The sequence below is a fragment of the Manacus vitellinus genome, unplaced genomic scaffold (assembly GCF_001715985.3).
Source record: "Manacus vitellinus isolate BGI_N305 unplaced genomic scaffold, ASM171598v3 scaffold_65_pilon, whole genome shotgun sequence".
Classification (NCBI taxonomy): Eukaryota; Metazoa; Chordata; class Aves; order Passeriformes; family Pipridae; genus Manacus; species Manacus vitellinus.
The window spans coordinates 1,541,582-1,612,109 of record NW_021940724.1 but is presented as its reverse complement, the minus strand read 5'-3'; the positions used below and the strand labels follow the sequence as shown (position 1 = coordinate 1,612,109).

At 48.2% G+C, this 70,528-nt stretch overlaps 2 protein-coding genes across 3 annotated transcripts in view; one reads left to right on the top strand and one right to left on the bottom strand.

The window, feature by feature from the left end:
* MKLN1 (muskelin 1) overlaps positions 1 to 11,159 on the top strand; it is a 91,093-nt gene extending 79,934 nt beyond the window's left edge. For both annotated transcript variants that reach the window (XM_018083593.1, XM_018083594.1), the window contains 3 exons: positions 606 to 708; positions 8,851 to 8,905; positions 10,824 to 11,159. In XM_018083593.1, the coding sequence (XP_017939082.1) occupies positions 606 to 708; positions 8,851 to 8,905; positions 10,824 to 10,945 (280 nt within the window). In that variant the 3' untranslated portion in view covers positions 10,946 to 11,159. The remainder of the gene's footprint in view (positions 1 to 605; positions 709 to 8,850; positions 8,906 to 10,823) is intronic.
* Positions 11,160 to 20,725: 9,566 nt separating this feature from the next.
* Positions 20,726 to 67,867, bottom strand: PODXL (podocalyxin like). Its single transcript, XM_029963949.1, has 9 exons — positions 67,813 to 67,867; positions 37,615 to 38,481; positions 35,329 to 35,492; positions 34,104 to 34,187; positions 28,393 to 28,549; positions 27,474 to 27,532; positions 27,198 to 27,368; positions 25,617 to 25,673; positions 20,726 to 24,299 (listed from the first exon to the last, which is right to left on the bottom strand). The coding sequence occupies exons 1-9, from the start codon at positions 67,865 to 67,867 to the stop codon at positions 24,108 to 24,110; spliced, it is 1,806 nt and encodes a 601-aa protein (XP_029819809.1). The 3' UTR covers positions 20,726 to 24,107.
* Positions 67,868 to 70,528: the final 2,661 nt, after the last annotated feature.

Genomic DNA, 70,528 nt, shown 5'->3' with positions numbered 1-70,528 from the left:
GCACTGGCTGGATAGGCAATAGAAGGGAAAAGATCATTTTAAACCTCATCCTTTTTAGGCTTATGCACCCAATCAATGCTGCAGGGTCACTGAGGATGTTGAACCCAGAATCATTTTCTCAGGGCTCTATTAACTTCTTCAGGGAATTCACAGAAGTTACAGTTTCTGTTTGTTGAAAGACAATGGGGAAATAATGGTGGTGGTGAACAGGATTTTTAGGTACCTGTGCTCTTTCCAGAGGTGGGATATAAATATCCCTGGGACTGAAGTGCTCAGGGCTTGCCTGTGTCTGAACTGTGCTACTCACACCTTACAAACCAAACAAAGTTAAAATGTTTTATATATATACATCAAGAACTTGCTGTACGTATGCTTTTGAATATTTCCAGTAAGTGTGATGCTTTGCTCTTGTAACTCCCTTACACCCCCCAAAAAAAATCCTCCTCCACGTTTCAGTCTGTATTCCCGCAAATTACGGGCTGAGCTGCCACTAACGTGGTTTTCTTTGGAAATGCTGGTTTTGATAGGTGGGTTTTGCTCTTTGTAGAACTGGTAGTACTTAACCCTGAAGGAAGTGGCTGTGCTCAAGTTTTCTGTCTCTTCAGGTTTGAAGAAAAAGCTCAGACTGACCCTCTTAGTGCACTGAAGTACCTGCAGAATGACCTGTATGTGACTGTGGATCACTCGGACCCCGAGGAGACAAAAGAGGTAAGGGCTCAACAAATCCTTGTCTTAAAGAAGCTTAAATTGTTCTCAGTAAGAATTTTGAACCTCTTAAACCTTGTTTTTATTCAGTTTTCAAAAGCTCTACAGTGTCCAATGCTTTATCACATATTTCTCCCCACTGAAGTTCACTTTGCTGTAGAAACAGTCATTTACCTGCAGGTCCAGATAAAACAGCTTTTGTACTCCTAAGGGTGAAGAGTAGGCCTTTGTTTTAATTCCAGCATACTGGTGTGTATTTTGGGAGCTTTAATTGAATTGTAAACTCTCTGAAATGTCACAAGTCTATAGTTGGTTGTGTGGTAGAAAATGAGTAGAAACTTATTCATGCTGCCTTTTGGCTTGTCAATATTCAGCAGCTCCTGGGAGGGGGAAAGAGGTTTTTCCTGAGGTGATCAGTGTTTCTGGAAGTAATTTGTATATATACATTGCTTGCTACCCTTAAAATCTTATTTCCTCTGCCTTTTGAATATTATCCAGTAGGCATGTTTTTTTATTTATTCCAGGAATTTGTTCCCATTTCCTGTTTTGATTCCAGCACCGCAGTACGTGTCACTTTACAAAACGGATTAAAGAAATAGTGAGAAGTGACACATAAAGTGGTTGATTTGATTTCATCACTAATTTCCATATGGAAAGATGTGCATTCAGCTCCCGTGGGGGAGATGGGGAAAACTCCATGGTTCTTACTGTCTTCTTGCCTTAGTGACTTTGGAAGTCATTCAGCAGCTCCTTTTATAAAATCGTGATAGGAGAATGGGCATTTCTACTTCATGCTGAGTCCCTGGATTGAATCCCTTAATCTGGTGGTTTTAAGCTGCTACTTTAGATAAAAAAAAGATTGTACAGACACTGAAAGCTTTTGGGGGAGAATATTCTGCTTGTGTGTGCACAGTATAGAATTGTAGGGTTAGAGTTATGAAAAAAATGTGTATTCTTACTGGGATCTTGGAACTGGTCACATTTGTCATAAATTATGGTCAACCTTTCTAAACATCTGATCCAATATGTCTGTGTGTTCTGTTACATGGTTTCTCATTTAAATTGTTCCATGTCAAGTTGTTTGACATCCTTTCTAGTCATTTCTAGCATAGGAAAGACAACGGATGATTGTACTGTTCTTAGGATAGAAAAAGGAGATACTTATATTTTTATTTTTCCCCAGTTATTCACTGTCTTGTACCAGTGTAGTAGCACTTTCATGGAATCCTTTGGGTTGGAAAAGCCCTCTAAGATCAAGTCCAGCCATTAACCCGGCACCATTAGCCAAGGCCACCACTAAACCATGTCCTCAAGTACCACATTTACACGTCCTTTAAATCCCTCCAGGGATGGAGGCTCCACCACTGCCCTGGGCAGCTGCACCAATGCTTCACAACCCTTTTGGTGACCTTTATCCTCATATCCAGTCTTAACTTGAGGCCATTTCCTCTTGTCCTGGTGCTTATTACTTGAGAGAAGAGACCAACCCCCACCTGGCTCCACCCTCCTTTCAGGGAGTTGTAGGAAGCCAGAGGGTCCCTCCTGAACCTCCTTTTCTCCAGGCTGAGCCCCCCCAGCTCCTTCAGCTGCTCCTCATCAGACTTGTGTTCCAAACTCTTTCCTAACTCTGTTCCCTTCTCTGGACATGCTCCAACCCTCAATTGTCTTTCTTATTGTGAGGGGCCCAGAACTGGACACAGGATTCGAGGTTTCTTCTTCCTGTTTGAACCTGTACTAACCCACAGTGTACAAACTCCCATTCTGATGCTCTTTTCTCTCCTTCTGCTCCCTCCCACTCCTGTAAGACCCTGTCCTGTGTTCTCTGATCTCTCCCTTTTTCTCCATGTCACTCCTGTGTGCTGGTGGCCTGTCTCTCTTTGGCCAGTTGCTCCTGAAGAGATCTTGCATCTCATGGCTTGGCTGGCCCTTTTTATTCCCTGAAAGAAAAACCTCTGTGGTGTGATCAGCAAGCTCCTCTCCTCATTCCTGCTGCCTCTTGTCACCCACAGACTGAAGGAGCTGCCGTAGACGCTGCACATTGGGCCCAGGAAAGCCTTTTAATATTCTACATTTCATTTTCCCAGTTCAGTGCATAGTGTTCAACTTGTCCAGCTTGTAAGAATGAGGAATTTACCTGCCTGCATGGGCTCCTCGGAGATTTTGGGGGAATCTAACACCTTTATCTTACAAGGTAGAAAGAGAATAAAAATGTTTGAAAAAGATTTACCCGTTTTCAGAGAGCACACTGGTGTTCTGGACGTCAGTGATCCAGCATGTGAGCTTAGATAGCTCAGTCCAGCTGAGTGAATATATTGTGGATTCTTTTCTCTGCAGGCCTGATGTCTGATCCAGACAAAATCCAATAGCTTCTGTCTGTCGTGCTGGTCCGTCGGATCAACACAAACCATTCAGCAGAATTAAAGCTTCCATTCCAGCGACCTCCAAAAATCATTTAACTGATTTTGGGACACGTTTTTTTTTTTTGTTTGGGTTTTGTTCTTTTTTTTTTTTTTTTTTTTTTTATTAATTGTGCTGGTCGTAAAGGTTTTACTTGCAAAGCTTTTTTACCCTGGAACAGATCTGGCAGGGCTGTGGCCCTGAGCCAGCTGCTGGGCTGGTACTGACTGGATGTGTTTCCAGTTGACGTCAATTTACCTTCCGGTTATCACATCGAGTTGGCTTTTTGCTCTGGCATTGCATCTTCAAACAGCTCTCTTGTGCTTTCCAAAGGACTGACGCAGGCTTTTTGGATTCCATATCGAATTTCAAGCACCAGTTTGATTGTGTCTCTCAGCCCAGACACCTCCATGCTCTGCCTTTATTTGTAGTTGAGGTTGTCTTTTAATATTGAAGGTGATTGACGTGCTCCGTGCTGGCTGCAGCCATGGAAGGCTGTAAAGATTCTTACTGTGGCAAATAGGGAAGCAATTCCTGCCTGTTTTCCCTCTTCCTTGGGCATCTGTTAAATCTGGGAAGGACCAAGGTGAACAGTGCAATAGTTCTCCTGGAGACCAGACCTTCATGTTTTCTGGACTGAGGTGTGGATGGTGTTATATACCATTACAAACAGAATTTCCCCTTGCGGTGAGGTTTGCTTGCTTTGTAATAGAAGTAATTCCTTCTAACTTAGTTAGACAAGTCTGTTCAGCTGTTTGGAGTTTGATGCCAAGGAAAACAAACAGACTGTTCTTGAAACTTACTTTGGCGTTAGTAACCAATTTTGTTTAAAGTAGCATGAATGATTGATGGTAGAAACATACCCCCAGATTTTCATTCCATTGCTGTGAATTTTAGGGATGCTAATAGGATTATATTTTTATTTCACTTTTTTTATTATTCTAAAGTGAAGTAGATGCCTGCAAGTAACAAGTATTGCAAGGGTGCCTGTTTTAGTAGCCACAGGCTGTGTGCCAGCAACTCTGCCCATAAATGCAGATCCAGTTCTCTTTTAACTGTGATTCTGCTTGGAATCACCTAAAATCCCTTTAGTCAGTTCAGGGTTTCCTGATCAGTAGATCTTTTTCACTGACTGTGGATTAATACCCCTGACACTGTGTGTAAAGGAGGGTAGATCCCCAGAGCATGTGGAATTTTGTCCGTGATTTAAGAGATTAAAGTTCTAGAAAAGTGTCATTTGTTGGTGTAAAAATTTCTGGTGGCATGGGTGTTCTCCTCTTTCTCACACAGATTTTGATGATAGTTACAGCTGAAGGCTTTTAAAGAGAAAAGGATTGTCAAAATAAAAATCAAGTTGAATTCCAAGTTGTGTACTTCAGGAAAAATGGGTGCTATTAAAGCACAGAAACATCAGTAGGTCATGTACCAAGCTAAAATGTTCCTTGAACACTTCAGGAATCATACCCAGAACTTTACTGCTCTTAAATGGGCTACAGTAGAAATCAAGATGATAGAAAAAAAATGTCCAGTGCTTTCCAAGTAAAGGAGATCAAGATGGTTTTGTACGTGGAGATTCAGCGACTTGACGAAGCTCAATCCCGGGACTGTTGTAAAACAGATACCAAGCACGAGGAAAACTTGCAGAATGTTTTTCTTGGAGCATGGTAGGAGAAAGAGCAAGGACCTGGAGGCCAATTTGAGGCCTGACTTGCTTGTAGACCCAGGCTGGAGGCCCCTATTCAAGGCTGCTTCATACTTTCCATTCTTAAAACCTTGTCTTTAATAAATTTGACAGATAAAGCCAGCGGGGCCCGAAAGTATTGTTTGAGTCTGCATTAGACTGATATTTCTGGGAAAATTCAAGCCCAAATGGGAAAAATAGTTCTAAGAAGGAGCTAAGAAAAGCCTGTTTCTCTTCTTCATGTCCTGCTGTGATTCTTTGTAAAGCCTCAGAGCCTGAGTGCTGCAGGAGCAGAGGCTTTGGAGCCAAGGAGCCTTTAGAAAAACAGTGTTCAGCCTTCCCAATTTCAGCAACGGCTCCGTCCTCAAAGAGTTTGAGCCTCTCTTTGCTTCTTTGAGCCTGTGCTGAGAGTCACCAGCCCCAGAGAACTGGGCAAAGCTGAGGAACTGGTTTGCACTGTGATCTGAGTGCTCACATTATGGAGGAGGAGGAGGAATTATGTCTGATTCAAACAACCTACCAGGTATCCCAAACAGGAGTTACTCATTCCCCCTTAACCATTTCATTTCTCCAGAGGCAGAGGTGTGCAGCAAATATACAAAAATAGATATAACTAATACAGCCTTATTTTAGTTCCTTGTTTTTCTCCGAGGAACCCCTGCTCAGTTCAGAAGGTGGGTTGGATCTCAGAGAGAAGTTAATTGTATAACAAAGGAAACTTGTCTTTTGAGTGCAGGCTTTATTTGGAATGGATGAAGCCAGTAAGCCAGAGGGGTTGTCAGAAGAAAATGGGTGGTGTGTGATTAAAGCAGTTGGATGCTTCTGCTGGATAATTGAATTCTGGTCTTGCCTCTGTAACAGAGTTGCCATGTGATGTTAAGCAAATTGTTTTTCCTAGATGGTCATTAATTGTTTCATTCTGGTGCCTGATGGGAGAGATCTCAGGTGTGACTTGCTTGAGGGCTTTGCTTTTTCTGTGAATTCAGAAGTTGTTGCATAACATTATTTTGAAAAATCTGTTTCTGTTAGTTTCAAAGAGGGAACCCAAAATTAATCAGAATTTAAAGTGCTGTCTGTTACAATAACAATTAAGAAAACCGAAGGAGTGGTCTTGAGTAAGCAGTAACTATCCTATGCATTGGGAAAAAAGGTATCCTTTGGGAGAATATCATAGGGTTAAGCTGGGATTGTAATGCAAATACAGAGTGAACCAACTTAGGCTCAGCACTGTCTGTAACTGATGTTCTTAAACCATGTGCTTGACTTTTCTGTCAGAAAGTGCTTTTTAAATGCGAGCTGATACATAAACTTAACTTCAAACCAAACAAACAAACAACCTCAAGGTTAACTGAAGTGCAGTGTCATCAGTGCAGAAGGAAACAAGATACTTCTTTCCAGCTTTAAGGGGAAGAAACTTGTAGCCATGAAAATCCATCCTTCCTGGTGCAGATGAGGCTGGAATACTTGGCATAAGGTCTTTTCAGTGGATTTTTAGTCTCAGTTCAGTGAATTACAAGTTGGATCCTGGTTATATGGTCTCTTAGTTGGGCACCTGAGCCCCAGCCTGGAGTGTGGCTTTCTGCTCCCAGTGGGAAGGCTGCTGGCATTGCTATGGGAGGAAAGGAAACCTCTGGAATTATGTGGCATCTGCTTTGGCAGCATGCCCCTGAGGCAATTGTGTGGGAGGGAAGGGTGGCCAGGACATGGCATTTGCTCTCAGAAGCAGCATGGATTTAGCCACGGGTTTTATTGGAACTTTTAGAGCTATTTCTGCTGGGCAGCTGTTTGAGGATGTTGCTGATTGGAAGCCAAGCAACTCTGGGAAATTAAGCTTGCAGGAAAATACATGTGGAGCATTGCAGTCACTCGTGATTTGGGATAACCAGGCCTCACACTCAAGAGGGAGCTTAATCACCCTCTCCCCCCTCTTCTGGAGTTTGTCAATCCTGTATCTTTCTAACCTCTTCTTACACCTTCCCAGGACACCCTCTCCAAAAGATGTAAACTTACTCCAGCACACCACAGTCCTTATTTTAGACTGGTTTTGCCCTTGATGCCACATCGAAATTGATCTTGCTGAAGTGTTTTTGTAGCTTCTTACACGTAGGTGTAGATTTACTTCTTGTAGCAGCTTTCTGCATTTGTGACTTTTGGCAGATTCCTCCTTGGTCATTGTTCTGTCATCTTCTGCAACCCTGACTCCTTTGAACTTTCTTCCTAGAACTTGGTTTTGAGACCATTAAATCTTTTTTTAGCACTTTCCTCCTATGTTTCTAATTGATATAGGGCATCCCAAAGTGGGTGCCTTGTTGTAGAGGAGACTTACAAGCCTTGATAACAACAGGAATACTTGATTTATTTGAAGATCCTGCTCCTTCTCTGTGCACTTTCTATGCATTTGCCAGTTTTACAATAGGATGATAATTGATCTCTTATAACTCCTAGGTGCATTTTCACAGAGCCTCTGCACCTGTTTTGTATCACTGATTTTTCCTGTTGGTGTTGATTTGCATTTGGCCCTAATGAAACACACCTTGATCCATCATTTTAAACTGGATTTAGTGGAAAAACAGTAGGAAGGCTGTCTGCTCCATGTCTGTCTGAGCATGGTCTAAGGTCTGTGGGCTCAGTGATCCTGCCCTGTCCTGCCAAGCAGGCTATGACTGAAAACCCAGAATAGTACTGCCCCAGGGCACACATGAATCACTCCTGATTCACAGCTCCATTTTCATGTCAAACCACTGATGGCCACCCACAGAAAAGTTATTTGACCTGTTTGCCTTTCCCTGTTGGTTTAATTTGGGTGATGCCTTGATAATTTGGCTTTAAATATCATATAAAAGCATCAGAATGGACAATGTCCATTGCCAAGTCTCATCCATACGACCTGCTGCCTATAAAAGAAATCAGGTTGATGTGATACAACTTGTTGTTGCCAAACTGACATTGGCTGCTACTCATCACCTTCTCCACTCCTTCATGCTTTCAAATTGTCTGTGTTCTTATTTTTTCTTGAAATGAAACCGATGGATATGTAATCCCTGGCTGTTCTTTCCACTCCTTTCCTGAACGTATTTATCCTGGTTCTTCCCCCCTCTTCTCTCCTTTGGGCTGTGTGCTGAAAAGACACACAGGACACACAAGATTCCAAGCCTTTAAGAAATCAGCTCATTCCTTACAGGAACATGACAAAGCACTAAGCTTTGCTGCTCTGGGGGTGACTGAAAACAGCAGCTGGGGCAGAGGAAGACACTGGTCACCGTCCGTCAGTGAGATATTAAGGGAGAATAAACCCACGAATGTGTCACTTCAAACGTTTGTACTCATGATTCTGATGTTCCCCAAGAAGTTTTATTTTTGATTTAAGAGATACTGCTTTAAGTTTATGATATCAGCTTCTGTGGCAGTTCAGAAAGGTTGATACCATTAGAAACGTGGAATGTTTTGGGTTGGAAGGGAGCTTAAAGACCATTCAGTTTTAACCCCCTGCCAGGGGCAGGGATGCCACCCACTAGATCAGATTGCTCAGGGCCCTATCCAGCCTGGCCTTGAACACTTTCTGGGAAGGAACATCCAGAACTTCTCTGGGCAGAGCTTTCTCTGTGTTCAAGAAGTTCATGCTGCACCAGTTCCAACTGTATCCAGCAGTTCCCCTGGTTTTTGTGCTATCTAATCCCTGCCTGCTGAGCCTGTACCATGTTAATCCCTGGGAATGTTACTGCGTGGAAGGGACTCTTCCTTCTGCTCTGTGATACCTGCCAAAAAGGCAAAAAACTATATGTAAAAAAATGAGATTTTTAGAGCTCTCAGTCAAGTACCTTTCATTGCATCAACACTGCTCTAATTCTAGGAAAAACCATCCGACTTGTGCCAAGCTGACAAATTGTATTGCTCATGTGAAAGTGCCTGCTGCTGTTATTCATGTGTATGGCACAGCAGTTCCGAGCACTGTGCAGAGAAAACACAGCAACTTTCAAGCCACTTGGACTTCTATGAATCTTTTGGGTTTTTTTCCTGTGTGGTTAATAACACTTTTTTCTTTCTTTCTTCTTTCGCCTCTTCTGCAGTTTCAGCTTCTTGCCTCAGCATTATTTAAGTCTGGCTCGGATTTCACGACTCTTGGTGAGTATTGTGTGTCACAGGAATTATATGATGTTCCATCTGATAATTGCTGTTAGTTTCTACTGGATTTTATATCAAATATTGTAGTTCCTATGAACATTGTAGGCCCTTTTTCATTTTGAATATGCAAAGTGCCACTGCCCAGCCATTTGAGAGGTTATTTATAATGACCAGTGTCCAATGCCTCGAGCCCATATTTAAAACATCTGTCAACATCAGTGGTTTTAAACCAGTGCCTCCCGGGATCATTTTGTGTGTCTTATTACATCTGATCCTTCGCTGTTACCCAAGTAAACAGAAGCTTTGGTCAGAATAAAGCACCTCCAGTCATGTCACTTTGGAATCTCACAGCATGGCTGCAGCTCTGTTTGCTGTGATAACTGCAATTCCTGGAGTAGTTTGGTTCGCCCTGTTCTTTGCAGAACGAGTTCTTTGGGCAGAATGTCAAGAGCGAAGAAAACAGTGGCGTGAAGGGCTGGAAACAGGAGGGCTGAGCCAAAACCATGATTTGTTTCGCTCCTCTGTCCAGTTAACTCTTTTACAGAGCTCAGAGATTAATCCTGGGAGAGCTATAGGAAGGCTGTAGGCACAACTTACATCCTTGTGGTGCTGGGTTGTCCTCATGTTACCGAGCTCTCGCTAAGAGTTTGGATGATTTCAGTTTTTCATGGAGGCAGAATTCCCAACATAAGAAATTGAAGGAAGGAAAAAACCCACGGCACTGTCTGCCCGGCTGGATGAGGAAGCTCTGCTGAGCTGGCGTGGTTTGGAAGACATCTAGTTGATCCCGTGAAATTAATTTTGTTTTTAAAGAAAGAAAACAGATGTTTCAAAAAAGTTGGATTTTTCGTAGAGTCACAGAATGGTTTGGGCTGGAACGGACTTTCAAGTTCATCTCATTCCAGCCTTCTGCCATGGGCAGGGACACCTTCTACTAGACCAGGTTGCTCCAAGCCCTGTCCAGTCTGGCCTTGAACACTCCCAGGGATGGGGCATCCACAGTTTCTCTGGGCAACCTGTGCCAGGGCCTCACCACCCTCAAAACCTTTCCCTGGTTTTAAGTGTTGTAGAAGATGAATTAGTTGTTGCATCAGTTCAGTACTTTTATCCAGAGTTTGGCTTTACAGATAGGATGCACATGTCAAGGAGTGCTTCTAAAATAAAACAAAAAACCCCAGCCCTCCTTGATTTGATTAACTTGGTTGACTTTGATTAACTGAAGAGTGAGTTCACTGAATTAAAAAGCATTCCTTGGAGATACCAGTGATAGAAGTAACACACAGCAGAGGAAATCATTGTGTGCCTACCCTATTGTTCTTGCTGTTGATGGTTTAAGTGTGATGATTTGGATAAACAATGCAGACCAAACCCTCCCCTCTTGGGAGGCAGCACTTCAGAAACCCAGTTTGCAAAGCTCCCTTGTGCCAAGATGCAGCCAAGGTCCCCTGTGCAACTCCAGTGAGTAAATACCTGACTTGGAACTCCTACCCGTCAGCAGGACTTGTCTCAAGGAAAACTCCAAGCAATCCAAGGAGCAGTTCTGGTTATGGCAGTGAAGATAACGAGGAAGGCCTGAGGACAGAAGAAATGAGGCACCAAATAAAAATAGCTACACAGATTTTGTTTTCTGGGACATCAGAGCAGCCCCCTGAGAACTCCGTTTCTTCAGGGCTGTCAATGAGCTTGACAGGCATTTGCTTATTACTTTTTATGGCATTTTGATGGCAGTGCTGGCTTGGGGTGACGTGAACTCTGTGTGTATGTGCACACAGCAGTGGGGTGGAGGGCTGGCAGCCTTGTTAGTAGAGACAGAAGTAGCAGACTGTTAACATCGATCCCAGGTGGACAGCTGGCCTGTTCCACTGAGCATTTAGAATAGGGAGAACTGACTCAATTTCCCTGTTTCTTCCTTCCCCAGGATTTTCAGATGTTGACCACACGTATGCCCAGAGAACTCAGCTGTTTGACACACTAGTCAACTTCTTTCCAGACAACATGACCCCTCCTAAAGGCAACCTGGTGGACCTCATCACGCTGTAATGGAGCAATCACTGGACACGTGGAAGAGGAAAAAAAAGCATCCATTTTCAGTATTTTAATTTTTTTACTGCATTGATTGACTGCTGGGATGAAGTTAATATAGTAACCCCTAGGTGTTTGAAAGGGGTTTTATACTTGTATGGTGAATCCCTGGAGCTTTTCCCTTGGAGTAGGTTAATAAAATGTAACTGACGTACTTCTGACTAAATATATATATTTTTTCTGACTTTGGATTTTGAGTTAGCAAATGTAAGATGAAAAGGTGGGGGGAAAAGAAAAAAAAAATAAAACCCAGTCATGTAGTGATCTTTTTGCCTGTGGGGGAAAATTGAGATTTGTGAGTTATCTGGGATTAAAGATGATGGGTTTTATTTTGGGTTTCCTGAGGAAGAGGGGGGAGAAGTTTTTCTTTCCTCATCTGTATCTCATGATATATTGCTTTATGCTACAACTCCATCCTCAGCAGCTGAATAACTTGCTGGCAGGACACTGGCACACATTGAGGTAAAAGTAATTTATGTCTTGAGTCTTGTAATCTTGTGTCGTGGGGCTGCGAGCGCGTGTTACAAAGCGTCTGTCTCCTCGCCCCAGAATCAAGCTGACAGTCGTGTCTAACTGCATCTGAGACTCGATCTAAGCTGAATATCTACATCCCTCTCTTCTGTTCTCTGGAGCCTTCCACTTAAACCTGGCAGGCAAGTGGGAACCTCAGAGAAACCGTTGGAAAGCGGGAGCGCGGCCGTCAGCCGTACGGGCCCCTTTTCAGGGATCGCTCTCTCTGCTGCTGTGCTCTTCTGCTGGGAAACCACAGGGGTCCTCGGCGAGCCCGGCAGAACTGGGTCTTCCACCACATCCCCCCCCCCCCAAACCTCTGCAACCTGACCCTGGGTTGGGTGTAGGATTTCTGAAACAGATTGTCTTCATTTCCATGTGCTTCTGTGTGCGTCTGTCTGTGTGTCCGTGTGCAGAGCGTTGCTCCCAGCAGCTTGTCCCTTCCTGTGCAGTGCAGCTCACTCATCAGTGCATTTTAGACCTAGATCTGAATGTGAGGAGGCCTTCTTAGCATAAATCTCTTTGAAAGCCAGCTGATGCATATGTATAGAAAATATATTCTTCCTCCTCGCCGAAAGCCTTCTTTATACACGCTGTAAGGGCTTGGTGCTGCACTGTGAAGTGGAATGAAGGACACGCATACCCAGCACTAGAAACTGTGCATTTGGTGTCAGTGAGTGTTCAGTACACACTGGCAGATGTAAATATTTATATGAGACTGCAAAGCTTTATGTCCAGCAGTGTTCATGCCAACTGGGTATCGTTGCTGCACCCGCTGAGGCCCGGTGGCCCCTGTTGAACTTGATGGAAAATCCTTTGTGTTGCAAAGATGGACTCTTGAAATAAAGAGTTGGTCAAGTGTCTTTTTCAGAGCTCGAGTGTCTGCTTGCTTTGATTGCATTGTATTGCCTCTTTATCATGTTCTTTGTGTGACTTTTGTAGTCCTGCTACGTTAGAAATAAATTTAAAAAAAACCTCATAACTAATGTTTAATCACTTAGAAAGGAACAATATGTCAGAGGCCGGGCTTTGCTTGTCTTCAGGGAGGACTGTACAAAGCAGTGTTTTTAACCTGTCACTTGAGACCGTTCAGACATTGTCCACTTCAGTGGATGGCAAATCACATGTCTGGGGAAGACTCCACTCAGTGAAGGAAATGAAATCTGATGAAATCATTTCTTTGGAACGTGGCAGGTTTTTTTCCCAGTGATGTGGAAAGTTTTACGTTACCACTGGGCTTTATGATGTGCTACCTGTGCTGAGGCTTTGTTAACTAATTAGAGTTTATACAGTACAAGTGTAGATATCAGAGGAATATTCCAGCTGAGGTGTTGCTTCCATTGAGGTTGAACTGATCACTTTTAATGCAACCAACCAAACTGCTGCAGCCCTCTAGTACGTAAAATTTGAGTGCTGTTGTGCTCCCTTATCACTTGATCTCATTGCCTGTGTGTCCTCCAGCTCCAGTCAGGTATTAAATGCTTTTTGTCACAGTTCTCTAATCAGCCAGGCTCTTCATAAATTTTTATGTGTGTCCACCTTGGATGACCACATGTCAAACCAAAAGATAGACGTAGCTGGAGCGCACAGGAGAAGTTTAGGATTGCCAAAAGCTGTGAATGGCGTTGGTGGTGAGCAGTGCATGGTGTCAGGTCTGATCTGTGTCACAGAAATTCGATCCAAACTCGTTGTCCTCTGCGTGGGGGGTGCCTGTGAAGCCCGGCAGCCTCGGCTCTGTGTTTTGTAGCACCGTGTGAATCGATGGTTTGTCGGAGTTGCTTCTGCAGGACTGACAGTCCCAGTTAACGAGGGCCCTTCAGGATGATCAAATATTGACCTGCCTTTATCCCAGGCGGATCGATGTGGGCTCACACCAGTGCAGTTCATGGATGGCAGCTGGTGATTAACCAGCAGAAAATATTTGCTCAGCCTCTGAGTATTTGTTGAGCAGCAGAGGCACCGTGTGGCCAGAGAGGTTAAGCCAAAGGAAAGGCTTCTTGTGGCTTTGCCAAGGGTCTTTCCTTCTCCTTAAAGCTAGGAATCAAAATTAAATGATTTTTTTGCATTGGTGTGTGCTGCACTGCCTGATTTTAAAACCTAATCAAAAATTCTTGAGCAGTGAAGTACAAGTTTCCTTTCAAAATCAGCCATGGATTTAATTGCATGCAGATCTTTAAAGGTACTGGTGATATTCCAGGAAAGCATTAGATGTGCTCACTACAGAAATCCCGAAGTACAAACAGAAAAGAAACCCAGTGGATCTGAAAACAGCCACCTGAAAGTGTTTCACAGCCCAGTGCATGCCAGGTTTATAAATACACAGGCTGTGCGTGAGAAGCCTTCAAACCTCACCATCACCGCTTGCAGGCTGTGTCTGAGGCTGCTTTTTAGCTTAGGCAAGACAAACATACTCTATTTGCCTCTACCTTAGGTTATAAGGTGACTTTGTGTATGAAGTTGACACCACATAATCTTTGCACTACAGTAGTTTTATCTGTAAATTCCATGTTAGCTTGTAAATAAGGTATTGCAGAGGAAGGTGTCGTTCCTTGTCAGAGAGGGACTCATTCACGAGGACTGGGGTCTTTAAAGCCAAAGTTGCAAGGTTCTGGTAGGTCTTTTAAAGCTGGAGGAAGTCAGGGTGGGATAAACTTGATACAGACACCCAGACTTCAGTCCTGTTTTAGCTTTTTTAATATCCTTTGAGATCCATGAGTTTGGTTCTTCACTGACATTCAGTAGATCATCTCTTTGGAAAACAGGAAATTATTCTTTATATTGTTCCTATTCAGTGACACATTTTCTTAGAGAAATAAAGCCCTACAGAACTGATTTTTTTGGTCACTTGGATTAGGTAGAATTAAGTGAGTTTGTTAGTTTTTGTTTTATACAATCCCTCCAAGTACTCACAAGGTAGAAGTTCTTAAGAGTTCTCCCAAAATGACCTCTCCAAGCAAGTGCTGCTCTTACAGCACAACCCAGAATGTTTTCATGTGGCAGAAGGACAGAGCATAAAAGTTAGGAGACCATACCCACCTTCTTGCCATGTTTTTTTGAGGATCCCATTGATTAATATTGATCCCAGGGAGGCCTGAAGGGTGATGCAGAGTGTTCACTGAAATTAATTGTAGTTTTTATCTTCTGTCTCTTTTAAAGATATTTGTGATGTGTTTGTTCTTATCATCTCTTCCTTTTGCTGAGTATAATGAGGAAGGAGAACTTTGTCTTGGAAAAGTTCCATTTGCCCTTTCCCTAGATGGCATCTTGTATGTGTAGTTAAGGTAGTCAGATCCAGTTGTGTGAATAAACATCTGGAATTTGGTTTTTGTTTGCCCAGGATGGCTCTGTGTGAACACAGGAATGTTCTACCTAGCTCAGGGGTCAGGATGAAGCTTCCTACTAGAACATCAGGTTAGCAGAATCTCACTCTAAATTTGGAAAATCAGTCTGGGAACACCCAATTGGAAAATCTTTTTTTAAGGTAGAGCCTTGTGCAGTGGCAACTAGAGTGAAAGTAGGGAATTTTCCTAAAGAGCACAGAAAAGCTTCCCTTTGTGAATTGGAGTGACAGGGTTAAGTGAAATTGCTGAAACATTTTTAGTCATTGATTGTAACAACTTAGCCTGGAAATTCGTGATTTAATGACTAAAATTTAATGATTGAGGAGTCAGTAAGCAAATTAATTGGACCCCCCTATTTGCAGGAAGGTGGCAGAGGTGTGGGGCTGGTGACCAGGGAATGCCACAACCTCATCCCTGTGTTCCTTTAACTGGCAACCACGAGCATCGAGGTCTCCATTAACCGTGTCTTCTTCCAGAAGAGACTCCTTCCAAAGCCGAGTAACGAGTCTGGAAGAGTGTTTTCCATAGGGCTTTGTGGAACAGCTGCTTTCTGAATCATTTTCCTGATGTGTGCAAATTTTTCGAAGGGAGTTTTTTTTTTTGTGTGACGGAGTCGTACGTTGATCTGGCCCTGCCGTGCCAACCTGCACTGGGGAGTGAGGGATTTCAGAGCAGTGCCCTGAGCAGCACTTGGAAACTTGTTTTGCTGCTCTTACTGTGAAAAAGATGAGCATCAGTGCTGCTTGTTTCAAATGCAGGAGAGTAACACAAATATTACTAGTTTTCTTGCTGCCTCCTGTGTTTCAGAATTGAGAAAGAAATACTTTTGTAGAGCTCATCAAGTGAAGCTTGTAGTTTGAATTACTTCTGTGCAGCCTCCACCTCTGTGCAGGCAGTAATTCTGTGGGTGGAACGCTGTGCCACTTCTGGGGAAAATGGCAGAAAATCATTAGATACGATTCCATTCGGTCCCTTTGTTTTTACAAGTGGAAAAATGTCTTGTGAAACCTTGAGTCTCCGTGTATGCTTTGAATTTTAGCTTATTAGTTGGCTCGGAGTTAAGGAATGTTTGGCTATTGTCAAGTGAAGTCCTGACAGTAAAAGCAGTTCATGTTATGTCTCTGGAAGTGCTTGTGTTGTTTTATAGCTGTATTTATTACAGAAACAGAGGTGGACCCAGTTAAAAATTAAAATTATTGGTGTTTTGATTTAGGGAGATGATTATAGAAACTCTGAGCTTGGCCTATTTTAATAAGTACATGTGATAATTTGGAAATGGGTCTTATTTTGTGAAAGGAGAGTTTAAGAACAACTATATGACTTGTTCTTGGTCTAGATTGTAGTAGTATATAAACTGTAAATAGTGTTGAAATGTAAATGTGCTGTCAGAAGCTTGTTAGTGTATCTAAAACTCCTGTGGGAATGGGAGACCTGATCATATCCTGTCATGGAAAATGTTATACTGGAAATGATTTGAGTTGTGGTAATGGCTTATAGGCAAAATCCCTTTTTTACTGAAAGCCTCTATTATAATGAAAAGTTGGAGTGGAAAAAGTAGGTTTACTGTACTGGAACCATGATAACAGTCCATGGCTCAGCACTTGGATCAATTGACTCCAGATGCTTTTGTCTGTAGGCAGTGGATCCAAGTGTGGTTTTGGAGTGGAAGCCAGTTAATGACCTGCTTATTGCTGTTGGAGAGTCCCCCAGGAAAACCTCGCAGGGAATGCCAGCAGGTATCCTTTTGGCATTCCTGGCAGAGGTCAGAGGACTGGCTGGAGTTTGGGATTATCCACGTGTGCTTTGGTTATATATGTGAACCTGTTTGCGTGGGTTGGATGTAATTCCAGCTGTATGGCTGAGGTGTGGAGATCTGCAAGGCAGCATCTTCCCCAGACACATATCCTGAAGGTAACACATTGCTGCTGTCTCCTTTGCTTTCATGGACTGAATTTGATAGGGATGAACTCCAGGCACTTGCTGTGACCCAAATTCAGTGCTCTGCTTCCAAGCTGCTCTCTGGAGCTGCTGTCAGTGGATCACCTGGGTACTCTGAAATCTTAATTTATACTTGGTGCAGACAGAACTACATGTTGTCCTGGCTTCCAGCTGTTTGCTTAAAGTCAGCACAGCTTTTACTGGTGACCTGGAGACTGTGAGTGCTGTCAGAAATCAGTCTACTGTTCAGCTCCAGCATGGCATCACAGTTCATTCCTGAAAACAGGAATGTGAGTGAATGGCTCAAAACTGGCTCTATCTGCTTGGATTTTTTGGTTTACTATTAATTTGAAAGGAAAATCTTATCAGGAGCAGATATGATTGTGAAAGCATGGTTCCTTGGCTATTTCCCCATTTACTCTGACTTTTCTTTCCCTGTGTGGCTTTTCACTGCTGTTAAAATGCCTTCAGACTTCCCTGAGTTTAATGGATACCAGCTGAAGAATTAGAGGTTAGAGCTGCATGGTGGTTATTGAGGCAGCAGTTTCTCCATGTCACACCATCCTCCAGTTGCTTCCTTTGCAAAACTCCTTCCTGCTGCCTCTGAGACAGTCAGGGAGGATCCTTGTGATCTACATTGTTCTTTCCAGGGATGTTTTTCGTCCTGGGTAAGGACAGGGAAGCGTGGGAGCTGATTTCCCGCTGCAGCATGATTTACTTGTGCCCCTCCATGACCCCACATTCAGTGCTGTCATAAGCCTTCCCTCCTGTCTCAGGGTTTGTTTTTCTTGGCCCCAAGAGGGTGGTAGTTGTTCAACAGAAGAAAAAGGGTGATGAGACCAACCCTCAGCTTGTCCAAGGTTCCTGGACCTGCTTTCATCGCCCCAAATCTTTCACTGGTGGAGGCAAGCAGCTGGTATTGGGGTGGGGGTTTGGTTTATTTCTGCAGTGTAGCAGGGCAGGGGGAATGGGAAGGGAAAGATGCTTAGGGATAATACAGCAGTGGCTCATGTGAGTAGGTGTGTAAGATGTGATCTGTCTTTGTGGAAGGACTTTGAAGACTCTTTAACAAGTAGTTCTGCTGTTTACACCTGATTTTTTCATGTGAGCCGGATTCCCTGGCTCTTTTTCCAATGGAAGTGATGCAATACCAGGATCTTGGAGTCCTGGAACTTCACCTCAAGCTTGGCCCCCCTCTACCCCAAGGACACCAGAGAGACTCATACAGATTTTACTCTCTCTCCAGTCCCTCCACAGTGATGGCAAGAAAGCCAGATGGGCTTAACCCTGCTCCAACAGCCCAGAGGTGGTACAGCACCATCAGCTCTGGCTGCCTTAAGAGATTGTTAAAACCTAAAAGTGTTCTGAGCTTTCTAGTGAAAGCTGCCAGTGAGATTAAGGGAGATCAGGTGCTTTTTAATTAATGTGGTGGGGGGGGGAGGCCAGACCACAACAGTGACTCTGGTGGTAGCAGTCATCTCCACATCCCAAATGCCAGTGGATAGGTTTTTCTCCCCAGTGATGAGAAAATACACTTTAAATATCCTGACTTAGTAACCAAGGGATTCAATCAATTACTCAGTGTTTCACTAAATACAGAAGTGCTGCAGCATGTGAACAGGGTCTGTTCCTTAAAGAAACCACTTAGAGGCTGAAAAGTTTTTTGGGTTGGTGATAATTTTTTTTTTTTTGAGGTTTTGACAAAAAATTCATCTCTTAGGGGGAAAATGGAAAACTATTGTGTTGCTCACTTGGTTTCCTCTCTTGTCTGCTGTGGTCCCCGGGAATGCAAACTTGCAGTGGTGAGGGAATATTGCCTTCATCTCTCCCTCATCATTCCTTATCCCTCCTCCCCTCCCTCCCGTTGATGTTCAGATGTGTGAAACACTTTTCACTTCAGAAGCTGCTGTGCTGGATCTTGGAAAAGAAAACAAGCCCCTTGTTATTAGTAGCTGTTACTATTTACCAGAGCTGTATTTTCTGCTCTCTTCCAGCACACCCTCCTCCACAGCAGGAAATGAGGGGACGGTGGAGAGGCCATAAGCCAGAGAAACGAGCTTAATTATACAAACAAGTGTGTTTATGGGAGTCTTGGGTCTTGGAGGCCTCAAACTGCACAGACCACTTTGCTGAGGGGGCAGAGAATCAAAGTCTGTGGGCTCATTCCCTGTTAATTAGAGATGACATTCCCATCCTTGTGGGGCTGGTGGTGGTGTGCATCTGGTGTATTCAGATGCTGAGATGCACCGTGTCTCATTTTGGAGTACTGAGCTTTGTTAAACCTTCTCCCTTTGGAACTGTTGCCATGATCCCTCTTGGGTGAGTTGATAGCATAGATAGGATCTGGAAAGCTTGGGATCAAGCACCAGTGAGCTGGCTGGGCACCATCACCTGGCTGGGGTGGGTCTTTTGGCTGTTTGTTGAGCTGTTGCTTCTACTCTGGTGGTAGCACTGTACTGTGTGGTGGTTTGTTTGTCTGGACCTTCAGTGTTCATTAGCTCGTCCTCTAATCCTGTGTGTGGTCCTCGAAAGCTGGTTATCCCTACACAGTTCTGGAAGCGTGAGTGTCCACCCCCTGTCCACAGTTTGGCCCTTTTTGTTCTGTTTTGGTAGCCAGCTTGAAGCATTTGCCTCTCTACAGCAATCCTGCAACCTCTGGTGTCCGTCTGAATTCCCATTGGTGTCTGTCCTGCAGTTGTTGTCTCAGACACCTGAGCACAGGAGAGCTGAGCTGAGGGGTGTGGACAGCCCTGGGCTGGGAAGGAGCATCCGTGGGGTGATGAACACTGTGAACTGCTCATGTGTTTCAATAGGCAAGTTAAATATTGACTAGTCCTGTGTTGAGCCCGTGGTGGTTACAGGAATCATTCCTGGACTCTGGTGATTCCCCATCCCGCCCTTTTCTTTACGGATGATCTTTGTTCAGCTCGGAGTGTTAATTTTCTTCCTTGGCATAAATCATCTTTGATGATTTCTGGGTTGGTGTGTGAGCCCCATGCTGTACATAAATGAATGAGTGACACGAGGAATATCTACCAATGTAGTTATGTTGTATGTAATGTACATAAGGAGAGAATGTATTTTGTTCATTTTTTTCTTAATAAAAATGTATATGCCAGCAAGGGTGTTTATTTAAGGTCTGTTTGTTCACATATCGCTTCTGAGAATGGAAAAATGTCTGTGAAGGTGTTGTAGTGGTGGAGAAATTGTGAAACCAGTGGTGCATTATGTCTGGCCTTGTTCCCTGACATCACTGGTGAGCAGAGTCAGTATCCCATAAATCCAGTGTGTTCCTAACATTTACAACAACTTTTATTGAGGAGGAACACAGAGTTAGAATATAGGCTGCTGCAAACCACTGATTTTTAATATTTGACTTAAACCAAAGTCCTTTTTGTTTTTTTTTCTTCTTTACATGAGCTGAGACTTAACCTGGAACAAAATGTTTTATTTTGGGCACTTGAAGGCAAATAGGGATGAACTGCCCACGCTGCTGCTGCCCTCGAGTGATGCCATTCCCAGCTTACAGATGTGAGGTTTGATTCCCTCCTCCACAGCCTGACCTGAGAGTGAGGAGAGGCTGCAGACCAGGAGTGAGTTGGGATGAAATGCAGAAATAAGGATGAGCTCCCTCTCCCTTCCCTCCGTGAGCCTGAAGGCACCCACAGCTCAAACAAGTGCTCTGGCCGTGGTGGGGCTGCCCTCACCCGCATCAACCCAGCATCCCACCCCTCTGAGTCATCTGTTTTATAAATTAAGTTTTGCACCACTATCACACTTCCTCCTGCATGGGAAAAATACCAGTTTTTCCATGGCTGACTACCATGAAGGTCTGGGTTGGTTTTGCTCCTGCTGGTTCAGTGTCTTCCCATGTAACATCTGCAGAGCAGAAGGTTGTGGCTCTGGAGCACAAGCCCTGCCCACCCCCTTCTCACTCAGCCAAGAAACATTTTACATAAGAATGTTTATTGACAGAAATACATGATGCTTTCAAAATATATTTGTAGGAAAATGCAAGAATAATCTCTACAATCCAGTTCCTCAGTAAATTCCAGTGTAAATCAGACTCCTGTCCCCGTGAGAGATGCTGCTACACAGTACATAAGAGCTCTAGGATATGTGCAAGGTTCAACAGGTAGCCACCTTGGGAATTAGATTTTCCTTCTCCAGTCCCTTATGAATTATGACTTCTGCGTGTCTTCTGTAGGCAACAGTCACAGTTTCAACCTCATCAGTTGGGTCATGGCACTGAGAGCGGGAGATAAAATGGTCCTAAAGTATTTACACGTTCCTTGTGAATCTGAAAATAGAAAAGTCTCTTGCAAGGACCTCTGAGCTGCTTGTAAAACTCTCTCCCAAAGGTAAGAGCAATAATCTCTTTGTACAATGTGTCGGATGTTAAAGCTGTTCTGGGGGAGAGAAGAGGAGCGTGGGGAAGGGAGGAGGGGCAGGGAGGGAGGAAATGCCTTTATTTATTATTTTTGGTCTAACAATTATGGCTACAGCTACAAAGGGAAGGGTTAAGGCCAAAGATGCTCATTGCTGCATTTCCTACCTGATTTTTTTTTTTTTTGTTTTCCAAAAAGAATGTTCTCAACATAAAAAAAAAAAAAAAAAAGTACTGTTTTCTTTTCCTGTGGAAATAGTTCTTTAAATAGGGGAAGGAAAATCTACTATAAAATATTAGTGGTTTAAAAATATGGTGTCTGGAAAAATAAATAAATGTACAATTCCTATTCAAATATAAATCACTATAAGCACTTGCTGAGCAGTTCAGTGGTCTCTGCTCGGAAAGATTTAAGGTTGTTTGATCTCAAGCCTTTGTAGGGTTCTCCTGGAAAGTCTTTGGACCTGATTCATTAAAGCACTTCGGCATCTCTTTGCTGGGAAGGGGGAATCTTTAGGCACATGCCAAAGCCCGACTGCCTGGAGATGCCCTGCCAGGGGTGTCCCCATGGAACACCAGCCCCTGCGACCACAGCGGTGCTGCTGCCCCGTGTTTTTGCTGTGTTTGTTGCCTGGGAGGGACAGAAAGGTGAGGTCACCGACCTGCTGCTCGTCTCTCAGGGCAACTGGGAAGCCAAGACACTCATGGAAGCTGTTGTGGATACCCAGACGGGTTCTCTGAGCCTTGTGGCCACGTTACTGAGCTGAGCTTTATGCTGCCAGAGCAGGGACAAAGCTGTGGCGCAGGGTTACCTGGGCGAGAGGTGTTTTCCTGCTTCCTGTCAAATTCTGATGCCCTACCAGGCTGGCCTTTAGCTTTTCCTTTCTTTTCTTTTTTTTTTTTTTTTTTTTTTTTTTTTTTGGTATTTATTTTAGCTTTTATTTCCCCTCCCCTCCAAAATGACTTCCCCATAGTGCAGTGCACGGGTAAGTGAGGTGTGCAGGATACATCGCTAATGAATAGCAGGAATATTTACATACAAAAATAGAAAGGTTTTGAACACTTCAGACTCTGCCCTTCAGTGCAGGGGAGAAGGGGGAAGAGCCTCTTGTATCTTCTGCCTGTCCTGGGGCTGAGAGAACCACCCCGACCCTCTGCTTCCTGAGTACTCCCAAGGACCAACTCGACCTGATTTCTCCAAGCTTTCCATTGCTTGGCTGTGCTTTTCCCCTCATTCAGGGCAGCCATGGGAGTGGATCCCAGTTGTGTTGACTTGGTGGCAGAGCCCAAAGGAAATCTCCCTGTTGTGCACATGATGAGTGCACAGTTGATGGCAAATGGGAGAGGGAGAGCAGTGCTTGGACACTGCTCTTCTCTGCAGCTCCTCTGGTTTGCAGGGGGCTTGGGACAACCACCATCCTCCTGGTGGGAGGTGTGCTCACCCAGGTGACCTTCTGGTCCTCTCCTCTCTTTCCTGTGTGCTGGAGGATGGGTCCCTGACTCTGCCAGTGCTGAGCTGCTTCACTGGCACCAGTGCAAAGGTGTGAAACTCTCCCCATCCTTTTAGAGCCACTCAGGAGCTTCTGGGAAACAGAAAACCAGAAACAGCCTCAGTCCAGCCATGGGTTTCTTTTCCCCTCTGTAGACTTCAGCAGAGGGAGACCTGGATGACAAACCAAGGGCTGCAGGATGAAGCTCAGTCCCAGCCTTGCTGCTGTGCTGGAAGTTGCTTTGCAGGTCTCTGTTAGTTTACTGGCTTGTGAGGAAGAGCTTCAGAGCTTGGGCTGAGCTTACAATCCTCAAGAGGAGGAAACACCAAGGGCTGTACAGGTGGAAAACCCTGAATGCCACCAGGCTGCCTGGCTCGTGTTTCTTCTGCTCCTTTACCTCTTCTGCTGCTCAGGCAGGAAAACATGAGCACAAAAATCACAAACCACGGTGGGGCACATCACCCATAGGCTCGTGCAGGATGGATGAAGGCCGTGAGGTGCTGCTGCATAATTCCTGGAAGGTAACTGATCATTGTGTAGGGAAATGCAGCACCAGAGATGGCCTCCTGCACCACAAAACCCCCAACATTATGCCTGGCATCGCTCTTGATCTCCACACCCTTCCCAAGAAGGATGAACTCAAGGAATTACTCCTTTTCCTCTCCTTCCCTATCTCATCCCATCAATACAAGAAGCTGCTGCACCTCTCTTGGTTTCCACGTGGGTGTAGGATCTGTTCCACAGCCCTGGGTGACAGGGCTGAGCATCACTTGGCACTGCTGCATCCCTCCCATCCTGCTGGATCCGGATGCATCCACCTGCCCACGGCACAGCGAGGGGCTCTTGTGCGTTTTAGCCGGCGATTTCTGGGAAAAGGATGGAAACTGGATTCAAAAAGAACAGGCTTTTCCAGCTTTTTCCACTCCATACCTGGGTGCTGGGGAGGGCGGAGTGATGACTAAACAGAGGGGTTTTTTGAGCTGTAGTTGCCAGCTGCTGGTTTGCTGTTGGATTTGCTCCCTCTCCCATCCTACTTGCTTTGTTTCTCTTCAGTTTTGAGTCACTTGGTAGCTGGAGGATGCAGTTGGCATGGTTGGATGTGGGATGGGAGGAGACACCAGCAGCTCTTCAGGAGCAAAGCCCCCCTGTTTGCCCATGGCTGTTCAGTTCTGGTGTGGTAGGTGGGTGGGGGGTGGAGGATGCTTGTCTTGATGTGGCCACCAAAGTGTCTTGACTTGATGTGCCCCAGAGGTGTCTTATGCCCCTTCCTCTTCCGTCCTGCAACCCACGTGGTGGCACAAGGGGCCATGATTAGTTCATTAAGGAATTTTCTGGGTTTTTTTAGGGGGGGGAGAATTTTGCCTTATTTTGGAGCTGTGTGTGCGTGTGTAGAAGGATTAAGGGGATTTTTGGGGGGAGTGGTGGTCGTTTTTTGCTTGATCGTGTTCTGCACCCTATAAATGCGTGTCCTCCTCTTCCTCCAGGTCCTCCTTCATGAGGGTGTCGAGAGGAACGATCCAGCTGTCCCCCAGCTCACCGTTGAGGTTCACCTTCTTCTCCTGCATTTCGGAGGAGGTCTCCATCACCTCCAGCGTGGGGTTGTCATGGTAGCCATTCTCCATGGTCTGCAGCTCCTCGGTCAGGCGCTGCTACGAGAAAAGAAAACCCATAAACCCCGCTGGAAAACACCTTGGCCACACTGTGAGTGTCACCTTGAGGCTGTCACCCCCCAGGCAGCTGTGGCAGCTGCCCCTGTAGATTTATATAACTACATATAGGGACTTTCACAGTGAGGTTGAGGCTGGGGGGCAGCGAGGGGATAGCATGGAGCTGGCAAGAGAGAGACTCTGCTAATGATGGGAGGGAGGAAAGAGCAGCCAGAGACATGTGGAAAACCTCCAGGAGCAGCTGCCAGCTTCAGCTTGGTCCACTCAGGACCTTGGAAAGAGGTTGAGTGTTGCTGCCTTGCCCCAACCCTGCATCCCAACTCCTGCCTGCCTAACTCAACTCCGCTCTTCCCCTCCCCTTTCTCCCACCCTGTCCCTTTTTAGCTGTTTTATTATTATTCTCCTCCTTGACCCAGGGGCAGCTCCTACCTTGCAGAAGCTGCTGGCTCTTGCCCCTCCCTAAGCATCATCCCTCCTTATCCTGGAGCTCAGTGGAAACCAAGGAGGGAATGATGGAATCAAGTACTTGATCACCCTGGTCCTTTGATGTGCTTCAGGCTCCAACTCAGCCCTTCATCCCCTGGCAGACCCCCAGCCTATCCTAATTTTGCATCTACTTGGGCTCCTTCATCCTTGTCCTTCCCTAGAGGGATTCAGTGGGGAACTGCAGTCCTTGGTCAGCCCTTTTTGGGACAGCAGGGCTCTTAGTGGGTCCTTCATCCCCATCCTTCCCTGGAAGGATTCAGTGGGGAACTGCAATCCTTGGTGAGCCCTTTCTGGGGAATGTAAAGCTCTCAGTGGGCACCCCTGTTAAAATCTGCCTCGATTTACAGCTTGATCTATTACAGTGCTCCTAGTAAATGTCAGGAGACAGGCGTGGGAGGGAATCCATGGAGAAGGAAAGGGATGATGAAGGAAAACTGCAGGGCTTGGTGCTGGCAGAGGGGCTGCAGAGGCGCTGCTGGGGGTCCCCTGGGTCGCTCACGGCAGGGGAGATGTGGGCAGGGACAGTGGGGTGGAAAGCAGAGAACACACCTGGGCTCTCCCAGGGGCTGCTTCCCTGTGGGATTGCTGGTCCAACCCCCAGAATGACGGATGGATGCTCGGGCAGCGCTTTCTCCCGCCGTGGCAAGGCACCCCCTGGCCATGCAGCAAGGGGAAGGGGGATTTTAAGCTGGGCTTTAGTAGGCTTTTAGTCCTGTTAAAAGCTACTGGACCCTACCAAGCGCCGGAGGTGAGAGCTGGGGGTGTTATGGATGCAGCTCCCGCCCCTCCGACCCCTGTGTTGGAACTCACATTAAAGATCAGGGCCACATGTCCATCATCAAACCCGGGGAGATCAGGGTGGATGTGCTGGGTATTTCCAAGGGAAAACAACGGAGGGGGGAAGGGAGGGAGGGGAGGGAAGGGTTGGAGAAAAAAAAAAAGTAAAATAAAAAAAAAAACTTTCAAATCATTTTTGGAAACGAAGCAGGAGGAAAACAAAATAAACCACCCAAAAACAAAGCCAGGAAGGAGAAATGTGTTTGATTTTCAGAACTTGCATCCCTTGCTTTGGTGGTGCTGCTTTACCCGGTGCCTGGTGGGAATTTACCTCAGGAACATCCAGCTGGGACTGGTACCTGTTCCTCTGCACCAGGATATTTGAGGGACACGCATTCCCATCGCTAAAAATACCCTCTTTCTACCTGTTTTTTGAGCAATATGAGGCAAGAGTTGTTATACTGCTCCCTGTCTGTGCTGGGATATTTTTCATCCCAGTCAGGGAGATTTCATCCAAGGGATGATGAAAACCCAAGGGGACCACACTGCAGGTCAAGCATCTGTTGAGGTCCTGCATCCTCCCCCATTTTTTTCCCAAAAAATCAAGCCTTGTAAATACAGGTAATTCTGATGCTGGTGTTGGTTTGCTCTTTCCTGCCTCCTATGCTCACCTCCTTTACACTGCAAGTATCTAAAGCAAAGGTTGCCTTATCCCTGTGGGGCAAAGACTGGGATCCCTGGGGAAGGATGAACTGGTTTTGGGGGAAATGACTTGAAGTAGGATGCAGGGGTTTGCTTCTTCATTGAGAGGGTGGTTTACCCTGATTACATAATTTGATTTTATCCTTTTTTTTTTTTCCCCTCCCTTTCTGTTTCTCTCTGTTCTGGAGCTGAATCCTCAGCAAGAGCAACTGGGAGCAATGAAAACCCTGGTGCCGGTGCCACAGGGTGTGGGAATGGCCAGTCCTTGCAGGTGGATGCTGCACTAAAATCACCCAAAATTGCTTCCTGAGATAAAAATTACATTATTTTCGTTTTCCATGTCCTGTTCTTCCTTAAATCCTGCTGCTGCTGCTCTGAGGTTTGGCCCTGGCCCAGCTCTTACAAAGGCTGAGCTGTGCAGGGTCGATGCCCTCCTGTGGATGTTCTCCTTCCTCCCTCCCCCCCTGCACACAGCCTCGGGCTCCCTGGCATCCCTGGGAAGGCATCGAGGTGATTCTGGGCACCCACTACTCATAAAAGTATTTCAAGAATTTTTTTTTGGGGGGTATAGGTGGTTTTGGAGGGGGGTTTTGGGTTGAGAAAGCCTTTCTTGTCAAAATTATGACCCAAGGGTGCTGGTGACCCAGCTGTGCTGTGCCCTGGGTGGCAGCAGGGATGAGTGCCCGGCCTCTCCTATTCCTGCTTTTCATCCTGGCTGCTTTCCTCCCCCAAAGAAGCAGCTCTTGCCCCTCAGGAGCACCCACAGCACTTGGGCAACCCTTGAGCGAGGGTGGTGCCCACTGGGCGAGCCAGGATGTCTCCACCAGCGGAGACGGCGACCCTGGTGATCCTCCATCTCCTGAGGGGGATGAAAAGGTCTCGGGATACCCGTCCCACCCCCTGCCACCTCACCTGGTCCTTCTTCTGGGAGAAGCGCTGGTGGCAGCAGCCGTAGATGGCGGCGATGAGCAGCAGGGAGCCGGCCAGGGTGACGATGGTGATGATCAGGGGGGTGCTGAACTCGTCGATTATCGCCTCCCTCTCCGTTTTGTCGTTGGTGACGTTGGCGATGCCGATGCCCAGCTGCCACACAAGGGACAGGTCAGGCCCCGGAGCCACCCACCCACTGATGCACCTCAGGGCACACCTGCCCTGGGGAAGCTGTGCTGTGAGCAGGGACCCACTTACCTGCTCTAACTTGTCCTTCCTCTCCAGCTCCTCGAGGATGTTTTCAGGGTGCAAAGGGACTGGGGGAAGAAAGAGGCTGCAGTGAGCACAAGGCGGCGGGGGGGCAAGGTCGTGCCACCATCCTCTGCTCTGTGGGGTGATCCTCTTTCTGGAGATGTGTGGGCATGAAGCCAACCCTTTTAGGTGCTTCACAGCCAGACAAGGAGCCAGGATCTCTTGGAAGGGGGACAACCCTCAGTCCCCACCATCCCCCAGCCCCAGGGGGTTGGGGGCATCTCCAGTGGGTGATTTATGAGAGAGGCCAACGAGGAGCTGTTACCAGCTCCTTCAGGCCATGCCAGAGCAGTGCAGGATTAGTCCCCAGTGCCTGGCTGCCTTGCCTTAGGTCAGATGCTGGAGGCTGGACTCCCCACCTAATGCATGGTTAGGTTACCCTGATGATGAGGAAGGGGGGGAAGGAGCTCAGGCCTTCCTCGCCTTCGTGTTACAGCAGCAGGATGTCTCCTTCTGCCTGGCACCCTAGTCCTAAAGCAACATTTGGGCATCCCAGGGCTGAGATGGATTTCCCCAAAGGGCTGTGACATGGGCAAGAAACTCCCCTCTGTGGTCCCTTAGGGAAGGATTTGAACTGGGCACTGGATTTTAACCACTTGGGAGGAATTTTTCATCCTGGAGGCTGGTTTCCCACCTTTAGGCATCGTGGATGGGAGAGGGATCTGGTGCCTTCCTTGGAGAGAAAAGCTCATTTCTGGAGTCTTCTGAGCCAATGGGATGGGGCAGCCCAAGGAACAGAGCCCCTTGGCCAAGCCCCACCAGACCTGAGGGTTCTGCCAAACCTCCACCTGCATCCCCGTGCCAGGGTCCCCAGTGCCAGTCCCATCCTGTCCCACTCCGGGCAGGAGGGCAGGGTCATACTCACGGTGCAGGACCACCTGCACGTCCCAGCGCTGGGACTGTGGCTCGTGGGACAGCAGTGTCACCGTGCAGCTCTCCCTGCTGGCGTCGAACGTGTGCCGGCCCGTCGAGCACAAGCTCTCGAAGAAGGAGATGTTGGCGCTCGCCGTCCTCCACTCAGCCTGTGGGGACAACGAGGGTCAGCACTGTCCCCCCACCCAGGGACTGCCCAGGAACACCTCACCCCTTCAACAGCAATGGGAGATGTCCCATCTTCTAAGAATGACCCCTCCAAGGGAAGACTGGACGTGGCACTCGGTGCCACGGTCTAGTCGACACGGCGGTGTTCGGTCACAGGTTGGACTCGGTTACCTCAGAGGTCTTTTCCAACCAAATTCCCTCAGTGATTCTGTGATCTTCCCTCATCCCTTTGCACTGCCCGGCTGCTGCCGGCCCTCCCAGGGAACAGGAAAAGTTTAAAAGTAGTTTCTTTACAAGAAGCCGAGCTCTTGGCCGCAGTTCCTCACCGGGGCCCTGCACCAGCCTTATCTGTGAGCTGCAGCCTTCGGCATTACAGGAATAGCAGGTCCCTGAGGGAAGCAGGGCGGGGGGGCTGGGGAGGCTGAGGGGCCACAGTGGCAGCAGGGCAGGGCTGTGCAGCCCCACTGTTCCCCCACAGGCACCTTCAGCCTTTCTGCCGCCTGCATTTCTACCAACACGGGTCCCTGTCCTTAGAGCTTCCTGACTTCTCCATGGGGAAGAGCAAGAGACTGTTTTGCTTTTGGATAGAATTATAAAATGGATCACTGAATGGTTTGGGTTGGAAGGGACTTTAAAAAAATCATTTAGTTCCACGCCCTTGCCACGGGCAGGGACATTTTTTGCTAGACCAAGTGTCTCCAAGTCCCATCCAAACAGGCATTGGACACTTCCAGGGATGGAGCATCCACAGCTTCTCTGGGCAAGCAGGAGTGTCCCTAGGGGGAGTAGCCTGGTCAGCACTGGAGGAGTGGTAAAGGGGTAGGTGGAGCCCATGGTCCCTCTGAGATATTCCTGAGGCTTTCTGTATCTGCTCAGCACTATGTAGCAACTGGGAGCTCACTAGAGACCATCACCCTCCTTCATGCACAGATCCCAAAGCGTGGATGTGGCACTAAAGGACATGGTTTAGTGGTGGGTTTGACAGTGTTGGGTTAGTGGTTGGACTCAGTGATCTTGGAGGGCTTTTCCAGCCTTAATGATTCTATGATTCCATGCACAGACCTGGCCTCCACAGGTCCTATATGGAACATGCTGCATATACAGCTCCTTTGTGCACAGGTGCTCGTGCACAGGGGCTTGCCTGCAGAGTCCTGTGTGTAAAACTCCTCAATCCATGCTGAAACGAGGTGGCTGGATGGGAAAGGCTCTGCTCCTGCCAGCTCCATTCCCCCAAAACCTTCCCCTCCCTCTCCAACACCGCCGGCGGCCGGCAGCATCCCCCCCCCCAAACCCTCCCCCCCCCTCCCCAACCCCGCCGGCGGCCGGCAGCATCCCGCCTGCTGCACCACAAGGATGGGAGCTGCCCGGCCGAGGAAGGCACCTAATCTCACCCCATCTTATCTAAATATTTGGGAAGCAGTCAGTGGAGACAGGATGCACTTGCCGGGGCGGAAGGCCGGCCCCGGGTACAGTGCGAGGGTGAGCTCAGCACTCGCTGTCCCCGGGAACCTCGCCTGTCCTTTCGCTTCGCACCGGGAGAAACCTCCCTCGGGCCTCTCGGGAGCTGTGCCATCCCGGGTGCGTTCCTGGGAAAAGAGCTGCACGGGAAACCTGCCCCCGGGGCAGCAAGACGAGGTGGCATTCCCTAGAAAGCTGGTTCCCAACAGGACAGGGAGGAGGGGGCTGTGGCTTGGTCGTGGCGGTGGTTTTATCACGTCTGGACGCTGGGTGTTGCTCCTACGCCTGGAATGTCCTGAGGTTTATCAATCCCTGGCTGTGCGGCGCTTTCTGCTCGGCTGAGGCAGGGAAAGCCTCTGCTGCCTCCCTGCATCCTCCTTCCCCCGCAGCTCTGCATTCCCCCAGCCCTTAATAACCCACTTCTCTCACTACCACTCTGTGGGGGGAAAAAAAAAGCTTTTAAAGTGTTTTTTTCTTGGGTGGGAAAGGAAATTGGATGCGAGGCTAAAACGCAACTGAGCACCAAAACCACTTCACTGCCGGCTGGTGAGCAGCGCCCAAACCCCCTCCGAGGCTGAACTGGAGGGACTGACCCTTTCCAGGCTTGAAGAGGGGCAGGGTAAGGCCGCTGAGCCGGCAGGGATGCCCTGGCAGCTCTCCCCTCCCCACTCGCATTCCTTGGCCGGAGTTGAGAGGCGCTGCCGAGCAGCTCGGATCCGGTTCCCACACTGGCGGGGACCTAAAACCAACATCCCCGAATGAGGTAACAGCACTTGAGTCAACAAACCAGCCCCGCCAGCTGGACAGGGCGAGGGGGACCACGACCCTCCTCGGTCAGGGGGTCCCTCCACCTGCTCCGGGCAATGTCCTGCTGTGCCCAGACTGGTGGGTGTCACACAGAAATTCCCCCAGTAAAGGTCAGGTGTTCCTGCTGTTGCTTTTGCAATCCCCACTGCAGCAAGTTGTCCCAAGCATCCACCGGCTCAGCTCCCTGGGCACATCCACAACCCGGTGGATGTGTCCCCCGGTGGGGGACACGATGGAGGAGGACCAGTGACTCCCTGGGAAGTGGCCACAGGGTCATGTGGCACAACCATAGCTCGGGCTGCACCAGCCACCTCTGACATCATCACCTCTTGCTTCACCTGACTCATTTTGGGGCTGGGATGAGGAGCAGAACACCCATCTGTACATCCACCCATCCGTACATCCATCTCTTCCAAGGAGGGAGTTACTCAAGCAGCCAAGAAAAACCCAACTGAAAATACCTGACAGCCAGTCCTTGGGAAAAGGCATCCTGTGGAATGTGAAGCATCAAGCTAATAAGCCTTATTAAAAAAAACCAAAACATTAAGATCCTGCTCTAATCAAAGGAAGGAGAAGGAGAGGGTGGGGGATACATGGACCAAACTGTTCAGGGCTGGTTCAAAGCATCACCTGAAGAGGAAGGATGCAGGGAACCAACCAGCCCATAAAATATATTTGATCCACAAAGTGGTACCAACTGTACATTTGGCTTTTGTTTATTATTTATAGTTTGAGTTCCTTTTTATTTTTAAATTTACTGGAGAAACTGAGGTGTGATGGGGCGAAACGTCCACAATTCCTGGGTTCAGTCCCAACTGTTTGTTGGGGTCTTTGCATCAATGTTGCTGCCCCACGAGCCCAGCCACGGAGTGAGTGGCTGCACAGTGCCTTCTCCCTTGCCATGTGTGATCTGGACATGTCCCCCACCACTGGTCCCCCACGTTGCCCTCGATGCTCCCCTGGCTTCTTGCTGGATCTGAATTTTCAGCACAACGCCGCCCCAACTCTGGCTCAGGGTTGGAGCCGTTTCTGGAGCCACTTCTCCTTATAGCACACACTTTCCTGTTTTCCCACGGGCTGTGAAACGCAAAGGATTTTTTCACTTTGCTGTCAGGATTTGGCTGGGGACATGTTTACCAGGGCCTACAAAGCAGGGAAGCTGCATAGTGCCATTTCTCTGTTATCTGCTCCGCTGAGGAGGCACAAAACCCGTCGCAATTTTCAGGAATCCGACGAGTGGAAGGTTGATAGGAGTTGTTTTGGCAGCCCAGGAGGGTGGTGCTGTGGGAGGATGCACCCTTGGAGCCTTTCTGTGGCTGTTTTGAGGCATAATTGGCATTTTGTACTAACAGTGATTCGGCTCATTATTAAGCCCAGAGGAATCAAAGGGAAACGGGACGACGGACTCGCTGCTCACCAGCTCCAACACTCCATTGCCCCATGGAGTGGGCACAGAGGAGTGATGGATGAGGCCAAGCTGGGATGTTTGCCCACTCCCTAACTCACCAGTGCTTCCAAAAAACCCTCCAGCAAAGCCATGGGAAGGACAGCGGCTCCATAACTGTACCCACAAGGAAGAGGGAAGCATTAAACACTGGCATGGTCATAACTGATCTCAGGCTCCAAAACTGGGTTTTGTCAATCTCTTTAAATATTTTTTTTCTATATATTCAGTATAAAATTTGGCAAGAAGCTTTCCCAGCATGAAACCTGCAGCCACGTCCAGACACTGCAGGGGGAAAGGGGTGGTCCCAGGAGAAACTGGGGCATCGTGGTAATAAGGTCCCCCCTTGGAATCATCCTCAGCGTTGACAGCAACACTGAGAACACCATCACTTCTCTGGGTGTGTGGGCAAGGAGCACTTTCAACCAGCAGCAGCCCAAGTAGAAAGGTGATGACCATGAGATGGCAGCAGAAGCAGGTGCTTCCCCTCCTCCAGGAGCACCGTGGGTGCTGTCAGGAGGTCCAAGCCCTCTCCAGGGCTGCCAGGCAGGGCCACCACCAAGGCACAGGGAATTTCCAGAGCTGCTGTGGTCAGCAGGAATGACTGTGCTCGTCTCAGCCTGTGTCTCAAGGGGTTTTATGAACAGTGTGGCTTCACTTGGTGAAGAGAGTCATAGGACAAGGGGGAATTGTTTTAAATTAAAAGAGGAGAGATTTAGATTAGATGTTAGTAAGAAATTCTTGGCTGTGAGGTTGGTGAGGCCCTGGCACAGGTTGCCCAGAGAAGTTGTGGCTGCCCCATCCCTGGAAGAGTCCAAGCCCAAGTTGGACAGGGCTTGGAGCAACCCAAGCTAGTGGAAGGTGTCCCTGCCCATGGCACAGCCTGTGACCACATCCCTGAAATGCCAGTTTCCTGATGCTTAGACTGTCAGAAATCAGGGCATTATAATGCCAAAACCCACCCCTGAGCCCCACCCAACAGCTCAGGTGTGTCCTGTCAGGACCTCACCAGCCAAGTGGCGTCTCTTCCTCTTTATCATCAGCCTAAAACTTCATCCTATTTAGAAGTTATCAGTATTTTGCATCTTCCCTAGTACAGGAGACTCATAGTTTTCACAAGAACCACTTTGAAGGTGGATATCCCTCAGGAACACCAGCAGACCCACCAAAAGGGGTCTTGGTGTGCAGACTTGTGTTGGGCTTGCCTGTCCCCAGCGTTGGCACTACATTTTGCTACTCCCTGGTCTTGTACAGGGTCCAAAACAAATGAAATGGAGTTTTTTGCTCTCACTTTAGGGTTCTGTGAGAGCTGATACAGCATCAAGGAGCACAGTGAGTCCCAAACTCCAGGTTCCAGTGCTTCCCAGTTGCTCTGCAGTCGGATGCTGCCCTAACCCAGTGTGAGGTTGCAAGGTCTCACCAACTACACAACAACTCTGGAGCAACACCACAGTCCTTTCTTACCTTTTGGAACAAAATTTCTGCCCCTCAATTAAGGCAAAAAGTTCTCCTGTCAGGATTTGCGTAGGGAAAGATTTACCCTTTAAAATTTCCCATTTAACTTTTTTGTAAGACCTCTGAGGGCTCAGCTGCTCCTTCAGCTTGAGGAAAAAAACCACATGGGCCTCTTCTCCTCCTGCCACATCCCCCACTGGCTGACACTGCTGAACGTGGGTTTGCATTCACCATTTTACATTGGTCACATCTTATTTTGATGAAATTACTCTCATTTCTGAGCATTTTCTCACGTGCTCAGAGCAGCAGCTGATCTCCCCTCACAACTCAGCTGCTAATCCTCCATGGAAGTCCAAAAAGGTGGTACTTACACAGGTTTTGGCTTCTTTCAGATACATGGTGAGCCAGTTGTTTTGCACCTCTACAGGTGCACCTTTAGCATCTTTGCAGATGACCTGGAAAGACAGAAGAAAAGCAACTCTCAATGGCTGGGAAAGGTTGGAAGGACAGTTGGTCCCTGATTTAATTGCCCCAAGCCAGGAGATGTCCCAGCAAAAGCTCTGCTCCATTTTATGGACACGAGACAGGCCCAGGAGCCCTTCACTCAGCCCTTTATATGTGGAAAGGGTTTTCACAGATGACTGACACAACTGTCTGTGGAATGTTTGCTAATGCCCTTCCCAGACCAGGCCTAGGATTTGCAGTATGGGGTAAAGCAGGAATTGCATGGGGAGTAGGAAGATCCATGCCAGCAGACTGTGATGCAGCCCAGCCCCACAAAAGATGATCATCCAGAAACAGGATCCCCTTCCCAGCACTTTGGTTATCCTGAATTGTGTTTTGAGACCCCCCAAATTTCTCAAATCACTTTCTGCTGGTATCATCCACGTGCTGTTTATGCTGAGTTGTGATCTTTGCCCTCTCATCAAGTCCAAGTTCACACCAAGGCAGCTTCTGCTCTCCATAATGCCTCCCTCCTTCCCAAATTTCACTTCTTCCCTGTTCAGCATCCAGACCATAATCTCAGAACCATTGAATCATTTAGGTTGGAAAAGCCTTCTAAGATCATCCAGTCCAACCATTCCCCCAGCACTGCCAAGGCCACCACTAAACCATGTCCCCAAGTGCCACATCCACACGGCTTTTAAATCCCTCCGGGGATGGGGACTCCACCACAGCCCTGGGCAGGGTGTTCCAAAGCCTGACCACCCTTTCAGAGAGAATTTTTTTACCCAATATCCAATCTAAACCTCCCCTTACACAACTTGAGGCCATTTCCTCTCAACCTGTCACTTATTACCTGGAGGGAGTGACCAGCCCCCACATCACTAAAACCTCCTGCCAGGGAGTTGTAGAGAGCAAGAAGGTGCCCCCTGAGCCTTCTTTTCTCCAGGCTGAGCCCCCCCAGCTCCCTCAGCTGCTCCTCATCAGACTTGTGCCCCAGACCCTTCCCCAGCTCCTTTCTCTTCTCTGGACATGCTCCCCTTCACCTCCATCCTCTGTGTCTCTTCACTGGAAAGCTACAGGAGAAAGGGATGGGACTAAATGACCTTTAAAGGTACTCCAGAGTGCCCACCTTCCCACAGGTGTCATTACCTCATTTTGGAAAGAAGTGTTCAGGTGCTGGTGGCCAGGACTGCTGGGCACTGTGTGGTCCCCTGGGGCTGGGGGGGATGGCTGGGCACTGTCAGGGCCCCGGGAGGCACTGGTGGGTTTGGCTGATGTAGGTCCAACATCGTGGCTTCTCTGGTCTGAGTCCTCTACATGCACCAAAAAAAAAAAACAAGCAGGGAGACACTGTTACTGTACAGAGGATACAGCTGACACAGCTCTGGTAGGGATCAGCTGAAAATAAGCTTTCAGCTCTAGCCCTGCCTTGAGGATCATTGTGTCAAAGCTTGGAGAGGCTTTGGGTTGCTCCTTTTAATTTATTTATTTATTTATTTTAGATTAACTTTGATATAGAAAAAATATCATTCCTGACTTTACTTTCTGCTGCTGAAACCCATCAGAGTGTTCTGGAGAGCTGAACCCAAAGTCTGTGATGGCTGTGTGTGGGTAGCTGGGTAATCACCTAAAAAAGAAGCATGGGATGACATTCGTTTCACTTGATCTGGGGTGTCTTCCATGAAGGTTTCCTCAACAGAGGCAGACCTGGCTACCCAAAATCTCCCAACCACCTCCACTGGGAGGGGATGAAGTGCCACAGCCTCTGTTGGCTGCACCTCCATGGAAGAAGTCCAGGGAGACATTTAGAAGTAGTGCCTGGTGCTAAGTGAGACAGCCTGGGGTGTCCTGCCTGCCTGTTACTCCAGGAGGGCACAAGCCCCATGTCTACCACCCTCATGCAGGTGTCTCAGATCTGAGGGACCTCAGATGATTTTGTAAAGGTCTGGAGCATCTTAGAATTATCTGTGCAATGGGAGCAGTGCAAGGAGCATAGCAGCCTCCTGCCTCCCCTGTTCCCTTTGAAGACATGGATCTTCATCCCTGGGTTCCTAATTGAGCCTTAGATGATGACAAAGAGAAATAAAATGGTACAGGATGTTCACAGCCTGTTTGCTTTTGGGACTCCTGCCTCTTCCACAGAAAAGATGAGGGATATTTCTCTCCCAGACACATTCTGAAGGCTCCAGGAGAGAATTAATTCCAAAGCCATCTGTTTCTCTTACATTCCCTCACCTAGTTATTAAATATAAAGGGTTTTTTAGACCTCTTCAGGCTTAATGCTTGAGGTCAAATTTGAATTAACATATTTTCATATATCATCCTTTAATGAAGAGCAGTCCTGTGGAGCAGGAGGGGAATGAAACATCCTTCATGATGATACTCATTTCACCTCCTTATGGCTGCTAAAATGCTCAAAACATGACTTAGGTGAATCCAGTGAAGATGGTCTTGCATTAAGACCTTGGCCCATTCAGTGATGCCAACAGCAGAAGGGGATGGAGATGGTTTTACAGTGGCTTCTTTATTCCAGGTAACTGGAAATTGGTTCAAGAATTACATTCTCCAGGGGAAAATGATGAAGGGCTTCAGTGTCATCACAGCTTTTATTCAGAGACAAATGGGAGCTGAACCCACAATCCCAGCCAAGTGTGGAAGGCTCCATGGAGCTCTCACACTCCCACAGGGTGACTCCTTCCCTGGGAATGCTACCAGAGAAAATGCCAAGGGGGACACTAAACTGTGCCTCAGCAGGGCATTTGTAACTAACATGACTCTGTAAAGCTCCAGAGATCTAAACAAAATATATTAATGGTGTTCAGCAAGATCCTGAACACCACATGGACACTCCTAATGCTGCTTAGACAGAAGTCAGCAGCCAAACCCCTCCCGCAGCAGTGAGGAATGTCCTCCCCAAGTGCTTAGACTCTTTTAGAGGTTGCAGACTCAGAGTTTAGCCACAAAATCTCCTTAGTCATCTAAAGCTCATTTGCTGTGCATGCCCAGACAGCCTTCACTAAGCTGTCAGCTGTACTAGGGGTCTCCTACACTCAACATTCCGGGTGCTGTCAGACTGTTTCACCAGCTCTGCAGTGTCGGTCCCCACCCCTGAACCCATCGCTGCTGGCCCCCGTCTGCTGTCACTGGAGATCGAGTCACTGCAGTTGATGGTGCCCTGGGCACTGCTTAGTCCATCCAAAAGCCACTGTCAGTGCTTTGCCAGTTGATTCTTGCCTTGAGTTTCACTGACTGCATTGACTCGACCTCCGCCGACGGCAACAGGGACCTAAATGCAAGGATGTCACAGAGACAACCAGGCTGGGAAGTCCTAAAACGAGACGAGGTGATGACACCCCGTAATGACAGGATAGACAAAGGGAAAGACCACAAAAGGGCCTCCCAGCACAAGAAATCAAGGTTCTCATCTTCTGGTACCTGCTCCAGGAGTCAGTGTGGTGGCTGCCTCTGGGCTCTTGTGGATGCTGCCAGGTGGTGAAGTCGGAGATGTTTTACTGGTGGGGAGGGGCAGAGATCCACTTAAAGGGGTAACAGAAGGGTTGGTGCTTCCAGGTCTGGTGGAAGAGGCAAGGTCCTGGGCTGGAGAACTGGAAGAAGAATGAGGCTGCTTGGTGACATGTGTAGAAAAAGGGGCATGGTCCTTGGGGCCAAGGGCAGAGCTGCTGCTCAGGACTCCGGTGCTCTCAGTGGTACTGGCCAAATGATCCGGAGGCTGGCCTCCCTGAGCATCTGACCTGGAGGTGGCAGCAGCCCCTACACCTCCTTGGGTGGCTGGAGGGCTGCTCACATGAGTGAGGACAGGGTTTGCAGTAGTGGTGGTCCCCAAGCTTCCCGAACTGACTGTAGGACTGGTCTGCTGCTCGGCAGCAGCAGGGGCTGCAGCAGGGCTGGCTGTGGATGCTCCAGAGCTGGCTGCAGAGCCGGCCTGCTGGGAGCTGGGGGGTGATGTGGTGGGGGCAGGTGTTGGGTTTCCCTGTTTGGTGGTGGTGGTGGCCCCTTGCACTGTGGTAGGCGATGATGCAGGGGTGGATGGGGTGGTTCTCAGAGTGGTTGCAGTGGTGGTGCCTTGAGCAGCGGTGGGTGATGTGGCAGAGGGTGCAGGGGTTGCTGGCTTGGCTGTTGTGGTGGTCGTTTGAACTGTGGTAGGTGACTTAGGTTCGGGTGGTGTGTCTCCTGCACTGCTTGTAGGGGTGGTCACTTGTGCCTTGCTGGTGCCTGTGGTCGTGGTGATGGTGTCACTTCCATCTGGACCTGCAGGAGCTGGATCATCCTCACAGCTGGCACCTGAGGAAAGGTAAAAATGCCAAGATAAACCGTGAACTAAGGAAGCTGCCCTTGGTTCCCACCCAGAACGGGTATTTGTAGAAATAAATGCTGCCCACAAACCCTGAGTCATTCACTCGGGGCTTGCCTCGTGCTCTCTGAACTCATATCAAATTCCACATTCTGGTGTCACTGTGAGGAGGAGACCCGAGGAACCTCCATGACAAACGTACTCAAACTCACAGGACTTCAAAGTGTGAGCAGGAGGACAAGACCTGCTGGTTCCCAGAAGGCAGGTCCCTCTCACATGGCAGGTCCACCACCTTCTATGCAATGCCCTGCAAGTGATTCCCAAAATGAAGCAGATCCAGCCCTTACAAGGGGCCAGCAAGGGATGTGCCGAGTGTGTTTGTCCAACCCTGTTATGAGGGTCTCTCACATCCCTGAAGTGGTGAAGATAAATTAGGTGACACTTAGAATCATAGAATCATTAAGGTTGGAAAAAGACCTCCAAGATCATCGAGTCCAAACAACCACCTCCCATTATCCTACATAAGGAGATCTGTGGTTGGTTTCTGAAAAATACTTTAAGTTCTTAGATGATGAAGCTGTTTCTTAGAGGGATTCAGCTGAAGGACAGCTTTCCTGACAAGAGAGAACCCTCTGACAGCAGAGAGCTCTGCAACATCCCACAGCTCTAAAAGGTGGTACTTTCACTACTAGACCAATATAAAACCTTGGGTCTGTTTTTCTGCTTGTAATCACTGCAGGAGCTCCATCAACTGCTGCAGAGGTAATTTCTCCACGTGGTAACCACCAGCTCTGGGCTCTTGCTCAAATTCACCCCAGGAAAGGTTTGACCAATATTTCACCTCTCAGGAACCGCAGGCTGCACTGAGCCACTTTATCCATGGATCCTGTCTGGAGTCAAGGCAACAACCTGATTTTGAGGGGGAGGGGGTCTTCCATTTGGTGACTGTACAGAAGAATGCTATTTTTTTCCTTCATGAAGCATCTGTACATTATTTCCAGCCCTCCCAAACAGGAGACACACTTCCAAGATCTGATTTGCAGCCTAATGCTGCTCTCCAGAGATGTGCTTCGTTCCTCTGTGCCGGCACAACAGCAAAGGATTTGCTCTCACAGAACCTGCCCATTAGCACTGGTTGTGTGCTAATGTCAAGGGCCTGATGAAAGCTCAAGTTTCTGATGGGAAAAACTTAACCCCACCATGTCAGGGCCTGGTGTGGTGGAGTTATGTTTGAGAAGGACTCGAGGAGTGGGATTTGGGGTGGGGAGGCTGCAACAGATTTGAGGTCCGGTGGAATGGAGAGGAGAGGGTCGGAGAGGAGAGGGTCAGAGAGGGTTGGAGAGGGTTGGAGAGGGTTGGAGAGGGTCAGAGAGGAGAGGAGATTTCAGTTGGAAGGGACCTGTAATGATCTGCTAATACAACTGCCTGACCATTTCAGGAGAATCATAGAATGGTTTGGGTTGAGAGTGACCTTAAGGATTATACAGTTTCAATCTCCTGTTGTGGCAAGGACACCTTCCACTATCTCAGGTTGCTCCAAGATCCATCCAACCTGGCCTTGAACACTTACAGGGATGGGACAGCCACAGCTTCTCTGGGCAACCTGTACCAGGGCCTCACCACCCTCACAGGGAAGAATTTCTTTCTAATACCTCGTCTAATCCTGTCCTCTGTCATTTTAAAGCCATCCCCCCTTGTCCTGTCACTCCATAAAAGTGCAGACCTCCTCCTGAAATACTGTTCCTACTCTTGTTTCCCCATCAGCCTCTGGGAGCAGCCATTCCCATCCCTGGAAACACCATCAAGATGTGAATTTAACTGAAACTAGCAGCATGAATTATTTTAGGAAACACTTGGCTTGTGAGAGAACATTTCCATTATATCTGCAGGAAAAGAGCTTTTGTGGAGATAAGTCATATTTCCTATAGGCTGACCGCTGTCTGCAGGAGAAGGAAAGGTAAGGAAGCAAAACACCGTCACAGGGATCTGACAGATAAACCCCAAGTGCCAAAGACAGGAGGGAGTTTTGATCTACCCACCTCCTCAGTTTTATTATCAACCTGTGTGCCTTGAATCTGAATCCTCAGTGATGGCTGCACCATCACTAGAGAGAGACCAGGCACCCAGTGAGCCACAAAATGGGTCTGTCCCATAAATAGGGTGTAAAACTTCGTTGACAACAAAAGAGGTAAAGCAAAAATATCCCCTAAACGTAGGAACAATACATAAAAGAGATGTAAATAAAGAAAGGGTTGGAAGCAAAGGGGAAATCACCCACTGCTCTCGCTTCCTCTTCGTGCCACAGCCCCATCCCAGAGAGGCAGAAAGCACAGGCACCAAAGAGAAGTCAGAAAGACAATTCCATTCAACCCTGTCCACAAGAGAAGGGGCCGTGCTTTGGCTCTGGGCCAGGCCCAGTGGCCAGCTGGGACCTTGTGGTCCAAGAAAATAGGATCCCTGCCCCAGCACTTCCCCGCCTCGACCTGGGGAGCTGCAGATAGTTTTTTACCACTTTAAACTGGAAAGGGAGGCAAAAGCCCAAATCAAGGGATGCAGAAATCTGGCTTGCCCTGGCTGGTGTGCTAGCTGGGCTTCTTTTGAGGTGCACAGGGTGACACTGCCCAAAAAAATAACTGGGAGAAGAACCAAGACTCAAGTTGATGCCCACAAATCTTACTGGTGTTTTATCTTTCTGCATCCACTCCTGGTTTTCCTCTTTGCTAAGGTCAAGAGATGTTAAAAGACCAATTTATTCTTCTTTGTTAAACCAGGACCAGTGATTTAAGTGGGATTTAAGCAACTCGAGGAGTTAGCACACTCCTACTTGGAAGTGGGGAGCAGCCATGGAGGGGGATGGATGGATGGAGGGATTGAGGGATGGATGGATGGACTCAATGGGTGCCAACCACATGGGCAAGTAGGACACTACACATCCTATACATCCTACTACATGGCCATGGCTAAACTCGGGCAATATTTGGTGTCACAGAGGTAGAAATCACTCTCCTCTGGTGGGTAATGATCTGCATCTCTTTGGTAAGTGGCCACACAAACCTGCTCCTGCTCTATCAGGCTGGATGGGACCACTGGAAAGGGTCCCACTGGACCTCCCAATGGTCCATTGGGATGGACCTCCCAATGGTCCATTGGGATGGACCTCCCATCCCAAACTTGATCTGAAGGTGATGTTTCTTTAATAACCTCCACCCCAGCTCAGCTGGGCTGCTACCAAATTCTCCCTTTCCCCCTTCTTTCCTCCGCAGATTGCTTGTCTCAAAGCAGACTGTTTTAAAGAATGACTGTTGCTGGCTGAAATGCAGCAGCTGTGGTGAGCAGCAGCCATAGGAAGAAGAAATCCAGGCAGGTTGCAAACTTGACAGTCCAAGAAAATGTGCAGCGCTGTGGCCTGGACTCACAGCAAGCCAACGGCAAGAGTGTGGCTATGAGTTGGTAAAATCCTCCTTCCACAGAGGACCAACACCTGTATCCATCCCCACACCTGTGCTGCAGGTTTTTGGGCACCTTTCTCTCAGCCAAATTTACCTTTTCTCTGCATCTGCATTAGGTTAATCTGTTTTCTCACTGCTGCTCAAGGAGTCAAGTGCTGCTGCAGTCACGGGGCTCAATGCCCTTCTGCAGTTTTATTGCTCTGAGCTCAACATTAGGTGTTTGCCCAGGGACTCTCTCACTGCAGCACTGGAGAAAAATGTATTTTACTTAGAAAAATTGCATGGTTTTGGTGTCTTGCAGGTTCACCACCTGCAGAAGGCCTAGCTTAGGCAAAATGATTGCAAATGTAAATCCAAAGCAGAAACAAATACAGAACAAGCAGTGAGAGCACAAAAATCCCAGGAGTCACTGTTTTCCTTCATGTACTGTATCCCTTTAAATGCCAGAGAATGATGTTTTTATCTTTTCCTCCTTCACTGGCCACCTGTGCCAAATTTTGCCAGTGGACCCAGGGGTAATAACTGGTAACAAGCCCCTGTTTGCCTGGGCTGGTGGCCAGCATTGCCTGACAAATGTGCTCAACAGAGGAATCAAAAAGGTTCTGGTTGGAGGAGGAGAAAAGCCCTGTGACCACAGACTGGTGGTAAGAACAACCAGACAGGACAGGATTATGTTCAGTGCCCCTTCAGCATGAAAATCACTCACAAAAGATACAGTAAGTCTTTTTGCAGGAAACAAAGTGACCCCTTCACGGAGATAAAAGGATTTAACACATGCCATGAGAGAGGAGATCCTCCAAGTTATCACTCCCTGCACCCGGAGGAGATCCTTTCCAAAAGAAAGTTCACTTGAATTTCAGCCAGGGTCCCTCACCCTGTTTTCCAAAAGGCAGAAAAAAAATACTACCTGCCCCTGACCTTCCTGGCTGCATTTTGGCACGACAAGGCCACTTCTTTGATTTCACTTTTTGGACCGTCACCAACTTGTCATTTGGGGGAAAATGAGAGGAATAGAGCAGATAACAGGGTATTTTGAGAGCACTGGTTGCAGTGAGTCTGAAGCTTTGATCTGCACTTCTTCTCTCACGTGGGGCACTCAGAAAACCCAAACCTTCTGTGCTGGGAGTGGGGCAGACCCACAGGAGGAGAGGGTGAGCCCTCCACAGGCGCATCCGTGAGCACGGCGGCCAAACAGCCCAGAGGAAATGAGTCCCCTGCATAAACATGATTTCATGTCCGGATATGTGCATCCCATGACTGTGCCTGGGATATGGTGTGGCCGTGATGGGGACAGCCCCAGAGGGGAGAGAACTTTCCCTTATTGCTAATTATCCAGATGGGCTTGTTTGGCCCACAGTGTTTGGGAGGCTGGAAGTGCCACCGTGGGTGCTCCTGGATGGGGCTGGTGTGGGAGTTCTCCGGTCAGGAGCTGATAGGATTTGAAGAGCCACCCCAAATGTAAAAGGAAAGATGTGCTGGTCTGTGCCAACACAGCTCCTTACAATAGCAGTTACAGGCAGAATTTTGAGCTGCTGTGCACCACCACTAATCACAGAATCATAGACTGGTTTGGGTTAGAAGGCATCTTAAAGATCATCCAGTTCCACTCTCCTGCCATGGGCAAGGACGCCTTCCACTAGAACAGGTTGCTCCAAGCCCCATCCAACCTGGCCTTGGACTCTTCCAGGGATCCAGGGGCAGCCACAGCTTCTCTGGGCAACCTGTGCCAGGGCTTCCCCACCCTCACAGGGAAGAATTTCTCCCTAATATTTAATCTAAAGCTTCTCTCTTCCAGTTAAACCGTGCCATGGAGTGATGCTCTGGTTGTCACCTCGGTGCAGTGGGTACGTGGTGTTTTGCAGGCTGGGGAAGGTGCTCAGGGGAGAAGCTTGTTTGGAAAGGTCACGGCTTGGAGCACAGAAAGAGAATCAAAAGAATCAGCGCAAAACACAAAGTGAAAGGACACGTCCTCTCCATCCTCCCATCAGCCCACCCGAAGCCAGCGATTAATTCCCTCTCCACGCAGCTCCTCTGATTAATTCCCTGCCCAACAGCTTCCCGCTTCCTATTTTGGAAACGCCTCCCCCGCCTCTCCCCCCGCCTCCCCCATCCGCCTTGTTGCAACAGCTCAGATATTGGCTGAAATTCTATTAATAGTGAGAAAAGGAAACTCAAAAGAATAACTTAGGAAATGGTGGGTGACACACCCCACTCCGGCGGGCTGAGCCCGGCTCAGAGCCTTACGCCAGCCGGCTCCTGCTCCTCCCAAGGCGGGATGAGAAAGCCAAGGAGCCTGAGCAAGCCGGGGAAGGGGAAGGGATGTGAGCCAGGCCCGAGGAAGTTCCTATTTTCCTCCCCCTTTTTTGCAGCCTTTCCTGATTGAACAGGGGCAACGGGTTGAGTTCATCAAAGGGAAAGTGGGGGCTGAGGCTCCAGGGGTGGCCTTTCCCAGGGAAGAGCGTGTGCCAAAGCCAGTGAGGAGGCTCCTGGACTTGTCTTTGCATCACAAGAAGCTCCTGGGCAAAAGGAGTGTTTTAATGCAGCCGTGTCTGAGGTGGAGCAGGGACCAGTCGCTGCAGAGGACAGGAAATTTGTCACCTCCTTTTGAAACTGTGAGAGCGATCAGATTGGCAGAATATCACAGAGCAGTGTTATTTATCCTGGAATTAAGCTGGGCTACCAGAGCAAATACCTCACAAGGCTTTTAATTTTGCCTGTGCAGAGGGCTCTCTCCCTTCCATCAGCTCAGGGATAGGTGGGATCCAAACAGCACTGTCCTCCTGAGCTGCCTGCTGGGATTTTGGTGAGGGAGGTGGTACGAGGATGCTGTCAGTGTACACAGCACCTTTCACCCTTGGAAAATGGCACTCTCCATCTCATAAGATGCACTTCCAAACCAGCATCACCCAACCCCTTTCCTGCCAGGCTCACCATCAGCATTATGAAACAGTTTCACCCAGGCCAAAGACCAACTTGGCTTCCTGGGTTAGGGAGTGCGGAATGGGGAAAGGTCCAACAGCAGCTGCCAGAGCATTAGACTCTAATCCAATTATCCAGGGCAGGGATGTCTATCCTATCCAAAACCCAGCCAGAATAAGAACTGCTGCAAAACAGTTTAGATAGAAATGCTCTGCAAAATATTAAAGATGAGACCTAATTAGTGCTGCAGTAACACTTGGGAAGGGGCTGCACTAAAAGCACTGTGGGCAGCAGGTCAAGAGAGGGGATTCTGCCCCTTTACGCTGCTCTGGTGGGACCCCACCTGCAGAGCTGCCTCCAGTTCTGGGGTCCTCAACATCAGAAGGATGTGGAGCTGCTGGAGCAAGTCCAGAGGATGCTCAGAGATGCTCTGGAGCCAGGCTGGGAGAGCTGGGGGTGTTCATCTGGAGAAAAGAAGGCTCCAGGGAGACCTGAGAGCCCCTTCCAGTGCCTAAGGGGGCTCCAGGAGAGCTGGAGAGGGACTTTGGACAAGGGTCTGGAGGGACAGGACACAGAGAATGGCTTCCCAGTGCCAGAGGGCAGGTTTAGATGGGATATTGGGAAGAAATTCCTTACTGTGAGGATGGTGAGGCCCTGGCACAGGTTGCCCAGAGAAGCTGGGTCTGCCTCATCCATGGACATGTTCAAGGCCAGGTTGGATGGGGCTTGGAGCACTTGGTGCTAGTGGAAGGTGTCTCTGCCCATGGGATGATCTGTAGGTCCCTTCCAACCCAAACCATTCTATGGTTCTACAAAACAAGGATGTCTGGACTCTGATTTAAAGCCATTGGGTTTGTTTTCAGCAGGGAACCTTCTTTACCCCTCTGTGAAACGACTCTGTTGAAAAGACTCTTCAAATTGCTGCTGTTTAGATCTTGCAGGCAAATGACAGAGAGCTCAAGGCAATAATGCTGACAATTGCCCTTTTCTCTGCTGTCAAATGAAAGGAACCTGCCCCACAGCCTCTGTTCTGGAAGACTTTCCCAACAAACCCTTACTGGCTGGACATGGAGGTGGGCAAAGTGGATGTGCTTCAAGGCCCAAGCAATTTTGCTTCATCTCCAGATGGAGAGGAGCATCCAGGGCTTTTTCCTCTACTGCCAGCCTGGAGATACCCCTGGAGATTTAGGGAGATTTAGGCTGGAGATTTAGGGTATGTCCCCACAGTATTTCAGCATCATCCTGAGGACTCTTACCAGTCTGCAGGATTTTGCAGTCAGTCACATCCCTACAGTAGCCAAAAGCCATTTGGCTTCCAGAACTGGGAAAAATTTAAGTAGTCCCTATTTCTACCAAGTAGAAGTAACCCTGAAGCCCAGGAAGCAGGACTTGAACCAAACCTCACACGAGCTTCGGCTGCTCTGTCCCTCCTCTTAGATCTGCCTGACTTTATTTAATTCACACAGCAGCCTTTAAACCTCTTTGGTTTCAACCAAAAAAACCCATCCACAGCCTGATACACTTTTCCTACCAGGACTGCCACACATGTCCCCAGAATCCAGGTTCTGATGAACCAGCATTTTCTGATGAGAAACCTGCTTCATTAACAAATTCCCCATCAGCTCTTTCTGCAAGTATTTGAGCCAGCTCAGCTTGTCTGCTGTTTCATTTGGAAGGATGACAAATATTAAAAATAATCATCCCAAGGCACATCTCCCCACACTCCTCTTCCCCTGCAGCCCTGACACATCTCCTCCTTGATCCCTTGGTGCCTCTGAACACCAGATTTGGGGAGGCAGAAATGGGTTTGTTTGCTGCACTAATTAATGACCACACAGTGGGTTTGAGGGAGCAGGAGTATCTCAGTTTTCCTCACTCCCACCCTCTCAAAAACTTTGTTGAATTGTCTTCCATGCCACGCTTGGAACTGCCATGTCTTCCATGCCATGCTCTCCTGAATTTCCCCTCAGAGATTGTTTTTTGACAGAAATTTGTGACAAGAGACACGTTTCACCCAAATCACAGAATCACAGAAGATGCTGAGTTGGAAGGGACCCACAAGGATCTTCAAGTCTAATCCCAGACCGTGCTCCATCCCATGGCCAGCCCCAGCCAGAGGTGAGGAATGCCAGCAGTGGGAGGAAGCACCAGTCCAGCCTCTCTTAAGGATAAACATAGGACATCCTATTTGGGATTGTGTCTCCACGATTCTTCTCATGGAAAATCTGTAGCTGTCTAAGAAGTGAAGGGAAAGATGAAAAAATAATCAAAAGGAGACAGGAAGACCACTGTGGAAAATGAAAGCTCTGAAATCCTTCACAAGAGGTTGCCAGGGAGGCAAACAAACACACGCGCGCCCCTCTGTCCACGCCACCCCCAGACATTTTTGATCACCGAGCCTGGAAACATCCTATTTCCACCAGGAGCTGACGGGGTTTTTAAGGGGCTTGGCTCCAGTCCTGCACCTTTCCCAGGCTGCAAAATGAACTGGGGGCTCTGCAGCCTGAACAGAAACACCTCACCGTGGAGGAAATGGTGGCGGAGCCGCTGGAGTGGAAACGTGGGGAGCACGAGCCAAAAAAAGCCTCACATCCCTGCCTGACCAGACCCTCACAGCACAGAATGTGGCCACCCTCCTACCCTTCTCCTGAATCCTTTATGCCATTAGAGTGGAGTTATCCTGTGATGACCTTGCTGCTTTGAAGCAGGATTTGTGGCAGTGATTGAGCATCAATCACCCATCAGCTGAAGGACACCATGTCTGGTACATTCAGCCCCAAGACCCCTCTTTTCCTGCAAAAGTCACCCAGGACTTTGGAAGAAACTCAGCATTTACACTGAATAATGGGCCAGAAAAGTCTTTCTGCAGCAAGGTAAAGCCCAGGTACCCCTGTCTCAAAAGAGAATCAACACAACACTGAAATCCACAGAAATTCTTAAGACCACATGACCTGATTATACACTGAATATCCGGGGGGTTTCTTGCATAACTTCAATGTTGTAAGTCTTTAGGGTGCTCTTTCAGGCTTTTGTCAAGTAAACACAAGTGCTAAAAAAACCTTTTTAAAACCAAAAAGTAAATAGATGAAAAGTCTAGATTTGTGTGAATTTAGAGAGGAATCTCAGGTCCATAAGAAGGACGGAGAGATGATTAAAGCTACCAGATTGACAATTCCATTTTGGCTCCATGAGGAGACCACCCAGCTTCCTTCACCACCTCGCTCTGAGCCCCAGGGAGGTTCAGAGAGGTGTGGTAAGAGGTTCAGAGGGTTGAAGGAGCTTCACCATCTTCCTTCAGGTTTGAAGGAGTTCACCACCTCTCTCCAAAGTTGAAGGCTGGGCCATGAACTGACTCCAGCACTAAGGAGCTGTGAAACTGTTGGCAAGGTGGTGGGAAGGAGAGCTCTGGAGAAGCCAACACTAAATTCTCCTTGGCCAAAGCATCTGCTTTGCTCTTGAGGGCTGAGCTGTCACATCTCAGCAGCCCTTCCTGGGGACATGACCTCCTTTCTCCAGCCCCGCCGCGGAGCTGCTGCTCACCAATAGAGATGTTTGGGGACACAGATTTATTCATTAAGACAGAGCAAAAGTTCCTCCCCATGCTTCCCACCCCAGAAAGATGAATCCTCCCTGGCTGGCTTTTCCTGGAGGACTTCGCTCCAGACGACTTGAGGAGGAGGGAGGACGTGAGCCCACGAGACAGGAGCTGATCTTTATTCAGCCTGATGGCTTGTCTACACCGAGGCACTCAGAAAAATTAATCTAAAATTAAAAGGAGGTATGATTTCAGAGTGGATTAGTCAAAGTGCACACAACCCACCAGGTGGCCACTCTTGTTTCAGCTTTAAATCACTCTTTATTTAATTTAGCCAAAAATGAAGTAGGTTAAATCAAATTAAAGTCTCCTCAGCTCTGAAAGCCGACGAGAGGGAACTGATGAAGTTTAAGGAAGTTAATTCAGGAGAAATCTGGTGATGGTCCCTGCAGAAAAAAGCTCCCAGATGTTGCACTGACCAAACATCAGGGATGGGGTACACTTGCCTGCCTGGCTGAGGTTGGCCTCTTGTGATTCCTGGGCATGGAAAGCTCTGATTGATGCCAGAAAAAAAGCCATCCCGTCCAAACCTCCTGCAACAAGCAGGGAAATCTTGAACCAGACCAGGTTGCTCAGAATCATATCCAACCTGGCCTTGAATGTTTCCAGGGATGGGACATCCATCAACTCCCTGGGCAAACTGTGCCCCTATCTTACCATCCTTACAATAAAAAATATCTCCCTTATATCTAATCTAAATTGAATAGATAATCAATTTGTTCAGTTTGAAACCATCACCCCTCATCCTATTGCAACAGACCCTGTAAAAGAGTTTGTCCCCATCTTTCTTACAAGCCCCCTGAAGTACAGAAAGGCCACAGTAAGGTCTCCCTGGAGCTTGGTTTTGCTCAGTTTTTGTCGTGGAGGAAAACAGGACATTAAGGAGAGAGTGGACAGAGCACTGTCTCCACAGGACTGGGGAGTGGGTGCACAGGGCAGTGGGATCACCCACTGTCTTCTAGGGCAGGATGGGCAGGAGGACAGAGGGGCAAGGTGGGCTCACCATCCCAGTCTTGCTGAGGGGCACGGGGACACGAAATCCATCGCCTTGCTCTCCTCTCCAGCTGGCTGGGTTCGTGTTTGGGTTCACACTGAGCCACACAGGGATGGAGCTGGCCCTGAGCTACTCATCCTGCCAGCTGAAGCCCTGCCAGCTGGCGGGCACCGGGGAGGAGTTGTCACATCTCATGTCACTCCAGCTGGGCGCCGAGCATCGGTGATGTGTCTAGACTTTATCCATGGGGGATGAGGGCCACAGGGCTCCTGCAGAGCAGAGCTCCCGTGGAGAGGTTTTGCAGCCAAAAAGCCCCGACTTTTCGTGAGTATCCCACTAATCTTGCAGTGAGGAAGAGGAGCGGAGGGAATATGCCCTGTCTTGTGGTGGGGTCACTTCTTAAAGGAAAAGGATTAACCCCAAACCCAAATAGGGGCTATTGGTTTCCCTGGGATCTCACAGCCCAGCAAAGCCAGACCACAGAGGGGCATTAAAGCTGGTATTAGCAGCAGGGATCTCATGCCCAAACTTGTGCCATCAATACAGATGATTCCACCCTCAGCTGGAGGCTGACACTTGCTGCAGGCCCAGCATGGAGCAGGTCCAACCTGCAGCCCTGAAGGTCAGAAATGAAGAGGAGATACTCCAAACCCAAAGGAATAAGGAGACCTCAGCCTGGTCACAGGCAGCTTCAGTACAAGGGAAAAAAAAACTGGAGCTGGGTGACTGGGAGGTCAGTTTGTGCTGGCACAGCACCGCTGTGGTGCTGCAACACACTGTCCCCTGCTCCTTGCACCTCCCTTTCCTCTCCACCTCTCCCGAAGATTTACAGCAGGAATCGCCCTCGCTCAGCAGCCTCTGCCTGCTCCTGCCACCAAGGTTTTTGGTGGGGAGGTGGCCAGACCCCCAGGGCCAGGCTTGGGCAGGACTCAGAGGTTGCTCACCCACCTCGAGGGCAGAAAGGGCCAGCGGAAAAGAGATGGTGGGGACACGATAAGACCCAAAGCCTCACCCTCCTTTGTGCTCCCAGCACCCTTGGTGAGTCACAGGTCGGCCCAAATTTACGCCCTCCAGCAGCAACTTTATTTTTGACCTTTTTTGGGGTCGTGAGTCATGTTGCTTCCCCCAGCCCAACTCACACGTCACCCACCACCAAGACAGGATGGACCCAAAGATGACAAGCTGAAATACCTTGGATGATCCTTATGAGTCCCTTCCAGCTTGAGACATTCTATGATTCTGTGATTTTTGGTCTATCGAGGCTCAAAGGCGCCGCGATGTGACGGGGTGAAAGACATGACTGATGCCAAGTGGCATAGGAGCCACATCCAACAGGCACTGGTGACCTCCTCAAGCATCCCAACTTCTCTAAGTAAACTTTTGGGTGATTCCTGGTTAAATACTCCCCCCCCCAATGAGAATTTGCTGGTCGTTCAGGCCGTGCTGGGGACAGGTTCGTCTGTGGGCACATCTGGGACACCTGCAAACCTTCACTGACACACAAGCTGCCACCACACCCCCCTCACTCCATGTTTCTGCAGAAGATGGATGTCAGGATCTGTCCCCCCACCACGACCAGTCCCCCATGACCTTGGCTAGCCGGGGTTACCGAGCCAGCAGCCCAGAGATTTCCTGTTAATGCCGTGAGGAGAGCTCCACATTTCCTTGGGATCCTTTGTGTGTCGGTGCTATTTTGGGTCCCACCTTTTTTTTTTCTTCAGTTCCACACCCACACCTCCCTCAGGGTGGGGTCTTCCTGGATAACTGGGAGCTCTATATATACACACATGTGTACATATGCACCTACATATATTTATGTGGCTGTGCCTGCGAGTTGAGCCTTTGGGCACTGACTGGACACGGAGGACTTGGCAGGAGGCTCGGTGCTATTCTTTAGGTGGGGAGAGCCTAGGAAGGGAAGGACACAGCAAACCCTCCCTCCTATTCAAAACTATTTAAAGACTGTCTGGCACTGAGTTGCTTTCCCACCAAATGGCTCCAGTGACGATCTGGCTTTACAGGCTCTGTAATCTGATCAACTTCTATTGTTGGCAAATTCATAATTGCCTCATTATTTAACAGTTGGTTTTACAGAAAAAAAAGAATATCCATTTTAGCTTTTTGTTGTTGTTGTTGTTGTTTTGCTTTATTTTGTTTTTCAGGACCACTAGGACTCAGTTTCTATTTGAAGAACTTGTGTTCTTCAACAACTCCTGCTCTCCCCCTCCTTAAAATAATACACATGATCACAGGAATCACTGATTAAAGGCATGAACAGTGAGTGATGACCTTTTTCAGTGCTGTCCCAATGACAGGTTCTCCAGCACAGCATATTTATTACTCAGTGGCCTTTTACTGAGAGAAGTGTTCAAGGCCAGGTTGGATGGGGTTTGAGCAACCTGGTCTAGTGGAAGGTGTCCTTGCCCATAGCAGGGGGGTGGAACTGGATGGGCTTTAAGGTCCCTCCCAGTCCAATCTATTCTATGATTCCATGTTCTAGGATTTACCTCCAGAGAGGAAGGATGCTCCTGGAAGCACTATGTGCTGGCTCACACCCTTGCTCAGCCACAACTCTCCAGAATAAACCTCATTACATTTCTTAACCTCTCCCTGTCCTAGTTTCCCCATCTCTACATGCAAGAGTGGACAGTTTTTGGATAGAGGAGCTGTCTTCACTCACAGGCTGGTCCAGCACCTTTCTAACCGGGGCCCCAACCTTGGTGAGGTGCCAGAGCAATACAAATAATTACTAATAGTAAATCCCATGAGAGTCTATTACATTATGGTTCAACTTCCTCCCAAACAATTGCTCCTCTTCCTTGCTTTGTATGTTCTTCAAAAGAAGCGGCTGCTGTGCTTTAGGGCTGGGACACCGGCCGTGGTAAACATACACCCTGCTCAGCTGGGCCTGGGCAGCAAGAAAGGAGATAAATCTGATGTGAGACAATCACATTGAGGGAGGAAAAAGAAAAATGAGGGTTTAATGGAAACGGCAACGTAGCAGCACGAAACAGCTCTTACCCTGAAAGGTCCCTTAGGGCACATTTATTCACTATTTTCAGGATGATCTTACTCGGATCGGCAATAAGAGCAAGAAATGTTGAGAGCAGAAGTGCCTGTTGGTCTCAGGGCTCAAAACATCTTCATCCAGAGAGTGGTGAAGACCCTGGCACTGCAGGAGTGCTCAGCTGAGGGAAGCAGAGATTTATTGTGGACAGTGCCAGTGCTTGGACACTGCTTTCTGCCTGTGCTGTGGGCACCCGGCCTGCACCACCCAAAATGTGCATAAAGGGAAAGATGACCCATAAATGGGGAGAAAAACGCTTTTGTCCCACAGCCAGTGGACCAAATTGTCTTTGTAGGCTGTAGAGAGTATGGGAGCACCCCAATGCTGCAGGTTTGGGTGCAATATCAAACTCCTAGAGGGAGCTGGGAACCCCAAATATCGAGTGTTCAACAAAAGGCTTCACAAAAGTCCACAACAGTGGTTTGAGCTGGGTCACCTCAGAGCAGAGTGGGCTTTGGTTGGGTTCTCTTGAGGTCCTTGGGTCTTCATTCGGACAGCTTGCCCTGAGACACGTGGTGGGCTGTCTCTGAGGATGTTTTCCCATTGCCAGGACCAGGAATTCAGGCCTCCACAGCAGGTAGCAAAGTGGAGAAGGAAGAAAGGTCTTGCTTATTAATCGGCCAACTGGCCTGACTTAATGCTGACAAAGAACAATGCCTATTTTGCTCACCCCTTCCAAGATGGAGCCTGCAAAGGCTTTAATTAGTCAATTAAATGTGGCTTTGTCATAGGAGATGAGACACAACCGGGATCAGCCAGCTGGGTTCTTGGCTGCTGAATGACATTGTCTTTCCAGCCCAGTGACCTCATTGTTATGACTCAATAGGGGAACAATGTTGTCCACCCAGCAGCCCAGCAAGGAGTGAGATTCCTGCGTGGTTACAGCTGAGCAGAAGAGCATGGGAAGTTGTGGGATGTCACTGGGATGGGGATCCAAAGCTTTGCACTCGCTGGGTTTCAATGGCATTGCGTGCTGAGAAACCACAGCCAAAAAATATAATCTATAATACAAATACAGCATGACACAGTGGCCATACTCAGCTCCCCAAAGACTCCCTGGACAGGTAAGTGCAGGTAGCGAGTTTGAGTATGAAGAGATTCACTGGTCAGGGAGCAAAATCCTAAATGATATCTCGTGGGAAGGAAAGCTTGCAACACCTACACCCACAGTGGCCTGGTTGGAAAAGGCCCCTGTCCATGTCACCTTTTGAGCTCAGGGCTTTGCTGGCATCTTCCTGCCATCAAAATATCTGCCTGCCACCAAAACCCTTCTCTCCAGGGCAGTGCCTGGAGGTTGTGCTGCAGGGCAGGCCATGGCAGGGCAAGGGGAGGGAGCAAAGGAAGCAGGAAGGAAGAAGGAGCTGCATCCCCTCCCTGCTGTTAATCATCCTCCTCTTTCTCCTAAAAGCAGCCATCAGGTCTGCAAACACCAGGTTGAATTCCCACCTTGCAGGGGATCCATGGAGGTGACCAGCAGCTCTGGGTGCAGGGGTGGGATGTGGGGCTGGGCTTGATGGTAATATTGAAATTCCTCTGCTCTTGAGACAGCAGAGACCAGATCCTGCTTTTGGCTCAGCAGTGAAACTCCGTCATGTCAGCTTGGACATTTCCTTTAGAAAACTGAGCTGGAGTCACAGTGGGGTTGGGGATGGGAAGAGAGGGCAGGGACTGCAGGTCAGGTCTGTGACTGGACCCACAGAAGGGCATCAGCAGAGCAGAGGAGGGAGAGAGCACTGAGCTGGGATTCAGTGGGTGCTGCTGGTTGGAATCCAGGAGTGGGGAGTTTGGAGGGAGAGCAAATGCAGCCCCACTTGGGGGATGTGCTACACTGGGGAAGGCTGAAGCTACATGAACAGCCCTGTCATATTTGCAAGTGACCCTTAGCCAAATCAAAGCATGAATTTGCTGCAGAAACCACCCAGTTTTATGAGATACAAGAAAAGAGCTTCCCTGACTATGGAAGGGCAGAAGTGACAACTGAAAAATCCACACACAGATTTCAAATGCACATTTGGAGAAGCACAGTCAGCTGTGCAAAAAGACCCTCCCGTTGCCCCGAGCCCCATCTCATCCTGACATCTCTGGAAATTATTATCTGGGCAAAATGCTGCTGAACACCACTAAGAAACCAAGCCCTGAGCCTGCTGAGCATGGAGGCAAGAAAGAGCTGAGCCATCAAAAGCAAACAATGACTTCTAGCAGCGATTATTGATAATTCTCAGTAATTGATTGTTGATTGCTTTAAATTCTCGGTAACTGATTGCTTTAAATAATTAATAACTTGCAAGTCTACCTACTACAGACACTGCTCTCTGGTGCAGGCATGTTCCTGGCCCCTCTTACCTGACATAGAATCACCACAGAATCACAGAAAGGAACCTTGAAGATCAACAGCACCAAGTCTTTGTCCAGCAAATTTCTGCACAGCACAGTAGCAAAATAAAAGGGACACCCATGCTAGAAGCCAGGCATTGCATTCTGGGACTGTGGGGGATGCAGCAGATGAACAAGTTCTGTGTTGCTGCAGGATTTGGATCAGATCTCCCAAATGGGAGCAGAATAGTGTTGGAGAAAAGGGAATGTGATGGAGATGAGTTACAGCAGCAGGACATTTGTATGTTAGACCCTCACCCTTGGGAAGGTGGCTCAAATCCAAACCCAATCAGCTCCAAAAGTTGTTCTTCATTGCTACAAAACAAATGCATTATTCCTAATCTATATTATCAAGGAGAGGGCTCTTCCTTTTCCCACTCTGGGTAGTTTCGTGGAAAAATCCATGGATTGAGCAGGCTGGAATGATGTGCAACTCTTAGGCTTTGGAAACTCCTGAGAGGTCCAGGTGTCACCAAGCTCCTGTAACAAGCCTTTTGTGAGGAGAAATATGGGAAATCTGCCCACAGGCACCTCAGGCACATCTATCCACATCAGCAAAGAACAGAGTTGTTGCTTAAAAACAGGAGCTGAGAGATCCGAGGGTCTTTCCCTGCCTCTGTGAAACAAATTCCTGCATCAGGAATAGTTCTTACTTCAGACACAGGCTGTGAGCATCTGGTCTTGCCGGATTTGGGCAGAAGCAAAATGTTATTACCCCTTCTCTCTCCTGTCCCTCAGTAGGGTGAGTGCCCCTGCTCAGACTGAGCCGAAATCCTTACGGGAACAGCTCATGGGCTGCACTTTTCTTACCCTTCCCTTCCCTGAGCCCCCCACTGTGATGACTGTCAGCCTTCAGGATGGGAGTAAATAAAGTAAATCCCAAAAGTGCTTTCCAAAATCCAGCTTCAAAGCCAGTTTTCCTACAGAGGTTTCCCGGTGCTAGTCCCACTCACCATCCGCTTTATCAACCCTCTTCCTCCAGCGCCTCAGGGTACCAATTTTCCCAGCCAAGACAGAGATAAACCCGTGCCCCAAAACTGCTTCTGAGCCGGATTATAAGGAACCCCTCCCTAAAAGGCCAGCTGGGCTGTGTTTCAGGCTCGGGGCAGCCCCTGCTCCCAGGGAAAGCAGCTTTACATCCATCCCGGCATCGCTGCTGTCAACCCCCCCTCCAGCGAGCCCCCGCCTAATCAGATTGGAGTGGTCCTGCCAGACACGCAAAATGCTCTCACGGAAGACAAAGAGTGGAGCTGCCACCCTCATCGGCCAGCTCAAACACAAACACAGCCCCGAAATAGCCGGCATTCCTTCGGCACGGCCGGGCCCCGAGCGCTTCTCCTCAAACCCGCAAGGCACACGCAGCGCCTTTTTGGTGGTTTTCCGATTTTTAAAAATCATTATTTATTCATTTTGCAGTTTTTTTTTATCAGGACTGTTAGCGGGGTTTTTCCGTGTGAGAGCACAGGGAGAGTTTGCACGGTGGGACCTCAGCAGCCACACCCTCCAGAGCTTTGGGTCTGGCCCAAAATACACCCGCTCTCCACAGTGTCCCCCCAACTTTCTCACCAATAAGCATCGTGCTGGGGCTCTCCACCCCTCCCGAGGCCTATCCAGTTGTCCACACCGTGTCCTGCAATGCTGGAACATTCTGCACTGGCCAGGGAGAGCAAGCAGAGGGTTCTGCAGGAGCTGCTGGTGGGGCAAGATGCTGATGAGATGCTGTAATCTCATTCCTAATGTGATCAGGGGGGGAAAAGCCCTGCTCCCTTGGGGTTCCCTGTGCCACCAAAAGTCCTTTAAACCCCCCAGAATTTTACCCAGCACACCCGTGGTCAGATGCATAACAGCAGCACACAAAAAATTGGGTTTTTTTAAAGCAGAAAACAATCTCTTCACTTTTTCATCCTATCAGTTTGGATTCCTGTCTCTCCCCTCCTAACCCTCTCTAAAGGGCATTCATAAAGGACCACACCACACACGTGTTGACCATGGGGTCCCCTATTTCTCCTGCCACCAACCCACCTTACATGGCTACATTTCCCCCTCGTCCCACCAGTCTGCCTTTCTTCTTTTTGTGCCACTTGCTTTGCCAAAATAAAAGATTTCCCCCCCCCAACTCAGCTGCCCTAAATCACCCCCAGAAACTGAAGCCATGATCTGGAGAAACCTGAAGTGGGTGACGTGGACAGTGGTGGGTGACAGGCTTTGTGCTTTGCTGTGCAGCCCAGAGAAGAGGTTGTTTTGACCATCCTTTCTCTCATTAGGAATTGCTGATTACCACCCCATCCACCACTGACATTCTCCTGATTGGAAAACTCCACAGGAAATAAGGTTTGGGGTGAGACAGTAAATTATAGGCCGGGTTTGGAGAACCACTCACTGTGGAAGAGCCTCTGGCTCTCATGGCCATCATGGGATGTTGCTCCTCCCAACACCCTGAGAGGGATTTGGGCTAATCAAATGCAGAGTGAGGGCTGCAGGGTCTTGCCCAGGGTCTGTTAGTGCATCCTCCACCTTAGGCTGGGTTCAACTGCAGCTTATCAGGGAACTTTATGGGCCTAAACTGATGTTTTGTAGCAGAAACAGAACACCCATGTCACTGGCAGTGGCACAGCAGTGATGGCAGGAGTGGCATCACAATCATCTCAAGATCATTTTATTTTCCTTTTTTCCCACCCCCTGTGATTGTTGCCTTAAAATAGTAAAGTTTTATTTCTCAGACTTGCTGGATAAAATGGTCTCATGTTGGATCAGCAAGGGGATGCATTAAAATAGGCTGGATGAGGAGATCCAGGATTCACCAGGCTCTGTGGAATTGTCTATGAATAGTGTTTTACTTGGGAAAGAAGAGGGGGAATTCAGGTTATCCCTGCTATCCTCACCAAACTGCACGCACTGTGAATGGATGGAGGTCCACCAGGATCTGCTAGGCTATGTTGGTCCCCTGGACACAAGAAGGATCTTTCCAATCTGGGCTTGTCCTGTTGGGAATGGGTGTGCTCCCTGCCATGGGCCACGATCCGTCAAGGCCAAATCTCTTCCTAATTTGTAAAAGACCAAATTTAAAAAAAAAATAAATATTAAATATACTTCAGTAAGACCAAACCCAAGCAGGGTGCTCATGGCACTTGGGGAATTTGGATTTTCTAACACTAAACAGGATTGGATTTGGATGAGGGACGAAAAACGGGCAGCCAGTTAAAGGAAGCCTCGTTAATTCTTGCTTCTCTTTCCTTTAATTGCCTTCTGCCCACACTATGGGCAGATATCCAGGGTATCCAGACACTCAGCGTGGGGTTTTTCTGTCAGAAGTTACACATATAAACCTCAGCTATCCATTGAAATTCCCTCTGCAGACCAAGGGGAGACACAGCCAGCTGCTCCATCCACAGTTAATTCCAAGCTGCAAAAACAATTGGAAACTGGCAGCTGAAAAATAAAATTGTTTCCTCTCCCATTTTAAACAGTAAAAGTGAATTTTAAGGGAACAGCTCCTGCTTGTTCAGAATCCTCGAGGGACACGAAACAATTCATTTCAGTCATGAAAATAAACCCCATCACTAAGCTTGAGATTTGCTCAGTGAATTGCTCGGCGCTGAACTCAAAAGTGTGTTGAAAACTTTATTCATTAGGTAACCAGGCCCCGGGTTATTTGATGTGACTTAAAGGAATTTTAAATGCTGTTTTTGCATCTGTCAGTTTAACAGCAATTTCCTCTACAAGCAAAGAGCGTTTTCCACCAATAAACCCAAAATTGGTTTTATTCATCACTACCAAGGAAGACTTGGGAGATGCATAAATTAGAAATCAAGACAGAGAGGCATCAGGCTATAAAATTGCTTAAACAAATATGTTCAAGAGTGTGTCAACCTGGTTGGAAAACACAGTTGAAAGGCAAGAGTGGGCTGTAAATCTCCAAGTTTTACAATGAGGAGAATTAGCCCTGCCGAAGGGATGTAGCTATGAATTGTAAATGAAAAACATGATTAAAATCAAATCATTCAAATTCTGACTTTCTCCTGCCGTATTTTAAGTCGTGATTAAAATTCATAATTTAAGCCACATCAATTTAAATCAAAGCAGCCTGCCATAAAATGAGGTTTTTGAACCCTTTGTGAGGTTTTAATGAGAAAAAAAAAAAAGAACGTCCTCCCGTTGAATGAAGTTAATGGGGATTTATTGGTGCCATTCATAGGCAGGAACTATCTTAGAAGCCTCCAAAATCACACAGACTGAGAGCCTTGAGGGCTTTTTTTAGCCATCTGGGAAAGTTTTAAGGAAACAAAATAATTTTCTATAATAGGGTGTTGTATTAATCTCTAAACTTTTTTCCCCCACAATATTCCACACGACTGGTCAGGACAGGAAAATTTATTCCTTATGCCAAAGAGATTGACACCTCCCATGGCCTTTTTGGCATGGGAATTACCCCAAGTGATGATGGGCTGAGATCAACTCTTGCATACTTGGAAAATGGGCTCAAGGGGGTGATTTTTGCTTTCTGACTTCACAGCTGATGTGATGCCATGTCCCACTTTGCTTATAATTTGCCCTGTTGTCTCTCAGTTGGATGAGGCTTTTCTGGGAGCCCCAGAATTGTTGGTTCATCCCATTTGCAGCACACACATCCCAGCTTTTCATTGCCACGTGGGATTCTGGGGGGCTTATGGCATTGCTGGGATTTGGTATAAACTCCTGTGGCCTCAGAAGGAGGCAGTGGAGAGCACAAACACCTCACAGCCAGATCAGGGTAAAAATGAAACCCATATTAGAAGGAAAAAATAACAAAAAGGAAAATAAAAAACACGAGGGGGCCGTTTTGTGCTTTTACTGCACGTTGCTACTTTCTCCACTTTGCCAAGAGAAACCCATGGGAGCAAATTTGTATTTATTTATTTGTTATTTCTATTCCTTTAGGCTCCAAAACCAAACCAGGGCACCAGCAGAGAGTGATGACTGAAAAAATGCATTAATGAGAAAGCTGGTTTGGAGCAATCACAGCCTGGTTTGAGGGTGCTACTTATTAGCTGGCCTAGTACCTGGTAGAAACTCACTCCCTTTACCTGTGCTTTAAACATTTCTTCTGTTGCTTAATAAATTAGAAATGTCCAACCAAGACAACTTTATTGCTTATTTAGCATAAATATATCTATCTATCCCCAAGACCTTGGTTACTTGATGTTATTCCAGCACAACCACTGCTAACCAGATCCCTGCTGGCACAGAGCATCTCCTTAACTCTACTCTGCTTTTTCTCACAGCCAAGGCTTGCAGTATCTTGATAAGCAGCATATAATGGTCACCCTGAGAGCTCTCCACTTCCCTCAGCCTCCAGCAGTATCATTTAAACTTTTCCTTTTTCTTTCCCCTCCATTTGCCTACGTGGTGGAATGTCTTATCTCACTCTCCTGCCTTCAGACTCCAGGGAGGAGGGGAAAAAAAAAGAAAAAAAGTGGTCTTTGCTATTAGGTTTCAAAGAAGGACTTTCTCAAATACAGTTTTTCCAAATCTTTCTGAAGAGCCTTTCAAGTCCCCTTTGTCAAAGTTAGAGATCTGGCATTTTTCTCTTTGCCTTCATCTAACAGAAGCCACTTAGAATAAATGTCTGACAAGGTTGTCTCCTCATTTCTCTACAATAGATTTAATATATATTTAAGCACTACAGCTTAATAACTCTAAGCCAATTTCTCCCTTCTCTTCCAGTTAAATTTGCTAAAATCAATTAAGGCTGCAAGAGAAAATTTCAGCCTTTGCCATTAATAACTAAGGCCTTATTCTTCCACTGCAAAATGACCTTCCTTCTGCCTTTCACCACTCTCACAAGCCATGTGGCCTCAGACCAAAGCTCCCTGCACACAGAGTTTGTAAGACAGAGAAAAAGGCTCTGGATTAATGCAATTTTTATTAAGGATGCTAAGAATATCAACTGGACCTCAAAGCAACATCTAAAATGGGACCAACTCAGAGATAAAAAATTCCCTTTTCCATTTTGGAGGAGGTTATAACACAGATCCCATCTGCCTATTTCCAAGGATCTGTCCTGAACCTGGCATCAAACACAGATCTGGGTTTTAAACCCAAGGATCATATTCTTATTTGCCTTTTCATTTTGCAGCCTTTAGGGTGCACTCCTGACCCACCACCAAGACGTTCTTCCAAATCCCGAAACACACCTTTTTTTTTTGATGTTTTTAAGCACATACAGACACTGTTCTACAACACCAGGGACATGGTGTGATTCTTGGGGTGTCCTGTGTAGGGCCAGGAGATGGACTCAATGATCCTGATGGGTTCCTTACAACTCAGTATATTCTATGATAAGTATTTCCAGGATATTTGGTGCAACGTTGGATCATGTTGAGGAGCATATATGGAAACAAACCTTTCTAGTGGACAAATTAGCCCAAGACACATCTAAATTGCCTTCAGAGGATGCAGCTGAATTAAAGAACAGCTCAGCTCCAACCTTGAACACCCTGGATAAATATCTGAACCTACATGGCACTACCTTGGGTCCCTCAGTAGGAGGAAGAAGCAACTTGTCTCCAATTACAGAAGAGCTGGCAATACTGGGACTCCCAGTTTTCCCCTCCTCCACAAGCCAGCTCATCCCAAACTGGAGCCCAGTGCCTTTCTGCCACCACCCAGCCCCAGCACTACACCAGGACACGGAACCTTGGATGTTATGCACAAGTCAAGCCATTGCTGAAGGCCAAACCTCAACGTCGCCTTCCCTCAGCTGGTTTATTGTGGATGCACATTCTAAAAGCAGGTGCTTCAGCCCGAAATAAAGGCTCATTCCCCTTCCTCACCCCTTCTGCTCTCTGCAGGGCATTGAGGCGCCACACTGAGTTAATTTTAACAAGATGTTTGCACCCTCCCTGTCTCCTTGCAATACTTTGTCACCGAAGTGTCACCGGTGCCTGCTGAGCGCCCCTGGCCCGCGGCCAAGCGAGCTGCGAGACACACGTTGTCCACGGGACAGAAAAGGTGCCTGCAACATGCAGAGCAGCAGGAGCTGCAGAGGTCTGCAAAACAGACACATTTAGTGATGAGAAAACCTTCATCAACAAGGCCTCTGGCTCAATAAGCAAATAGGCACTGGAGGACGTTGGTGCCTTTGGAGTTCGGAGCAACTTCACTCCGAGTCTTGAAGAAGAGTGGTTGTTTTTTTTTTCTCTTTAGGGTTGATGGGGCATCCTGGCACTTTCTGGTTCCAAAAGGATTTCACAGAATCACAGAATATTCAGACATAGAAGGGACCCACAAGGATCACCAAGTCCAACTCCTGGCCTTGCACAGGACAACCCCAAGAATCCTACCATGTGCCCAAGAGTGTTGTCCAAATGCTTCTTGGACTCTGGCAGCTTTGGTGCCGTGATCACTTCCATGGGGAGCAATACTTGGTACCAAAAGCTGACTCTGAGACACACAGGGGCTCAAATCAAGTGAATATGTCTGTGCAACCCCCCAGAAGGTCACCCAAAATAACCCACCCCAGAGTTTTGCACTTCCAGAAAGCAGTAATGTTACTACTGGTATTTTCTACGACTCCCCCAGACACTCACTATTTCCAGCACTATTTGTAATTCAAAGCCAGCAAGAAACTTGAAGGAGGCTGGATCATCCTTTAGGGAACTTCAGGTTTCCTCAGAGGGTGGTGAGGCCCTGGCACAGGTTGCCCAGAAAAGTTGTGGCTGCCCCATCCCTGGAAGTGTCCAAGGCCAGTTTGGATGGGGCTTGGAGCAACCTGGTCTAGTGAAAGGTGTCCCTGCCCATGGCAGGGGGTGGAACTGAGTGATATTTAATGACTCTTTCAACCCAAACCATTCTGTGGTTCTATGATGAACTCTCTGCCTTGGCTGTGGAAGGAGGTGAGGACACTGACACCCATCCCCGGGAAGTTCACCTTGAAGAAAAATACCACTGCATCTGGTGGCCCCAGGCTGTCACACTATAAAGGGGTAGAAAAACAAGCAGTGCAAAGTCACCAGCTCCTCCTGAATCACAGCACAAAGCTCCAAATTTAGTGGGTCTCATGATAAAAGCCCTCCTTGTGGCTTGTGCCTTCTGCTCTTGCAGCGTTGCGCGGTTGCTTCTGGCCATGGAAAGCTGTTGTTGCATTTCAGTCCCCTGCTCACCAGAACTTCATGGAACCATGGAAGGTCAGAAAAGACCTCTAAAATCATTGAGTCCAACCATTAACCTAACACTGCCTGGTCCACCACTAAACCAGGTCCCTAAGCACCACGTCTAGTTGTTTTTTGAACACTTCTCACTCCTCTTTGTCCTGCAGCAGCCCCAGCTGAGAGAATCTCCCCATCCCTGACCACTCACCACACGGTCTCTCCACCAAACAGGACATAGTTTAAGAAAAAACAGGAAAAACAGTCACAGTCCTTTAAACAGCATTTCAGCTCTTCGTATATGATTTTTGTACAGTAACAGGGAAGATCGTATTTTTCTCCCCAGCTCTACCTTCTCAGACAGGGTTGTTTAGCACAAATATTAACATGTTTTTGGATATGGCACATTTAGGCACTTCTAAACTGGAGCTGTGATATGGGCAGAGCACATCCCTCCTGCCTCCACCCAGTTTCCTCAAGGATCTCCAGAGCAAAACACCACAAGGCTCCGGCACAACTCTACAAAAAGTATACAGTTAGAGCCATAAAACCTGGTGAAGCTCAGACAAATTGTTCCCAAGCCTCCAAAATAACAGGAGGAAGCACCTTCACTCTGCGTTGTGGGACACCAACACACCAAGTAATTCTAGGAGGAAAATAGGGATTTTCTTTTGTTTAAGCCCCAATGGCAGATGGAGAGGGTTTGGGGGGAGATGGGTAACACTTCCCCAAACCCCACCATGCAGTGGGATCTGCAAGACTCCCATGCAGAATCAGGCTTGAGCCTGGCTGTCTCACAAACTGCAAGAGAAAGACTTGGTGGATTTGTTTGAGAATTCCAAGCCCAAAGGAACTGCTCTCTGACATGTGGAGTATCCAGCAAAGCCCTGGGGGTTGCAGCAGACAGAGCACAGGTAGCTGGAGAACAACAAATGCCAGATGACTGTGCACGGCTTAGAGTGGGGAAAAAAAAGGCCAGGTTTGCTCAGGAGCTCTGTGTGAAGGAAAGGGCAGGCATTGCAAGAATTCAGAAACAACATCCTTAGATGGAGATGGGCCAGTTATGGAAGAAGCTGAGCACGTAAACAGGCTTTGGACAAGGAAGTTGGCAGGAGCGCGTGAAATCTCCTCGGAGGCTTGGGGAGATTTCACACTCCTGCACATGGGGAATGGACCAAACCGGGCCACCTGGATTCCTGCAGAGTTCAAACCCTCTGTGGTGTTCAGCCCTCAGAGCTGAGGGTGATTGTTGGTCATGCAAGAGCGCTGTCAGGCTGGGAGCAGAACTGAGGGTGAGGCGGATCCTCAGGCTCACAACCTGCGTGTTTCTGTCTGTGTCACTCCCCATCAGATCAGCAGTGGGAAGGGAGGAATTTCTGTGCATCCACGGGTGGATTTGCTACTGCCTGGACCCCCTGGAGATAAAGCTGAAGGCACCTGGGCTTGGGGCTTGAGCTCCCATAGCACAGGCAGATGTTACAGCAGGATCTCACCTCCACAGAGCATCACTCTGTAATAAGGGTGAAACCCCACTCACCCCATCCTCCCCAGCCCTGCAAAGCCCCCAGGGGGGGCTCTGGGTGCTGTGGTGGGTCCTTGAGGACAGGGTAAAGAGGCCACCCAGATCAGCATCATAGAGAAGGGGGTAAAATTTGGGGTACCTAAACTCCAACAGCTCCTCTCTGCGCTCACAGGGGCGCAGCACAGCAGAGGGATCCTCACTGGTCATGGATAACCTCCATCACTCCCCATGGCCTGAGCACCAAAACACCCCAGAACTTTCTCCCCCCCAGATGGGGAGAGAAAATAAATGATTTATAAAGTAAATAATAACCAAAGTGCAACCCCAGCCTCCCTAGAAATGCTGAGAGCAGATATTTCCAGCCGGTCTCCCGTCACCGCCAACATGAATGATCACCAACCTCCTTGTCACAAACCTTTAGAGCAACTCTCCGGAATTAAATCAGCATATTGCATGGTTCCAGTTCCTTTCATCCAAAGATCTTCAAATGATTTACAAACAACTCTTTAATTAAGCCTTCCAAACAGGCCCCAGGCTACTATTACTGTACCTGCTTTGCCACGGGGGAATCGAAGACACCGCACTGCTAAAACAGCCTGCAAAAAGGTTGCAAAAATCTTATCGAAGTTCCTCCAACAGCAAATATATTGAGAAGACACTCTGCTTCACTGCTGATTCTGAAACCCTCAGGTTAACCATTTTTTTTCTTCTCCAGGAGATATGGCCCCAAATTGCCTCCTCCCACCCATGTCAGGATTAGTATTCAACGGATAAAATGTTTTTTTAAAAATGCGCATCTTTGACAGCTTGTCTTCTACAAACACAAACTCCCAGTACCAGGGAACTCCCAGTACCAGGGAGCCAGCCCAGCTTTGGGAATGAAAAGCAGTGTTTTGGCAACAAGGATTTAAAACCCATCAATCTGAGGTTTGTTTTGATCCCGGCGAAGGGTTGATCTCCAGTAAAGCCCCTTCCTGTTCTTTTTTGCCCCCAGGACAGGTTTGTGCTGTGGCTCTTTTGAATCCTCTGTGAATAAAAAGAATTGGTTTTCTCTTCCTGATGCAATTTTGTTATCAGACCTCCCTGTGGGAATACAAGACGCAATATGGGGAAGGAGTAAATAAAATTAAATATCCCATGAAGACACTGTAATGGGTAACTGAGCCACTCACTGGCTGGTTGAATTTACAGATGTTATTTGCCCAGTGCCATGTTTGCTGCATCTCTTGTACACTCTTGTCTGAAGCTGATTTTATCCTGATTTAAGGAGGGAAATAAGAGGGAATCTCTGCAGAATCGGGGGTTTGGGATGCCACAAGCCTGGAAGTCAGTATTTCTAGAGAAATAGCTGTACCCAAAAGAGCTGCCTTTAAAAAGCTTCAGTAACCTTGCGTTGACTCTGCTCTGCCCCACGCACAGAGGTTGTCACCTTCCAAAAACATGCTCCAAAATCCCAACTCGAAATCCCACTCACCCACCCATTTCACATCCAGTTCAAGGAGAGCAAATCATGCAGGCACCATCCCAATTTCTTAAGATACTCGAAATCTTGCAGTTTCACTTACAGGCTCAACTTCTTCCCATTTAAGGAGAGGAAAAAAAGATGAATTTTAAGCTTTGAGTAGCTCAGATGATTGCAGAGATATGAGCCTTGAGACTCCAAGGCCAAACATCCAGCAAACTGGGATGCCTATTTTGACCCCTAAGGAAGAAAATCCTGGTGCCAATACCCAGCGAGCAACATAAAAGCATCTCTAAGGAGCTTATTTCAGAACTTAAGAACAGCAACGAATGACAGAAAATGCTGTTTTCAAGGATTTAGTTAATTAATTTCTGAGAAAGGTGTAATAGGATCACTTAAGAGTGTTATAGAAACAGGTCCCCCCACATCCTCCCACTGAAAGCCTGTTTTGTCCCGAGCCCAGAGTATTTATTGCCCCATTCTGAAAAACAAAACAAAACCTTCTGAGAAGGCAAAGTCAGCTAAACTCAGCTAAATTCTGTCCAGCACAAGAAAATTGTGTTAACTGCTCCTACTTTATGCCAATATATTAATGACACTCAGCCTTCCTGAGCTTTAAGGGGAAGAGAAATCTCTTTTCAAGTGCACCTTGGCATCCGGGAGAGATGGGGGCTCACACCTGCTCACCCACCAAACCCCCGGCACCGTCAGTTCCATGAGAGGAACAGGAAAAAACCAGGCAGGCAGAGATTTCAGCCAGACCTCTGGGAATTCACCCCACAGTTAAATCCCCAGGGCCCTGCCTCCACTTGTGCTTTTACCTCCGGAGCCTCCTCCAGCTTTTGTTACCTTGAATAAAAGCACATTCAGCTCAGCAGAGGCTCTTTTGGGAGACAGGAGTCGGAGCAAGATTTCACCTTCTCCTGTTTTATTTCGTATTTTATTATATTTTATACTATTTCATTTTATTAGATTCCCACCTCCCTTGTCTTCTTTGATTACAGGGAAGAAACACCCCACTCCTCCCTACCTTTATTCACTTTCCAAAGAATCAGTGCATTTCCTTTCCCTGCTACTTTTCCATGTGTTTTTTTGGCCACCTCTCCAACAAAACACCCCATCAAAGAGCCAGACCTCCCACTGCATCACCCACCAGACCCTGAACCCCAACACCACATCGCAGGACCCCAGGCACTGCTTCCACTCCCAAACCTCCCCGACACGACACATCCCGCCCGGCTCCACCGCTGCCCCACAGCGAGGGGTCTCCAGCTTAACCTTTTTCCAACTCCTCCATCAACTTCCAACAGGGAATTGCTTTTTCCCCCCCGCACTCTTTTCCCACGCCATCTCCACGGGCAGAGGTGATGGCTCGTGTTCGGTACGTGCAGCGCTGGACCACTGCAAGAACAGCCGCACCAAGCCGAACCCAAGGTCCCCTCCTTGCTCGATGAGACCCTAAAAAATCGCTCTCCCAAGACAGATGTTTCCCCAGCGCCCGGGCAGGGATGCGGGCGGGAAGCAGCGGGTTTGGCTCATCCCGCTGCAGAGCGAACCAGCACTGCGGCTCCTGCACCCGAAGTTGCGCTGCCGCGGAGGGCTGGATGCGCTCGGGTTTTGGTCTAAAAACGGGGAGATAAGCCGGACTTCAGGAGGCGGTAGTGGGCGCTCAGCATCCCCCCCCCCCGGATCGTTTTCCTCCAAACTCGCCGATAGTAAAAGGAAAAACAGAGGGGGACGAGAAGGCGAGGGATGCTGGAAGGTGGGGAAAAGGCACGGCGAGGGCAAAAAGCGGGGAAGGAGGCGGCACTCACCGAGCAGCAGCAGCAGCAGCGGAGCAGCAGCAGCAAGCAGCCCCGGAGCCCGCATGGTTGCTTCCCGGCCGATCCCGCGCTTCCCGGCGCTCAATCCCGGCGGGCGGGCGGGAAGTGCCTCCCTCCCCCTCCCTCCCTTCCCGGGCCCTGTCCCTCCCTCCCCTCCACTTTCCCTTTCCCCGCCCCGGCCCGGGCCCCCTTTCCCCGCCGGGAGCGCGGAAGCGGCCCCACCCGCCCCCGCCTTCCGCCCCCGGAAGCGGGGGGAAGAGACAGGTGGGATGATGGGGATGGGGTGGGGAATGAGGAGGGGGGAAATTGAGGAGGGGATCCCACCTGCCGAGGGGATGTGGGGTGCGTTAGGATGGGGGTACGCGGGGTATTTGGGGTTCTCAACTGCACGGGGGCGTTTGGGGGTTTCGTTGGGATTTTGGGCTGAGGGGGTATTTGGGGTTCTTAACTGTGTGGAGGGGTTTGAGGATTTTGTTGGAATAGGGGTTTGGGGGGACTGGGGGCTGTCAGCTGCATGAGATTTGGAGTGAGGAGGTTGGGGAGGATTTAGGGGGTTTCATTGGGACGGGGGTTTGGGGGGGATTTGGGGTTCTCAGCAGTATGGGGGGATTTAGGGGTATCGTTGGATTTGGGAAGTTGGGAAGGATTTGGCGGTTTTGTTGGGATTGGGATTTGGGAGGGATTTGGGGTTCTTAATGGCATGGGAGGATTTGGGGGTTTCGTTGGGATTAGGGGATGTGTGTGGATTTGGGGTTTCTTTGGGATGAGGGTATGGGGGTGATTTGGGGGTTTCGTTGGGATTGGGGGATGTGTGTGGATTTGGGGTTTCTTTAGGATGAGGGTATGGGGGAGATTTGGGGTTCTCAACTGCGTGGGGAGACTTGGGGCTTTCATTGGGATTGGGGTTTGGGATTGTATTTGGGGTTCCACCTGCATGAGGGGATTTGGGATTTTAGTTAGGGTGGGAGATTGGGGGAGAGCATGGGGGTTTCATAGAAATTATGAGGTTGTGACGAATTTGGGAGGGGGCTTGGTGTTCTCAATTGGACAGGGCCATTTAGGGGCTTCATTGTGTTTGGACTGGGTTTGGGGTTTTCATCGGGATGGGGGCTTGGGAGCATTTAAGGTTCTCAAATGCATGGGGCAATTTTGTGGTTTTATTGGAGTTGGGAGGCTGGAGAGGATTTAGGGGTTTTGTTGGAATGGAGGTTTGGGGGGATTTAGGGTTCTCACCTGCATGGGGGGATTTGGGGGTTTCAATGGGTTTGGGGTTTCCATCGGATTGGGGACTTCAGGGTGACATTTGGGACTCCTGGCTTGATGGGGGGAAATGGAGGGTTTCTTTGGGATAGGGATTTGGAGTTCTCACCTCCATGGGGAGACTTGGGGGTTTAGTCAGGGTGCGAGGTTTCAGTGGGATTTTGCATTTACATGGGGGGATTTGGGGATTTCATTGGAATCGAGTGGTTGGGGAGGATTTGGGGTTTTGTTGTGTGGGTGGTTTGGAGTGAATTTGGGGCTCTCACCTACATGGAGGGATTTGGGGAGTACATTGGGTTTAGAGGTGGATTTGGGATTTTTATCAGGGTGGTGGGATTCCTGCCTGCGTGGAGGGGATTTGGAATATTCGTCAGGATGAGGACTTGGGAAGGATTTGGGGGTTTTGTCAGCGTGGGTGGTTTGAAAGGGAACATAGGGGGGTTTGGGGTTTTCATTGGAACTGGGGGGTTGGGGAGGGTTTAGGGTTTTCATTGGAATGGCAGGAGTGAGGATGATTTGGTATTCCCACCTGCATAGTGGTGAACTGGGAGGTTTCACTGGAGTTCAGGGTGAATTTGGGGTTTTCACTGGGGGGAAGACTTGTGAGGGATTATCAGTTTTCGTCTGGATGGGGGTTTGTAGGTTGATTTTGAATTCCCACCCACATGAATAAGGATTTGGGATTTTCATCTGGATGAGGACTTGGGGATCAATTTGGGATTCCTGCCTGCATGGGGAAAATTTGTGGGTTTTATAAGGATGGGCATTTGGGGGTGGATTTGGAATTTTCATCTGGATGGGGGTTTGGGGTTTGATTTCAGATTCACATCCAGGTGTGGGTTTCTTGGGGATTTTCATCCAGATTGGGTTCATTTTGGGATTCTTACCATGAGTGGGGGTTTCTTTGGAGTTTTGGGTTAATTTGGGATCACTTTCTGCACTTTCACCCATCTGAACACACACACAGTGCCCCAATGGTACAAAATCCCCCTGATCCCTCCTCTCCCCCACAGTGAGTGTACCTTTTCACAAGATGATTTCTAGGAAAGATTTGCTCCCATTTGGAATGTCTTAAAGGAACAACATGCCCAGAGTATGAAGGACAAAATTATTATCAGATCTTGGCATTTTTTGTGGCAAGAGGGAAGGGTGTTGAAAGTTTTTTCTCTGATGTTCAGGCTGTAGCTGGGAGGAAACTAAAAATAAGTTCAAAGCTTTGCACTGAATCCCTCTCCTGGCTCTGACAGATCCAGCTAAACCAGGAACCTTCCCAGCCGGGACCCAGAGGTGGCAAAAATAACCTTCCCTCCAAAAAGGACTTTTCAAATACAGTTTTCTTGATGCCTTCAGTTAAAGGTGGACTTTCTTCTTGTTGCAAGGTCACCTTGAGAGGAGATGCTTGGGTTGGCTGGCTCACCCTCCCTACCTGCTTTGTGTTTGTCCCCAG

What these genes read in the sequence shown, in the direction of transcription:
- PODXL (XM_029963949.1), bottom strand. Translation starts at nt 67,867, where the DNA reads ATGCGGGCTCCGGGGCTGCTTGCTGCTGCTGCTCCGCTGCTGCTGCTG. An exon ending in TGAAAGAAGCCAAAACCTGT is followed by an intron (nt 28,550 to 34,103) that starts GTAAGTACCACC and finishes TTGTCCCCACAG; the next exon opens with GCTGAGTGGAGGACGGCGAG. An exon ending in TCTCCCAGAAGAAGGACCAG is followed by an intron (nt 25,674 to 27,197) that starts GTGAGGTGGCAG and finishes GGAAATACCCAG; the next exon opens with CACATCCACCCTGATCTCCC.